We start from the raw sequence: 72089 nt of genomic DNA on the forward strand, positions 1-72089 counted from the left end.
CATTTCATCTGTTTATTCTTGTCTGTTTCTGAAAGGAAGCTTTCTTCAAGTGGACAGTGGTTCACAATTGTCCATTCATGTTTAACAATAAGACACTGAGATACTAAAGATATGATTGGAAATTCTCTGATTACAAATGAGGATCATTAATGAGAACTTTAGGGTGTTCTGTGGTAGAACCTCCCTTTAGGCCATTCTAAGAGCCCCCAGTGTCAGTGTACGGGTATTCCAGTTACCTAGTGCTGCATAACGAGCCATCCCAAAATGTAGTGGCTTATAACAAAAACAACATTTACTGTGCTTATGCATCTGGACTTGGAGCAGTGCTCAGCAGGGACATCTGGTCTCTGCTCTGCTTGGCAACATCTAGAGCAGCTCAAGGGCTGGGGGCAGCAACATTTAGGGCTCCTTAGACACCTATCTCTGTGCAATCTCTCCATGTAATCTCTCCAGCTTGGCAGTTTCAGGAAAGTCAGACATTCTATATGTTGGCTCAGGGCTCCCAGAGGGTGTGAAGAGAGAGAGAGAGAGAGAGAGGTCTCCGGGTTAAAGTTATAAAGCTGTATCCCTTTTATTGTCTGGCCCCAGCAGCTGCAGAGTATCGCTTTAGCCGTATTGGCTGGAGCATCCACACTGGTTCCCAGATTCAAGGAAAGGCACAGAGACTACACATCTCAGCATCTCCATGAAAGAATAGTCAGGATATATGTATTTCCCACCTCACAGGTGTGTATTTGTGTATAACGCATATAGAGTTGTAAGTTACATTTGGAAAATAAAAACTGCCTCAATTTGCCATTTATTTTTGAGGCCTTTTAATATCTCCAAAAAGGTGCTTTCTGATCCCCTTTGGGGGGGGGGGGTGACTCTTCCTGCTGGTGTTCCACAAGTAGGGAAGAGCAGGGAGAAGCTAGTATTTGCATCTTCTGCCTCTGAAGTTCAACTCTCCACAAGAGAACACTCTGGTCTTCAATTTGAAAGCTAGATGCCTGCCTGCATTCTGGATTCTGAATACTGACTTTCCAACAATCTTTGTATTTTCAGTACTGCCCTCTTTCAGAATCTTAACCTGAAACAGCTCTGCTAGGAACATTAACACTTTTCTCATTAACACTTCCCTTTGCATACTATAGCTTTCCGTCAGTTTGGGTCTATATCATTTTTCCTTCTTTACTACTACTCAACTGGTCTTAGGAGGAAGAGGTGATAAACATTTATAGTCAATCAATCACCTTTAACCACATCCCAAGGCCCCAAGGAGAAGGTCAGTATCACAGATATAAAGGCCTTTGGCCTTGTTTTGAAGACCAAAGCTTCAGACTTGAAAAGAAAGACAGTAGTCGTAGGGGGAAAAGTTAGCTTTCTTGATATGATTTGCCCTCCAGTTCCCTGCACTGTCACCTATAAGCAGCGTGGCACAGTGATTACCAGACTGTCTCTTAGAAGCAGGATGACCTGTCCCCAAGTCTTCACTCTATTCTACTAGTTTTGTTGGCAAATGATTTAAGATTTCAGCACCTGGTAAGAGGCAGCTGATACCACCTACCTCACTGAGCCATTTTACAATGCATCTAATGTATTTAGAACAATTCCTGGCAAATAGTGAGCACGCTAAATCTCAGCTGTCATCATCTAGCAACCATCCTGACTCATTCACACTTCTTTTCATTCTTCCTTCAAAATGTACTCTTGGAAATTTTTTATTTATGTCTTCACCAAAAATTCTTGTCCTCTTTTTCCCTTCAGTCTATAAGCTCACAAATCCTTAACCATTTTCAGTCTAGTGCGGCATTTACAATAAACTTGGCATCATTTCTTCATGTAGCTTGAACACCATTTATGGCTGTACACCACTGAGAGCACAAGAGAAGAGAGAATAAGCTCAATAGCAATTTCATAACTGACCTGATTTATTCATTTAAAATAAATTCTTATTTTTTGACTGCCTGAAACAACATCTACCATAAAATGTACTTCAGTGTACAAGAAAGAAAGAAAGAAAGAAAGAAAGAAAGAAAGAAAGAAAGAAAGAAAGAAAGAAAGAAAGAAAGGAAGGAAGGAAGAAAGCGGGCGCCTGAGTGGCACAGCGGTTGGGCGTCTGCCTTCGGCTCAGGGCGTGATCCCGGCGTTATAGGATCGAGCCCCACGTCAGGCTCCTCCACTGGGAGCCTGCTTCTTCCTCTCCCACTCCCCCTGCTTGTGTTCCCTCTCTCGCTGGCTGTCTCTATCTCTGTCAAATAAATAAATAAATCTTAAAAGAAAAAAAAAAAAAAAGACCTAGTAACTGTTCCCCAGCTTTCACTCATTTCCATTCTCTGTGTATGTACATGGGAACACTTAACGAACACTTTTTTGAATTTTTCTAGCCATACATATTGCATATTAATCCAGGACAATGTCTTGGATTTTTCTTCGTGGTCAGTTAATATTTGTTATATATTAAAGAAAAACCTATCGGGGTGCCTGGGTGGCTCAGTCATTAAGCGTCTGCCTTCGGCTCAGGGCGTGATCCTGGCGTTATGGGATCGAGCCCCACATCAAGCTCCTCCGCTATGAGCCTGCTTCTTCCTCTCCCACTCCCCCTGCTTGTGTTGCCTCTCTCGCTGGCTGTCTCTCTCTGTCAAATAAATAAATAAAATCTTTAAAAAAAAAAAAAAACCTATCATGAAGAGTTTTAGGATACATCAGTTAAAAAGCTTAGATCTCTGGGGACTGCAAAATCAAAAAGAAAGAGGCAACCAAGGCTAACACAGGAAACCTGATTTACAGTCTTCACTCCACCAGTGGAAATGTTTGCAGCTGCAGAAAAATCTATGTACATTGCTTAGATATTTGTGGTTTGACCCTAATTCTCCATTGATCCAGCAGTCTGATTTTTTAGACTCATATTTGCAGAGTATCCTTTTTTAATCTGCTAAATGGATTTTTCTTTTTTTACTCAAGAAAGGTGAGAACCAACTTCTGTAAATATTTCCATTCTTTGGAATAGATTACACTAAAGGTGTATTAAAATTTGAGGATAAGCTTTTAGTGTGCCATTTATTACACTATACTTAATTACACTCAGTCTTACTGCTGTGATTACATTTTGATAAGGTAGACAGGAAAGACACACAAAAAGAACTAGAAAAACGATAGTTCTCATAAAACAGTTCTCTATCGTGTTTAGTATTCCCCCCAGAATGTTTATAAAACAGGTGAAATGCACAGAATCAATCATTAAAAACAAAGAATTTGACATTCCTTACATCATTTTTACATATGACAATGCTCCAAACCAAGAAATTTGACACTGAAATCAAAATATATGTAGAACAAATGCTTCACAATCCTATCTCTGTTTTTCAAAGTCATTTGTAATTGCTTGCCCACTTGTTTTTCAGATGACTCATGACTGTGGACTGCCAAATAGGCCAAAAGTGCAGGAGGCTCCGAAGTAATTAAACCCATGGTGCAGAATGAAATAACGTTGTTTTCATCTTTTATTTCTTCCAGAAAGAAAAGTCAAATGTTCATATTCTCTAAGAGAATACATACTTTCGAGTCTTTTCAAGTTGTGGATTTTAAGTTGTCATAAATAACTTAAGAACTGAGAGGGAGTGTGTTCTCACTACGTCTCTATATTGTCTGCAGGAGCTGAGACAAAACCAGAGGCAGACATGACGACTTGCCTTCCAACCATCCGCGAATGAGAATCAACCAGACAGCCAAACTTCTCAGTTAACCAGCATCTTTCAAAAACAAAATGGGGCCATCTACAGCGAACCTTCTCTAAACTTTATGAAATACAAAATGGCTGCTATTAAAAGCCCTCCCCTCCTGTAGTACCAGACAGTGATGGGCTCACAGTGAGAGGAGTTGCAAAGGACCGCTTTCTATGATCATCAAGCTATGAAAACATGTCCAAAGATATTCAGTACAGGCTAGAATATAAATTTTTATCATCAGCGTGAAGATTCATATTGCACATGACCAGATCTCTAAGTGTTCATCATGACAACCCACTCTGAAAGGAGTTCTGATGAGCATCCTATGGTGGTCTAAAAGAATCATGGATGAAAAACACATGTCTTCTTCTTACAAAATAAACCACTGAAAAACACCTAATTCATGAACATGAGGTAGGAATGTTTAGGGAAACAAACAGTTGGATCTGATGCAGCTCCTTAAAAATTATGATTTTCATTGTATCGGGTCTCCTAAGTGCTTCCCATAAAACTGAGATCTTTAGTTATTAATATTTGCCACCAACTTTTATTGCTAAATGTAGTTCCTAAATTTGAAGGCCTCACATATTTCCAGATAATGCCCACGATACCGATCCAAGGATCCACACTCTGCATGACCCTAGAGGAACGCCTGTGAATAATTGCCCTGACCTCTAGGCATCTTTACAGAAGGGATCCTGGGGCAGTAGATGGCAGACATGCTACACTAGATTGGAAAGCAAGAGTGTGTTGGCGGGAAGGAAGAGATGGTGGGTATAGGCCGAGTAGAAAGCAAAGAGAAAACATTTTTGCACATACAACAAATGGTAAAATAAAAAGAACACTTACTTTCTAGTCACATGGACACAGGTTCATGTTCAAATATCATCTCTGGCACCATGAATGATGCTATCTGGTGCAAGACAGATGCCTTCAATCCCTTGTCTCATCTTCAAATGAGGATAATGATGTTTTTCTCACGGGACTGTTGTGTGTGATCGCTGTAGGAAATATACTGAAGCAACTACCACACAGGAAGAAACAATAAAATAATACAATGTTTCTTGTACACAAGTGCATGAATTTTAAAATACAGAGGAAAAGCTTGGATCATTTTCCCAAATTTCCTCTATTTTTTCCCTGTTGTTAGCATGACCTCCTTGGCCAAGGCACATGAAGTCAGCATGCCCTGACTAGATTTCCAGTGACACACAGTTCCCAAGTACAGTAGGTTGTATTTCTTTTTCTGAATTTCATTTCCATCCCCAAATGTACATGATAATGGGATCATTTCATCTAGTGTAAGAGGCAGCAGCTTTTCATTTCACGAGTAATAATGAACTACACTTTTAAACCAATTTTGGTGGGGTTTTTTGTATTTGGACAGATTTTTTAATTTTTTTAATTTAAATTCAATTAATTAAGATATAGTGTATTATTAGTTTCAGAGGTAGAGTTTAGTGATTCATCAGTTGCATATAACATCCCGTGCTCATTACGGGGCACCTGCACCCCAATGTTTATAGCAGCAATGTCCACATAGCCAAAATATGGAAAGAGCCCAAATGGCCATCAACAGATGAATGGACAATTTCAGTATTTTTTAAGACACCAGAGGATAAATGAAGAGTTACATTTTTATTTTGAGAGACTAGAATCAAAGGAAGTCACAAGTTGCTTTTGATGCAAGAATCATTTTTTCATCTAAGCAAAACATCACCTCTGTGCTTTGGTTTTATACACATTTTTCTCTCCTAGGCCTAAAAATAATGAGATGAATTCTTATTTTCTATTTTGCTATTTCTAGCTATAATAGTTTTATCCTCATGAATACTTACTTGACGCTGAAATGCATTAAGATTATACCACATTTAGAATAAGGCCAAGAATACTTTAAATATATGTATATGCTACGTTACTGAAGTTGTCGTAACAGACAGTGGTCACTGACTGAACATCTCCTATGTGTCCGACATTACGCATGGGCTTTACATTCATTCTCTCATTTCCTTGTAAGAGAGCTGGGGACATCTTTCCACAGTCATCAAGGCTCCAAGGGGTCAAACTGGAAGTCTCCTCTCCTCTTCACCAGAGTTGATTTGCACTAATTCTTTCCCCTGACAGATCACGTTCACAGGCCATAAATCACTTTAGTTAAACCTACGGTTATTATCAGTTACTGAGTCCACACCCAGAAGGTAATTATTGATAAACATGGGCTACCAGGATCCCAATGTGCCCTGTCACTCAATCCACCCCCTTCTATTCACGACTGCCTCACCAGCCATGAGGCACACAGGCAGCTCTATAAGAAAGTGATGACAATGGTGTCCCTGCAGGAATGTGCGAAAGTGAAAGGGCATGACCTCTCACCTTTTTAATCTCCACTGGCTTCTTGCCTTCATCCTACAAATATGCTCCTCTCTCTGTTCTCCTAAAAGAAGTCCTTTTACTTCACTTCCTTCTCTCTGTCCTTCCTCTACTAGACTTCTTTCACTATTTATGCCTAAACAGTTATAAAGGTACTCTTAAAATTCACTGGCTTCCTCTTATGAATGAGTTATTTGCCATATATGTTTTTTTAAAGAGGTATTTATTGGGGCGCCTGAGTTGCTCAGTCAGTTAAGCATCTGTGTTTGGCTCTGGTCATGATCCCAGGATCCCAGGATCAAGCCCTGTGTGGCTACCCACTTGGCAGGGAATCTGCTTCTCCCTCTCCCTTTGCCCGTCCCCCTGCTCCTTCTCTCTCTCTCTCCCCACCCCTGTCAAATAAATAAAATTTTTTTTAAAAGCTAAAAGATTTTAAAAGATAAAAGATTTTCAATCTTTTTTTAAAAGATTTTTAAATTTTTTTAAAAGATTTATTTATTTGACAGAGAGAATGTGCACCTGACCATGCAAGTGGGGGGAGGGGCAGAGGGAGAGAATCTCAAGCAGACTCCCCACTGAGTGCTGAGGCCAACATGGGGTTCCATCTCACAACCCTGGAATCATAACCTGAGTGGAAATCAAGAGTCAGATGTTTAACCAACAGAGCCATCCAGGCGCCCCTATTTGCCATATATTTAACCCTCTGAAAACCTGTAATGACAATGAAAAAAAAATGTGGATCAGAAAACTTCATTACTAGGGTTCAAATTCCACATCTGTCTGAGGCCAAGGCCCAAGTGTTGCTTCCCACACCACCACAGAACATCCAAGAGATGTCCAAACCAGCTTAGTCCCTTCCCCACAGACCAGAGTACAGGTCAATCTTCTACCGCAAACTGGCATTTTTAATTTTCACTAAGAAGCTGGGTTATCAAATGCAATTATCTCCTGTGCTTTTCATGTGTCTAGAAGTGTCTTCATATAAGGTCATAAGATGTCAGGATCATCTTTTTGGAACGTTCCCTTGGGGGACAAGGCAATGGCCATTTAATTCTGAATCTTTAGTCTCTTTACTGGGAGGTCTGTAAGAAGAAAACTTTCAACAGAGGATAACAAGTCTGAAAGACAGGGAGAAAGAGTGGTGCAGGAGGAGCAGAGGAAGATGAAGAGAAGTGGACAGTTAGGAGGGGCCTCCATTTCCAAGCCTAGCAAATAAGCATTTTTAACTAGTGGCTAATTAGATCCACTTGGTTAGCTTCAACCAGTGTTAATATTCCACTTAACCCTAACAACCCAGATCCCTGGGATCTGACTAACTAGGCACTCTCTACTTCAGGACCCTTGCACATACTCTCTTCTCTGCCTCGACTACTTTTCCCAAATGCCCAAATAACTCTGTCTCCTCTATCAGGACACTATTCAAATGTCACTTTCTCAGTAAGACCTTCCTTGATTTCTAGTTTTTAGATTGCAACACCTACCCCTCCAACCATTTTTCCTCTTCTCCTTTACTGCTGTATTTTTCTCTATTACACTGACCACTGTTTTACATGCTATATAGTTCACTTTTTAATTTTACTTTTTGTCACCTCCTTCCACTAGAATGTAATCTCCATGAGGACAGGGATTTCTGTTCGCCACTATATCGCCAATGCCCAAACAATTCCTGGCGTACAGTAAGTGATCTAAAATGTTTGTTGAAGGAATGGATGCATTGGAAGATAAGTCTCCTTCCACCCAACTCTTCTCATTATATAGCTAAATATTCGCTAATGCAATACAGGCATACCTTGTTTTATTGCCTTTCACTTTACTGTGATTTTGTAGATAATGAATTTTTTACAAATTGAGGCAACCCCGCGTGGGGCAAATCCATCAGTGCCATTTTTCCAACAGCATCTGCTCACTTTGTGTCAACGCATCACATTTTGGTATTTTAAACTTTTTCATTATTATATTTGTCACAATAATCTGTGACCAGTGTGATCTTTGTTACTATTGTAATTGGGGGAACCACAAACCACTCCCATAGAAGACAGCAAACTTAATCAAGAAATGTTGTGTTTGTTCTGACTACTCGACATACAAGCAGTTCCTCCATTTCTTTCTCTCTCCTCAGGCCTCCCTATTCCCTGAGACACAACAATCTCAAAATTAGGCCAATGAGTAACCCTACAAAGGCCTCTACGTGTTCGAATGAAAGGAAGAGTCATATTCCTCACAGGAATGTCCCTTTAAATCAAAAGCTATAAATGATTAAGCTTAGTGAGGAAGGCATGTCCAAAGCCAAGATCAACTAAAATCTAGGCTTCCTGCACCAAAGAGTTAGCCAAGTTGTGAGTGCAAAGGAAAAGTTCCTAAAGGAAATTACAAGTGCTACTCCAGGGGGGAACACATGAATGACAAGAAAGTGAAACAGCCTTATTGCTGATATGGAGAAAGTCAGAGTGGTCTGGAGAGAAGATCAAACCAGCCACAACATTCCCTTAAGCCAAAGCCTAATTCAGAGCAAGACTCTAACTCTCTTCAATTCTATGAAGGCTGAGAGAGATGAGGAAGCTGCGGAAGAAAAATTGAAAACAGAGGTCAGTTCATTAAATTTAAGGGTAGAAGCCATCTCCAAAACATCAAAGTGCAGGATGAAGCAGCAAGTGCTGATGGAGAAGCTGCAGCGAGTTCTCCAGAGGATCCAGCTCAGATCATTCATGAAGGCGGCTACACTGAACAACAGATTTTCAATGTAGATGAAACAGCTTTCTATTGGAAGAAGATGCCATCTAGGACTTTCATAGCTAGAGAGGCAAAGTCAATGTCTGGCTTCAAGCTTCAAAGCACAGGCTGACTCTCTTGTTAGGGGCAAATACAGCTGGTGACCTTAATTGAAGCCAAAAATCCTAGGGCTCTTAAGAATTATGTTAGATCTACTCTGCCCGTGCTCTATAAATGAAACAACAAAGCCTGGATACCAGCACATCTGTTTACAACATGGTTTACTAAGTATCTGAAGCCCACTGTTGAGAACTAATGCTCAGAAAAAAAGATTCCTTTCAAAATAGGACTACTGCTCATTGACAGTGTACCTGGTCACCCAAGAGCCCTGATGGAGATGGACAACGAGATGATGGCTGTTGTCATGCCTGCTGACACACCATCCATTCTGCAGCCCATGGATCAAGGATTCATTTAAACTTTCAAGTTTTATTTTTTATTATTATTTAATATTTAATATTATTATTTAAGAAACCCCTTTAGACTGTAGCTGCCATAGACAGTGATCCCACTGACAGATCTGTGCAAAGTCAACTGAAAACCTTCTGGAAAGGATTCGCCATTCCTGATGTCACTAAGAACACTGGTGATTCATGGAAAGAGGTGAAAACATCAACATGAATAGGAGTTCGGAAGAAGTTGATTCCAACCCTTGTGGATGACTTTGAGGGGTTGGTTCAAGATTTCAGTGGAGGAAATAACTACAGATGTGTGGAAACAGCAAGAGAACTAGAATTAGACATGCAGCTGAAGATGGGACTGAATGGCTGCAATCTTATGACCAAACCTTAACAGATGAGGGGCTGCTTCTTATAGATGAGCAAAGAAAGTGGTTTCTTGAGATAAAACCTACTCCTGATAAAGATACTGTGAAGATTGTTGAAATGACAACAAAGGATTAGAATGTTCCACAAACTTAGTTGATAAAGCAGCAGCAGAGTTTAAGAGAACTGACTCCCATTTTGAAAGAAATTCTACTGTGGGTAAAATGGTATCAAATAGCATCACATGCTACAGAGAAATCATTCATGAAAGGAAGAATCAATTAATGCAGCAAACTTCACCGTTGTTCTATTGTAAGAAATTGCCACAGCCACCCCAACATTCAGCAACCACCATCATGATCCGTCAGCTGCCATCAGCATCGAGGCCAGACCCTCCACCTGCAAGAAGATTATGACACACTGAAAACTCAACTGATGGTTAGTGTTTTTTAACAATAAAAAAAATTTTTTTTTTCAGAGAGAAGGAGAGAGCATGAGTTGGGGAGGGAGGAGCAGAGGAAGAGAGAGAGAGAATCTTAAGCAGGTACCACACCCAGCACGGAGCCTGACATGGGGCTCAATCTCACAACCCTGAGATCACGACCTGAGACGAAATCAAGAGTCGGACACTTAACCAACTGAGCCACCCAAGCACCCCAACAATAAAATATTTTTAAATTAAGGTATATAAACTGTTGTTTTAGACATAATTCTACTGTACACTTAGTAGGCTACAGTTCAGTACAAACATAACTTTCATATGCACTGGGAAGTCAAAAAATGCATTTGACTTGCTCTACTGTGATACCCGCTTTATTGCAGTGGTCTGGAAATAAACCTGCAAAATCTCCAAGGTATGTCTGTATATTCCGGGCACAGCCCGGTTTTCCTTGCAATGGCAGAGCCCACCTCAGTTCAGTGGAGCATCTTGTCCTTGGTCCTGGGCCCGTAGGTCACCAGGAAGATATCTGTTCCAGACTTGTATGTCAACCCTGGTCTACAAGCTGGTTCTTACCAGGACACCTCTGCCGTAGACACTGAGAGTGATGTTCGGGATAAGAATAATGCTCACAACATTCATACTGTGAATGGTAGAGATGAAAGCATCTGTTTAGTAACCAGTGCTTAAAGTCAACTATCAAGGATAAAGAGCTGAAATGGCTATTCTCAATCAACATCATTTTCAAATCACAAAATGTTAGTCCCACACACCATACGGCTGGCTACTTCAGAGGGCCCATGATATCATCATATTGCCATGTTAATTAGGAAATATCCTAATTCTTTTAAAAGCCAATTTACATTACTGTATATTTGGTGCTGTTTCGTGAACATACTTATTTTGCCCTAAAAACCTAAGAGCTCTAACGATACTGGTTTTTCCATTTTCTTTTGTTTTTTTTTTCTCTTGGGGAGGGTGTAGGGGGGTGGGTACTTAGTATACTTGGCTTAAACCTCAATGAAAATGAAAGAAAGATTTATAAAAGTTATTCCCCATTGGCCTTTCCCAAGAACAATTTATACTGGGGTCTATGGCAGGGGTTAAACACAGAGTATGCTTACAGCTCAGATTTCACAAGAAGGGGAACACATGGTGTGTCTCCAAGGAATGTCAAGTCCAAGAAGCTGAAAGGGAACTTGAGAAAAATTAAACATGTGTGAATTTTAGTTGTATTTTATTACAAAGCAAACAGGAAGTCTGACATTAAATGTAACAGCCTCATATGAGGCTCATTAGAAAGGCTTTCATTTAATGAAACCGCGGTAAATTTACAGAAATCTCAGTCGATGGCTAAAAACCTAAAAGCAAAAGATAATTCTAATAAAAGCTTGTTTTTAAAGTTTAATAAATTTAGCTAAAACAATGGGCTGAAACCCGGGGGCAAATTCAGCAATGAGAGCAAACACAGTCTCTGGAAACCTTCCTGGAGTCATCTCTGCAAGTCAAAAGCAGTTCCTTGCCTCTTGTCTGGTGAATTAAGGCAGCTTCTCAATGATGAAGCCAACCCCAAAACTGTGAGGTGCTAACTTTAAATTTTACTACACTTCTGAAACCAAACTGAAGTTCTGTATATGGCGACTTGGATGAGACCGAATAATGTGTATTGCTGGTGAGGCTTTTACTGTGGTTTAGAACCTTATGAATTTAAAATGGGATCATTACATAGATTACTGGTCAACACCAGGGTTTCCCAATATGTGGTCCTAGGACTACTCAGCCAGAATCACCAAGAGGAGGAGGACATGTGCGGGTTCTGGTTAAAAATGAAAATCCCCCAGGCCTTAGCCTGAATACGGAATGTCTGAAGGTAGGGTCCTAAATGTTTCCCATAATCCTGATGCTTGCTAAAGTGTTAAGGCCAACAGAAGAGTGGGTCCCAACTTTAACTACATATGGGAACACATGAAGAGCTTTAAAAGTAAAGCCTGGTCCCATACCCAGAAATTCCATTGAATTATTTGAGATGCAGCCTGGACACTGGGATTTTTAAGAATCATCCTTGGATGCAAAGTTAAGAATTACTGTAGGAGAGTCTCCTCCCAGTAATAGTCTTTTCCTCCCACTCATGCAGAAATAAAACATGAATCAGAAAATGACTATTATCAAATAGGCAAATATCTGTGACTTATTTCTAAGACACTGCTAAGAAGTTGAAATTATTCTCTCATTTTAAGGGCAACCGAAGGATTTGGGACATAAAGTAGCTCAAATAAACTGTCCGAGGCGTGATTAATTATCACAAACAAAAAGTAAACTGAACAGTCATGCTGTAGACTTTACAATCCCTGAAGATAAGCCAGAGAAATAGGGTTCACATTTCTAACAGATCTGTCATTTTTATCTGTTCTACCTATTAGAACCCTTCTTGTTTCTTCAAAGTTGATAAAGGAGTTGGGTCAGGCTTTGTAATTTGTGGCCACGGTCAAGCATTATTCAGTATTTTTAAACCTTAATTATTTTATTTCTTTATAAACGAGTACCAGCGGTTAATAATAACATCCAATATTGACTGACTTCTTACTACGTGTCAGACACTGTGTGAAGCACTTTAAATACGTTATCTCATCTATTGCTATGTGGTAAGTACAATTATTAGCCCATTTAATAGAACAGAAAACTGGGACTTGGTGAAGTTAAATATCCACGGTTATACAAGGTTTTAAGAACTTCAAAGTATATGTTCTTAATCCAGTTGTTAATACCACAGATTTAAATAAAGATCCAGTAGTCACCCTGTAGTCATACATAAAGAAAAAATAAAAAGAGGAATAAATTTATTTCTATCCAAAAAACTATTCTTTGATCATACCAGATTAGCCAAGCTCTGATGAATGAGTCCCTATTCCTGAAGTTGCAATGCTTCTGTAAGTACAAGAAACCTAAACATGTTTCAGTGAATCCCACCCACCCTGGGAGCCTGCAATAGACCAATCTGGCATGGAAGGTACGGTCTTCTATTTTATTTATTTATTTTTAAAGATTGTATTTATTTATTTGACAGAGAGAGAGACAGCCAGCGAGAGAGGGAACACAAGCAGGGGGAGTGGTAGAGGAAGAAGCAGGCTCCCAGTGGAGCAGGGAGCCCGATGCGGGGCTCGATCCCAGGACCCTGGGATCACACCCTGAGCTGAAGGCGGACGCTTAACAACTGAGCCACCCAGGCGCCCCAGTCTTCTATTTTAAACTACCATCAGCTCTCAGGCAAATCCAATAATCTGAAGGAATAAAGACTTTGTTTGGAAACCAGAGCGGAAATCTTAAAGATCCATAGGGACAATAAGCCACAAAATGACATGCGTTAGAGGTCATCTGCGCACTCAGTGGGAGCCCCAGGCCTCGCGTGTTCACACGTCTATGTGTTCAATGATCTTCATACCTCACTTCCTCCCATTGCTGATCTGGACCCTTGTCTTATTCAATACTTAGAGAATAGATGCCTTTTTAATTCTATCTTTTAATTCTAGATTTTCCTATAGACTGTATTGTTACATCATTTTTTTTAATGTTTAAATGTCATGGGAGGACGAGGCTTACAATACTTAAAACACACAAACAAACAACAAAAAAAAAACAATGCTGGTGGGGCGCCTGGGTGGCACAGCGGTTAAGCATCTGCCTTCGGCTCAGGGCGTGATCCCGGCATTATGGGATCGAGCCCCACATCAGGCTCTTCCACTATGAGCCTGCTTCTTCCTCTCCCACTCCCCCTGCTTGTGTTCCCTCTCTCGCTGGCTGTCTCTATCTCTGTCAAATAAATAAATAAAATCTTTAAAAAAACAAAACAAAACAATGCTGGTGCCCCATGGACTGATGACCCTCTTCAATCATCTTGGGGAAAGGAGAAACTTCCATCAAATGAAAGTACTGCAGGCAAGAAGATGAGTGGGAGAAATAAAAGCATCTGCTGATTTCTACAGTCAGCACCTAACATCTTTTCATCAGCTAAGATATTTCTAGCCTAAGAAGAAAAGCAAGGAATCCTGATTTCTTATCCCTTCCCCACTTCTGATTCACCGTGGCCTGAGCAAGCTGCCACTTCCCTGGGCTAGTTCTTTCCTCTCAAAAATGGAGATAATGATATAGTCTTTAGCCACTTAATCCCAGTAATGGTGCTAGGATTAATGAGAGTGTTTTAGAAGGAAAAGAAAAAAAAGTCTTTGATCAAAGATGTGCAGTAAGTACAGTATTTTATTATCAACAATAATAATGGGCCTTATGCTACTGATGCCTGGGGAGCACACCATTCCCCTCTTGGCCTGCATTAATACTTGGACCCAAGGGTGCTAATTAGTGCAAAAATGTATGTACTGAAAAGCACCCTAGGGGCCTAAAGAAGTTAATCCATCTCCAAAAGGTGACTAATTTACCCTCCACCCCCCACCCCTCCCACACAAGGCTCCTGTCTACTATTATTAGTGTACAATAACTGCACCCTTCTTACAGGTCTACTGGGCCCCATGTGCTTCCTCCAATTTACTTAATAGAATATAAGGGATTTGAAAGCACTGTTGGAATAATACCTTCTCTTTGAATATCTGCTCTTGCTTGATTCATTGGTGGGAGCAGCCGCAAACTAATAATGGTTACAATGTGACAGTTTATAATTGGTACAATTTCCTATCTCACTGTCAAGGTGATTTTTTTCCCAGTGCACACAATAAGTCTGTTCTCTTCAGGCACCATACTTTTAAAAATCTCCCTCTTCCTCCCCAGCGTCTCTCCAATACCTTTTGCATTTTGGTCAACACAGCACGCTTTCTGCTCCCTTTGCTGAAACAAACCTTCCCACAGGTTAGCACAGAAGCCACCAAGACGCTGGCTAAGTCACCAAGATTCTAGCCTCTACTTACCAATCTTTTTTAACCATATAATGATTATCATAAAAATCATTACAATTTTAGCCTAACAGGGTCAATTAACTTGGAACAATCATACCCTTGATAGCCATCCTCTCCCTCTCTTTCATCATAAATACCACTATCAATGTTACGCAGAAGGGAGAAAATCCCAAGGAACCCTTGCAGTTAGTAAATCACCTGATCTTTACCAAACAAATGTCTCAGCAGTCATCCTTATTGATTTATAAGGTGTTGGGACTGTTATGTGAGCTTAAGGGCGTGGCCAGCATATACATCACGTGGAAAAACCTAACAATGAATGTAAATGCTGCTTACAGTGCATCTTATGAGAATTTATGAAGCCCAGACCACTGGAATTACCATAGCAATCATCTAAGCCAAAATTTTACCTTAAGAGAAAATAACCAAAGCCCAGCAAGGTGAAGTGGCTTTCTCAAACATCATGTCTACCCATTCACGGTTCTCTCCACTAATAAAGGCAAAATGTAGAAAAGGAAAATACTTGATTTAAAGACAACTCCAGTCAATTAAGAAGATTTCTAGAGATTTGATAGAAAAATCACCTTAGGGTAACATCAACACTATCCAAACCAAACTGAAATGTTACTTCCAACTACCGTTATCAGTCCTAGCCTAACACAGAGTTGAATTTTATTTTTCTTTAACACAAACTAATCTCATAGGGAAACAATTAACCATTTCTGTAAATAAGACAGAAAAGAAAAAAGGCCAGAGAGAATGAATTTAAAAAGTGTATAAGTGCATGTTTATGTTAGCTTGCCTTACTCCACAGCAACCCTGCATTCCTGACACCAGTAGATAAAGAAAAACTCTCATAGATCAATTTGATAACAAGGAATTCCCAAACTCTCCCGAAAGTATTAATCTTGAGTTCCTGAAAGGCAGAGCTTGTCATGAAGACTTGCTGGGGATCTTAATGACCTGGCAAGAAAGGAGCTGTTACAGGATGAAAACTAGACAGAGAAATGCCTCCAGGTCATTGAGAGCAGGAAGTGCAATGGAGACCCGTCTCCTCCACCTTGTATATAACAATGTTAAGCTGAGACTCAACCAGCACTTGATCTCTATTTTCTCCTCATCCACCACTCCCTACCTTAAGTAAATGAAAAAGGAAAGACAAGTGAACAGTTCTTAAAAAAACACTCTTCAGGAAAGTTTCCAAGAATAATTTTACCTTTGCAGAAGCAAGGAATTAGATGTTCTTTTGACTGAAGCATAAGGCTTGAGAGAATACTTATGAGAGTTGATAAAGAATTCTTTTAATACACACGACTGAACAATTAAATAAACCTTCAAGCTGCATTTATTTTTTCTCTATTTCTTCTATCTCTAACCTCCAAAGACTGTCTTATTGTGTTTATGGCCTATTAGTGATGTTTTTTGTTTTTTGTTTTTGTTTTTGTTTTTGTTTTTTTGTTTGAGAGAATGACCTTTCCGGGACTCTGGAACAAGCATTAAGGTACTGCTGTCAACTATGACTACAACTTTAATGAAGAATTTAAACCAAGAAGTGAACATATAAGCCAACTGACTTATATTTAAGAGGATTATCTTAAAATATGGTTTTTAAAAGTTCTTTTCTTTCAATTATATCTATAAAATTTCTGTGGTGTTTCTCCACCATTTGATATTAAATCCACTTTACTTTCCTATGAAATCAGATGTATTACCATCAGCTTTATCTCTTAGTGTATTACAGGTAAATTAAGATAAGTAAAGAATGTCTTCAGTAAAAAAAAAAAAAATGCTGTATGAATTCAAAATGAAGCACCAAATTGGCCTACATACTTTAGAGCAATAGCTTAAAATATGTCTGTAGCCCAGATTCTAACACAGTGTTTAAACTTTACCCTGTGGAATAATATGATGTCGGGCAATAGTTGATTACCTGATGCATGCTTCACAAATAATACTGATTAGTTTACAAAACATTTGTATTTGAAGCTCCAAAAGATTTCACTGGTGCTTTTATACAGATATTCTTTCTAGGAAGACTAATTACTGTGGTTAAATCTGTACGTTTTTGAAATGAGATTGTATTATATGATCACATTCAAAATGTGCTGTATTTCTACATACTAACAATGAACTATCTGAAAAAGAATTAAGGAAAACAATCCCACTTACAATGGCATCAAAACAATAAAATTCTTAGGAATAAATTTAACCAAGGAAGTGAAATATCTATACACAGAACACCATAAGACTCTGATGAAAGAAACTGAAGAAGACACAAATAAATGGAAAGATATGTGTTCATGGATCAAAGGACTTGATATTGTTAAAATGTCCATACTACCCAAAGCCGTCTAGAGATTCAATGCAATCCCTACCAAAATTCCAATGGCATTTTTCAAAGAAATAGAAAAAACAATTCTAAAATTTGTATGGAACCACAGAAGACCACAATCAGCCACAGTCATCTTGAGAAAGAAACAAAGCTGGAGGCATCAAGCCTCCTGATTTCAAACTATATTACAAAGCTACAGCAATCAAAAGAGTATAGTACCAGCATAAAATAAGACACACACACTAGTGGAACAGAATCAAGAGCCCTAGAAATGAGCTCACAGATATACGCTCAACTAATATTGACAAGGAAGCTAATAATATGCAATAGGGAAATAATAGTCTCTTCAGTAAATGCTGCTGGGAAAACCAGATATCCACATGCAAAAGAATGAAACTGAACCCCTATCTTAGCCCAATCCAAAAAGAGCAACTCAAAATGGGTCAAGGATTTACATGTAAGACCTAAAATCATAACACTCCTAGCAAAAAAACGAGGGGAAATATCCTTGACATTTATCTTGGCAATAATTTTTTTGGATATGACACCAAAAATATAAGCAACAAAAGCAAAACTCAACAAGCAGGATTACGTCAAACTAAAAAGCTTCTGCACAGCAAAAGAAACCATCAACAAAATGAAAAGACAACCTACAGAATGGGAGAAAATATTTGCCAACTATACATCTGAAAGGGGTTAACATTTAAAATATATAAGGAACTCATCCAACTCAATAGCAAAAACAAATCTGATTTTAAAATAGGCAGAAATTGCAAATAGAAATTTTTCCAAAGATGACATAGAAATGGCCAACAAGTCCATGAAAATATGCTCAATTAATCATCAAGGAAATGCAAATCAAAGCCACAATGAAATATAACCTCACATCTGTTAAAATGATATTAAAAAAAAAAAGGAGGAGAAAAATAAATATGTTCACTGTTGCATTGTTCGCAATAGCCAAGATATGGAAATAACTTAAACGTTCACCAACAGCAGATGAATGGATAAATAAGATGTGAAATGATGGAATATTATTCAGTCATGAGAAAGAGGGAAATCCTTCCATTTGCAACAACATGGATGGACTTTGAGGGTATTATGCTAATGAAATAAGTTAGAAAAAGACAAATATTACATGATATCACATGTAGAATCTAAAAACATCAAACTCATAAAAATAGATGGTAGAATGGTGGTTGCCAGGGACCGAGGAGTAAGGCAAATGAGACATGTTGATCAAAGGGTACGAAGCTTCTGATATAAGATGAGTAAGATGGGGGTGTCTGGGTGGCTCAGCCATTAAGCGTCTGCCTTCAGCTCGGGTCCTGATCCCAGTGTTCTGTGATCGAGCCCTGCATCAGGCTCCCTGCTCGGCAGGAAGCCTGCTTCTCCCGTTCCCACTCCCCCTGCTTGTGTTCCCTCTCTCGCTGTCTCTCTCTGTCAAATAAATAAATAAAATCTTTAAAAAAAAAAAAAGATGAGTAAGATGAATAAGTTCCCAGAATATAATATACAGCGTGGTAATTAACAATACTGCATAGTATACTTTAAAGTTATTATGAGAGTAAAAGTTTAATGTTCTCAACATAACAGTAACACGGCAGTTATATGAAGGATGTGTTAACTTTCCTTATTATGCTAAACATTTTTCAATATTTATGTGTATCAAATCAACACACAGTAAACCTTAAACCAACACACAATGTTATATGTCAATTATATTTCAACAAAGCTGGAAAAATAAATGAGTTTTTAAAATTCACAAACCGATCTTGATCAAAAGCACAAGATAATTTCAGGACCAAAATCACATGGAACTTTTTTTAAAAAAATGAAAATAGGAATAGTCACATGGCTCTTATCCAGCTCTCACATAATTATGAAATAGTCACGCAGTCAAAAATCTAAAATAAAATGAAAAACACCTGCAAAAGCCAAGCTACATATAAGCAACTCCTTGCACAGATCTGTGTGCACTTCATTTGTAAAAATGAACTTAAGTGACTTCAAGCCACTTTCCCTTATTTGGGGCACAATTTTATTTGGCTCGGTAATCTGTTTCTCTGAGACATAACATAATAAAAGCAAAAAACTAGGAAGGGGGAGTAGAGCTGGGGAGAGTTATGGGAAAGAAATAAAAATACTAGCTGACATAGCTAAACAGGGAGGAATAGATTTGTTTTTTAATAGAACTATAAAAAATAGATCTTAGAACCCAAAATGCAGCTTGGGGTAATTTAGTGAAAGGGCACAGATCCTTTGCAGTCCCAGAGAACATTCTGATATTAGACCATAATAACAATTTTATATACTAATGATCCTGAGTCATCAAGAAGTGGTTCACTTATTATAATAACTTCTATTCCCTAAGATGTAGATGTGCATATATCCAAATCTTAAATAAAAAGTACATGTGCATAATATATATTATTTTAAAAATATATTATCAAAAGGGATAAAAATTTTAAAGTTTTAGGACTTTTTATGACTCCTCAAAAATACTAAACATTGTTATAAAGTAGATAATGTACCAATAAAACAAAAATTAAATAATCATGGCACTTAGTTTGTACATTGAGGTATTGTCTAAAATCTAGCAATCTGAGGATTCCAAAAATACTTAGGATGAAATGCATGAAGATCTGGGAAGGAGGATTCCAGGCAGGAGGGAGCAAATGCAATGACCCCAAGGCAGGAACAAGCCAAAGCCAGCTGTTAGGGCTGCCATGATGGGACCAAAGGGAGATGGGTATAAGAAAAGTTGGAAAATTAATTAGGGATCACATCACATAAGGAGTTTGGATTTTGTTCTAACTGCAAAGATAAAATATTATAAAGTTTTAGGACAAGCAAAAATGGGATATGATGTTGGGGGGGTTGTTTGTTTTTTAAAGTTCTATGGCTGCTGAATGGAGAATGGATTGCAGGGAGTTAAGAGCAGAAAATGTGAAATGAGTTAAGAGGCTTTTGGACCGTTCTAAGCAGAAGATAACGGTGCCCAATAAAAACAGAAGCTATCCTTTAAATAAACAGAGCATTAGTTTGAGTATCAACAATAACACAATTGCACACTCTTCACACAGCATCACTAGTGATCAAAGGTATGTATTTCATTCCCCTTAAAACTTGTTTATTGCAGGAAGCGACTCTAAAGGCTGAAGTTGCCATTCAGAAAGACAACCTGTGGAGGTGTTTGACATACTGCCCTAGGCAGAAAGTGACCAAACAGGAGCCAGAGGGTACTTTACAAAGGAAATTGTCTACCTAATGTCCATATTTCATTCCACTTACTCTTTCCAGAGTTTGATTTTAAAAATGCGACTGATTTTAAACTTAATACTGACACCAACAGCTTTATTATTAAACAATTCTTGGGTCACCATTCTTTTAATCTAGGAACTGCTTTCTTGCAGAGACCTGAGACCAGATTATTTAATAATGAAATATGAGCTTTGAAACCCCTTCAAGTCCTTTACCTTCAGGTATAAGACCAACAATAAGAAATTTCTAGCTAAATATTATCTGAATTCAAGCAGGGCCTCTTTCACTACAGTGAGTTTCAATCCTCACTTGAATTTCCTTCCTTAGGCAACATCACCTTTATAAATGAGTTAAGGTCTTAAAAAGAAAAAAAAAGAAAACACTTGAATTTTTTTTCATGAAAGATAAAGAATCTTTCTATTCCTTACTCTCTTTGTAGATTCCCTTAGGAAGGTATCTAGTGAAAGCCAAACTGAAAAGAATGGGATCAGTTTGCCAAAAGAATAGGACTAAGCTTGCCAACTTGATGGAGACGGAGATACTTTGTTTCATCTGTCATAAGTATGATTTCAGTTTCTAGAGTCCTTCTGTGTACCCACAAGCTCTTCAAGAAGGCTATATGGAGCTTTTACAAGTATCAAAGTGTTCACCCACAAACAGGCACTACAGTTGGCCAAACAATACATAAGAATCTTTATCTTTATTTATCCAAGCGTATTATGGTGGAGCAGAGGACCACTGGGGTGCTTTGCCCCCATCCTGCCTCTAACACACAAACAAGATCTGGGACAATCAATAAACAAGTGACTGCATTTAGTGAGTACATAAATAGTTACAGCTACCAATTTAAATTTAGAACTATGTTCACATGTCTGTGAAAACAGAAGTTAACAAAAAGTGGGGGATAAATCACCGCAAATTCCTATCTGAGAAGTTACACCTTGTACGCTCCACCGAATTTTTCTAATAATGAATACTATATTCCTTTAATAAAGTCCTAAAGCATCTACCAAGAGAGAAAAAACCCTCTAACCACTAGTCCCAGTGTTCATTCTTCTCATACAGACTCTTGAAACAACTTCCGTGCCTCTCATAAACAGCAAAGCAGGGCAACTCTGATAAACATTGCCTGGGTTCAAATCCTGGCTCTATCACTACCAGCTGGACATCCCTGAACAAGTGCCTCATTTACCCATTTGTAAAAGGGAGTAATAATAGTATTTACCTCAAAGGGTTATTGGGAGGATTTATAGGAGTTTATATATATAATGCATATAAAGAGCCTCTGAGGTATAGTAACTTTAATAAATGTTAATTAATACTATCCCTAATTTCACCAATCAACATCAAAAGTGTATTCCCTCCCCTCTCCCCCAAATACAGCTATCCCCTACGTTTTGAAAATTCACATTACACCACTTTGCTTTCATGAAAGACCTACATAAGTACCTGTTTTCACTAACAAAAGAAATCTAAAGAGTAATTTTGCTTTTACAAAAAAAGGTGAAAAGAAAAAACAGCATTCAGCCTTTGTTTTGTAACAAGCCATTATGGAGGCAGCACAAACCCATGAACCCCAGCAGGCAGAGTGGCTCCGCCAAACTCCTTCCCCAGGAACTACACTCAGCATCTCAGCGCCAAGCCACCACAGCCTTGAACTATATCCCTGAGCCTCTGTGCTTTATCTGGATTTATTTTCTGCATCGTTAGCAAGATGTGTTCCAAGGTATCAGAAAAGCATAAGAGAAGCTATTTTGGGGGTCTGGGAATGCTCAAAACTTCTTCCATATAAATTAATGTTAATTGCTTCTTCACTTTAAGCCTTTCGGTTTACAAAAAATTTCATGGGGATCCTCTACTTGTAGACAGCACAGGAAACCTGTAAACAAATGTGTTCTCTAATCCCTTGAGAAAGTACCTGTTCGAGACCAACAGCATTGACATCACCTTGCTGATGCAAAATCTCAAAAAGGAAGGAAGGAAAGAGGAAGGAAGGAAGGAAGGAAGGAAGGAAGGAAGGAAGGAAGGAAGGAAGGAAGGAAGGAAGGGGGAGGGAGGGAGGGAGGGGCTAAACAAAGCAGAATCTCAATCTTCACCTCCCCCATTTACTGAATAACACTCTGCATTTGAACAAGGCCATTTGGACACACTTTATAACTTGGGCGCCACTGCGCTAACACACCATCTGCCCATAATAACTAGACTTCCTTCCCCAGAGCCGCCCTCCCCTACATCTACCCACTATGCCATCTAGAATTCTTCTTCCAAAATCAAACTCTCTACAACCTTCTCTAAGTGCTTCCCCGTTTCCTTACCATACCGAACCCCAACCTTCCCCTAAGATACAACTTTCTCTGCAAACTTCTGCTCAGCAGGGAGTGTGCTTCTCCCTCTCCTTCTGTTCCTCCCCCTGCTCATGCTCTTTCTCTCAAATACATAAAAATAAAATCTTAAAAAAATAAATTAGTAAATAACTAGAACTTAAAACAAATAAATAAAGCTTTCATTAATCTACATGTCACCTAGACCCCTTTCAAGATATCTTTTATTCTTTACAAAACTATTCTAAAATATTTTTTACTCATTGATCCCATGTATTTGCCACGTAACACATTCCTCAGTCCATTTCGATGTGACTGTGTCCCTTAACACTGCAGTGCAACTATACTCATGAAGTATTCTGATGTCTTACAGTTCAAAAAACAATGTTTGACTTTGTCTTCTTTGTTACATTATATTCAAGACTGTTACTAATTCTTCTCCTTAAAACACCCTTTCCCCTTGGCTCTACTGATGCTCACTCTTCTGGCTTTCCTTCTATTTCCCTGGCCATTCCTTCTCCACCTTCTTTGCACAAATGTCAGTTATTGTTATTGACATCTTTAGAGCTGAAAGAAATGGTAAATATACAGTATCTTCTATATTTGTATCTGTTTTAATATTAGCTCTATATTTAAACATAAATTAATATCATTTAGATTGTCTTATAATCATGTTCAAGTCTTACTATATGATAATCTTCAGTATGACTTATGAAATCTATAAATTCCCCCTTGACAAATTTAATTTTAATTCCCCTCAACAAATCAACAAACCCAAAATTAGCATGCCCCTTTTATCACCCTGTAGCATAAGTTTAAATTTTTGGGTTTTGAACACAGACATACTGATTAGTCCAAGATTTAACAACTAAAACAAATTTCCTAAGTGCATATAGAGCCACAATGATGCTATAAAGAGATCATTTGCATATGCTATTTATATATCCTCCCCCTTAAATTAAAATGACACTGTGATAACTGCAGATGATAGGGAATTGGATATTGGACATTCTGGATAAGACTAAATGAAAAATAATGAGACACTTTTGAACTTTCCTTTCAATGGGAAACAATAATTCCTTAGAAAATTAGCTCTAAATACTCTTCCCCCAAAATGTGGGTTCTCTAAGTCACAGTGACCTTTTCCCACAACATTTTTATAACAAATATTCTCCCGGGGACAATCTGAAATTCAGGTAGTTTATGTCCCTTCAAATAACCAATAGGAAATAACGTAAATAAAGCAAGCTGAGATTCCTATTTCAGATCAGTTTCCTTCCAAAATTACACATTCAGAAAGCTAAGTTCCCACAAGTATCCAAATGTTAACTAGAACTATATTTTCATCTCAGTAACACAATGACATCCATGACTTTAAAAAGCTGAACATCACTGTCAAGGCCACTCTTAAGTATCCATGAACTAGGAGATTATCCACACAGCAAGAAAGGTTTCTCCACAGCTGCATTTTCTCAGGGAGGAGATCCATGTCTGACCTGTGGGGCTTCTCCCTCCCTTTCTCTGTGATAGAAGGGAAAGAGGATGTAGATTTGAATCATTTCTCTACCATCTATAAGCAGGCTGGCACTGAGCATGACGCCATTTATTAAAGCTTCCGTTCTGGCATTTGTAAAATGGAAACAACAGTGTTTTCCTCACATCGTGGCCATAAATATGAGATTAAATATTGTAGCGGAGATGAGGCACAGACCCAAATATCAACAATATAGGGGAAAATATTAGAAGATCGTTAAAAGACAAAATATAGGTGGCAGGAAACATCAGATCAAGGAGGACCATAGTCAAGAGTCTAGAAAACTTGCCTTGGGGGGATAATCTGGTATGAGTTCTGTGAAAGAGAAAATATGTGTATTAGTCTCTGCCCCTGGTTCCTGGCACTGGCTCCTAAAACCCTTTTAATTTCCTAAGTGTTAAGAATACTAGAAATACCTTTTGTTCTCTTATTTGGTCTTTGACCCCAGTCCCTGACATAGAGCTCCTAAATTCCTTGGAATTTCCTGGGTGACAGTGGTATCTTTTGTTCTAGTGAAGTGACTTTTGGTGGGCTCCTGGATGGGGGCTGGTCACCAGAAAAACCAACCCATGCATAAAAGCTCAGAAATTTTGGCCCTACTGCCCATTTTCCAGAGAGGGAATAAGGGCTGGAAACGGAGTTAAGGCTTGATCAAACCTATGTGATGAAGCCTTCATAAAAATCCCAAAAGTCCAGGGTTTGGAGAGCTTCTGGGTACTGGGAAAGTAACATACCCAGAGAAGTCATGGAAGCTCCATGACCCTTCCCACATATCTTGCCCTACATATCTCTTCATCTGGCTGTTCATCTGTGTCCTTTATCATATCCACTAGTATATAATAAACTGGTAAGCATAAGTGTTTTCCTGAGTTCTGCAAGCTGTTCTAGCAAACAATCGAATCCAAGGGGGAGGAGGTCATGGGAACCTCCGATTTGAAGCCAAGCTGAACAAAAGTTGTGGGTAACCTAGGAATCTACTACTTGCAATCAGACTCTGAAGTGGGGGCATTCTTGCAGGACTGAGCCCTTAACCTTGGGATCTGTACCATCTCCAGATAGACAGTGTCAGAATTGAGTTAAATTTTAGGACACCCAACCGATGTCAGAGGGAATTGCGTGGTATGAGAAAACCCCCACACATCTGGTGTCAGAGTGTTGTAAGTGTGGTGGTGAGAGAGTAAAAGAGACACACAGGAAGGAGGGTGACTTTCTCCTAACTCGGGCTCTAAAAGGTCACGTGTTCAAATAGGTGGAATGAGTGGTAAAGAGACTGAGAAGGGGCAGGCAGGTGAAAAAATATATATTATGTAAATTTAGGCAAGATTCCACAAGACTCGCATTAGAAATGCACTATTAGGGCCTATGGGCTCTTCTGGAAAGGACTCAAGTATGGGGAACTGGGTTCTGGGACACTGATAAAAGATTCAAGGGGAAGTGGGACATTCATCTGAGACAAGAGAAAAGTAGATATTCTCCATAAAAAGACAAAGCTCAGCATAGAACAAAGATTTGGAATCTGACAGTCTCTGTGAGGAGAAAGAACAGCTTACATAAAGCACATAAATAAAATCAAGTACGAAGATGTGTAGTAATGACTATGAGAAAAAAAAGCATTCTGGAAAATTCTGACGGATGGTGGAATAGCTGAAAAAAGGATCCATGAAGGTTATGGGATCTAACTGGGAGCCTTCAAGGCTTAGAGGGAAGGCAGATATTCTAATATTCAGCAAACAAGAAATATGGAGTCCAAGAAAGAAATAACAGAGGAAGCTGCTAAAGAAATAGGAAATGTAAGCATACAGCATTCCGTTTCAACATATATGTTCATTACCATCTCCTTCAGAAAAAGAAAGAAATCAAACTGTGGGTGCAAGAGAGAGAAGGGGAAACAGTTATTCAAAACAGGTGTCTTTGGTCGTAGTTTTTTCAAAAATGAAAATTTGAACTTGGAATTCTCCACTGAAATAAGGCTTTTTCTCTCTACCATTTACTGATGATGATCAGTTTTCTGGTTGCAGTTTTGCATTTTATGGAGAAGAAACTGTCTCTGCATTATTATGTAAGTCAATGACAAGAGTCAACTCAGGGTTCATATTTTTGACAAGTTATGTGTAAACTGATAGGAAAGTGACTTTTCAGATTGTGCCTATCCTGATCTTGACTAATAAAGCATAGAAATACAAAAATCTCACATGTTTTTCTCAGTTCACCAAGAAATTCTCTTACGAAAAAGGTCAGAAGCCTTTACTATGCATTTACAGGACACTCCTCAGATCCACCCCCCACACTGACCCCTCCTCACTCTCCCAAGCACCCCCACCCCACTCCTGTTCCCAGATCCCCAAGCACTCTTCTCTTCACATAAGCTTGTGGGGTGAGTTATGTCTCAGGCTCTGGGACCCATTAGTCCTTAAACATCATACTTTAGTTCACTTTGACTGCCATTTGCTAAAACTAAATCCTCAATTTTGCACAATCTCTGTGGTGCCTAATTGTCTGCCTTGCTCCTTTCTACCTGTGGCTTAGCAAATGGCCCAGAATGTATATCTTCTAGAACCAGAACGAATCTTACATTTGCCAATCCTGCCCCCAAGGTGTGTGCTCAGTTCCATTCTGGTCTTCCCATTTCCTCTGCAGCTAATCTTCCTAGAACCCGTCCTGTCACAGGAAGCCACCCCCCCAGGCTGCTCACCTATATTTATTGGGCAAGAATCAAACCACTGCCAGAGTACATGCTGATCTTTGAGACAAAAAGCAACTTCCTCCTACCTCTTTATCAACGGCCCCAAAATTTGACCCACCATCTACATATTTTTTCACTGATCACTTTGTTCCGTGTTATAGGTTAGTGGTTAAGATAATGATGCAGGTTATCTTGACTCTTTGCTAGCCTTTGTTAGAAGGAATGAAGTCCAAGAGAGAATTTAATCAATCTCTTCATGGAGCTGGATAGGTACACCTATGAGCAATGGGAAACCCATAAACTGCCTGCCACCTTCACAGCAGCACAGAGAAAGTCAATCTACCATTGTAAACAAGGAGCAGAGGAAAGCCAGAAAGTCTCAGACCACCAACCAAACCTTGGTTCCCTTGCCTTCTTATGGCTGCATTCCTCCCCCCTTGGGTTAATGAGCCCTAGATCTCTATAATAAATTTCCTTGAGTCTATTTCTGTTCTAAAGTGCCATAACCAATATACGTTACTTGTGATATACCCAAAGAGGGACTGCAGTGGCCTACTGACCATGTAGGTCTGGTGTTCTGGAGGGAGATAGTCAGGAGTACAGGACCTCTTCTCATTTAAAAAAAATAAATGACCACTGAATGTGATGCTCTTCTAAATTCCTCCACCACCCCCTTACTCACCCAAAAGCTACTCCTTGTGTCAAATGTCACCAGATAGAGATAGCCTCTCCCTTCTCTAAATTCCACTGTCTCTACAAGAAGGTAAATTATAGGGCACCTGGGTGGCTTAGTCCATTAAGTGTATGCCTTCAGCTCATGTCATGATCCCAGGGTCCTGAGATCGAGCCCCGCATCATCGGGCTCCCTGCTCAGCAGGGAGTCTGCTTCCTCTCCCATTGCCCCCCCCCCTTGTACTTTCTCTAATTAAAAAAAAATTCATTTTAAAAAATTTTATAAAAAGTGGTGTCTGGGTGGCTCAGTTGGTTTAAGCGTGTGCTTCGGCTCAGGTCATGAGCTTAAGGTCCTGGAATTGAGCCCTACATCAGGCTTCCTGCTCAGAGCCTGCTTCTCCCTCTGCCCCTCCCACTCCCACTCGAGCTCTCTCTCTCAAATAAATAAATAAATAAATAAAATCTTAAAAAAAAAAAGGGAGGTAAATTATACTCTTTACGCTGTTTTTTCTAACAGTGGGTGGGGACGGCTAACTTAAGTGTATGACTCCGCGACAGTTTTTCTCACTCATGTAAGATTGCTGAGCAATCCTACTTAGTTTCTGGTAGAGCTGCTATTCAGAGAACGGCTACTCTGATAAATTCCCCCACTGGAAATCCCAGGACTTTTCTCTCCCCTGTAGGTCATGGATAGATTTCCACCTGAAGTCCGTGAGCCTGTCCGAGAGTCCTGCATTAAGAACATGATTGCAGAAGAGCAGATGGTCTCACTACATGAAAGACTTGCACCTAAAAAAACAAAACCATCACAGAAATCCCAAAACTAAGACATCCACATTTCCCATAGCATTAAATAGAATTATCCTATGTGTAAATCACGTTTCCATCTGCTTTTCATAAACGGCAGTGACAGAAATGGGAGGAAGGGAAGAGCAGTGAGATGGGAAATTCGGTGGACATTCTATCCCACTGAGCCCCCCAGAGGAATGTGCCCTTATCCCACTCTCTTCCCCAGAACTGAGAAAACACCTCTCCATCACCACGGCATGGAGAAGCAAATTACACAAGCCCCACAATAGAATTATAAAGATGTGTTATCTTTATGTTAACTTAAAGATAGCGTATATCATATGAAAATAAATAATTTTTAATACTTTATTTCTGAGTGAACAAACTCAATGTGGAATTGTCATTTGATATGACTTAGATGAAAGACCCCAAAGTTTTTTATTCTATAAACTTGTTTTGTTTATTTTCCTAATGTATGCATGTTTTACTTTTTATTTTCTTTAGTCTGTAAAAACAATAAAAAATCTGTCTATTTTGGTAAGAAAAGGCCTGAAAGTGCCCTTCATAAAGCCAGTGATGAGATATAAAATATCAAATTATTGCATATTAAACTTATTCTTAATCATTTAATGTGAATAGTTACTCATCAAGAAATTACAAAGGGCTTGTACATATTGGTATGCCTGAAGTGATATATGGAATCATTAGAATTTAATGTTCTTTTGTTAATTGATCAAAGAGAAAGGCAGCACCAGACCTGTCCAGTGTAAATAATACAGTGCACTAAGAAGATACAAATAAAAGTTTACATAAGGAAGAATTATGAGGCTTTAATGTTTAAATATCTTTTGAAAACATTTCAGAATAAACCCAATGATTCTTAAGAATAGCCAAATGGATGGCTGCTGTGATGAGTATCAGGCCCTGGAGTCCACACCACTGGCAAGAGAAATATTGTAACCCCAAGCAAACCTCATTCCCAAATCGGATGGACATTAAGCTAACGGGCTGCCAAGAACAACATTTCTCATTCACTGCCCCGAATAAGAGTCCTTCCTATGTACATGGGAGGAAGTCATTTGCCAGATGTTGCTGTTTATTTTACAAGTCTCCCTTTGACTTATGCTTATTTCCTCTTGACCTCCCCAACTTCTCCCATACACATCACGTGGAGAAAAATCAAGACCTTGTAAACCTTGCTAAAAAGTACCTAGCTGTTCTAGTCAATACCACAGTCTCCACATGTGTTCTTGTTTATGAATCCAGCCTAATTGCTGACAGAGATTGAATGATTAGGCCTCCCCCACTCGATGCTATCTGGACATCCATCAGCAGAACACACTGTTTTACAACTTAGCATCATGAATGCCATCTATGATGGAAACTTTCTCTTTTATGATAACAACAAACCTATTAGTGATAAATCAAGATAAATAAAATAAAAGGAAGTCAAAACGAAAGGAAAAGATTGCATTATTTTCTAAAGGCATGTTATGCCTTTAGAACTCCCAAAAGATCACTCAGCAGAATGTCAGAGGTTACACTTTACCGAATGGGATTCTAGCAGGAATTGCACTGTAATCTTGCCTTCTCAGCCTGATGGAGAATCAAACCGGCTGATTCAGCAATAAGGTCTTGTTTGATTTCTATGTTACACATATGTTGCTAACTTTATGTTCAAATGACACTGGTGTGCACGTCGGCTGCTGTGTCCACAGGGGTCTCACACCTCCCACACCTACTTGCCAAAGCTAACGACTTCTGCAGTGGAGGTTGCTTCTGCAACGTGGCCCAACTTTAGCTTTTGCATTCTTCTTTGAGTCCCATTGTCCTGCCCCATTTGCTATCTTCTGGGTCCACTTCTAAATTAGAAGCTGAAAAAACTGGGGTGACAGAAAATAGGGCCAGGAAAAAAGGAAAAGCATGGCTGAAGTCCAATCAGCTAAGAACATTCTGTAAATGTGCTTAGTGGGCCTGAGTTCTTCAAGGGTCACTCAAGGAACTCAAAGAGCCTGCATTTAAATCATCTCTAAAAATGTTTGTACGTATACAGACAACCCCTCATATTATTCCATCAGCACATTCTAATATGCAGAGAGTGGTGCTGGGCACTTACAAGATGCCCAATAGTCACTGAGCAAGTGAATGAATGAATGAATGAATGAAGGGATATTTATATAACAATTCCCTGGGTGAGAGACTAAGCAAAGATATCTTCGTGGTATCTCTGTGAAAATACTCAACTGGTAGGCTAGTTAGTAAGGCGTGGCCTCTCCAAAGTTTTTGTCAAAATTTCTCATGGGAATTAAGCAAAAATTGTCTCCATGTGATTGCAAACCCACAGAACCCTTTGGATCTTATTCACCTAGTTGACAAAGGTTTGAAAAAAATATCTAATGCTACAATTTACATATTTTAATTGGTATTTTATACTCAATGTGTTTTTAAAATACATTATTTTCAGTTCAATAACAAACCTGACTTGATTGTGGTTTAGTATTGTGTTCTCAGACTATCTGTAGTAGAAAACTAGTGTGCTGCTTTTTTCAAGATTTTATTTATTTAGATTTTATTTATTTATTTGAGAGAGAGAGAGCAACTAAACACAAGCATGGGGAGTGTCAGGCAGAGGGAGAAGCAGGCTCTCCACTGAGCAAGGAGCCCAATGTGGGACTTGATCCCAGGACCCTGGGATCATGACCTGAGCTGAAGGCAGTTGCTTAACTGACTGAGCCCCCCAGCCATTCCTAGTTTGCTCTTTTTAATTTTCAATCCAAAATAAGCAGATATTTTTGCAAAATAAAAGAGATGAATCACCAGGAAGAGTAAATAAAAACGTCCATGTTCACTGCAGCACCATAGCCAAGATATGGAAATAGTCAAGTGTTCACTGGCAGATGAATGGATAAAGAAAATGTGATATATATATGATATATGTATGCATTATGTTTATGAACATGATAACTATATACATATATATGAATATGTAAATAGAATATTATTCAGCCATGAGAAAGAAGGAAATCCTGCCATTTGCAACAACATGGATGAACTTAGAAGACATTATGCTAAGTGAAATAAGCCAAAGAAAAGACAAATACTGTATGATCTCACTTATACATGAACAAACAAACAAAAAACACCTCACAGAAACAGAGAATAGAATAATGGTTACCAGGGGCTGAGGGATAGGGGAGATGGGGAGATGCTGGCCAAAGGGTATTATGAATAAATTCTGGGGAATCTGATGTACAGTGTAGCAGCTACAGTTGATAATACTATATCATGTAAAATGTCTAACAAGGGTATTAGGATGTTAAATGTGTTCCAGATACCTGACATTTTTGTTTATTTAATAATAAACATTAATATTACAACATTAAATAAAGAAATAGGGGCGCCTGGGTGGCACAGCGGTTGGGCGTCTGCCTTCGGCTCAGGGCGTGATCCCGGCGTTATGGGATCGAGCCCCACATCAGGCTCCTCCGCTATGAGCCTGCTTCTTCCTCTCCCACTCCCCCTGCTTGTGTTCCCTCCCTAGCTGGCTGTCTCTATCTCTGTCAAATAAAATAAATAAAATCTTTAAAAAAAAAAAAAAAAAAAAGAAATAAATAAAACTATATCATGGGGCATCTGGGTAGCTAAGTCAGTTAAAAGCACCAGACTCCTGATTTCAGCTCAGGTCATGATCTCGAGGTTGTGAGATCAAACCTGGCGTCCAGTTCCACACTGGACGTGGAGCCTGCTTGGGATTCTCGCTCTCCCTCTCCCGCTGCCCCTCCCCACCACACTCTCTCTCTCCCTCTCTAAAAATAATAATAATAATATAATAAAAATAAAGAAATAAATAATACTATATTGTATTATTTGCTAAGAGAGTAAATCTTAAGTTTCTCACTAAAAAAACAATGGTAACTGTGTGAGGTGATGGACATGTTAATTAATTTGAAGATGGTAATCATTTCACAATGTGTACGTATGTCAAATCATCACGTACGCTTTTAATATATACAATTTCATTTGTGAATTATACCTCAATGAAATTAGAGAAAACAAGAAAATAAAAACAAAAAGCATAAAAAATACAAATGCCATTGTTTCTATCATTAGATTCAATAGGCATAAAATTACACTTTCAAATTTCTTCCAATTACCCAAATGTTTCTAAGCACTCTCAATGTTTGTATCTGTCTGGTCACAAGCTGTTTACAATCAGTCTGGTCAGCAACACCAGTCTTCCTCCTTTTGCCCTCATATAGGGCAATAAGTCAGAGTATGTTCACATTTTGTATTACATTCTCTCCATAACACTTAGAACTAAGATCTTTGCAGAGGAGAAAGATCACTCTCTGTTCCCAATATCTTTCCAGCATAAAATTATGAAGTCATTTTCAATCACCGTATGCTTCAAGTCTTTGAAAAAGTAAGGATTAAAATATTTGTCAAAAGTTAGAAAATAAAGGTCACGAAAAAAATGTCTCTTTTTCACTAAGAGTGATTAATCTCACTTACATGCATCCATGTTCTCCCACTGAAATGCTCCCAAGCCCTATTTTCTTTTTTTTTTTTTTTTTTTAAAGATTTTATTTATTTATTCGACAGAGATAGAGACAGCCAGCGAGAGAGGGAACACAAGCAGGGGGAGTGGGAGAGGAAGAAGCAGGCTCATAGCGGAGGAGCTTGATGTGGGGCTCGATCCCGGAACACCGGGATCATGCCCTGAGCCGAAGGCAGACGCTCAACCGCTGTGCCACCCAGGCGCCCCCAAGCCCTATTTTCTTGACATCATAAATGTCTAGACAACACTGAGCTCACACAGAAGACTGCATGACCCCCAACTTGTTGCCCTTTGAAAGGACTGGGAGAGGGAAGTCTGTGTCTTCTTATGTGTTCTTTTCACCTCTCTCTCTTTTCCTCCTCTCCCCTTTCCTCCCTCCCTCCCACATACACAAACACATACATGTGTGCACACATGCATACCACATGTCATAATGTCACATGTCACTCTTGGCAATTAAGACTGTGGCTTTTAACCAGACAGGCTTTATTCAAGTCCTGACCATGCCACTTATTAACCATGAGATCTTGGGCAAGTCACTCTCTCTTCTGTGTCCAGGTTTCACAGCTGATTCTCCACAAAGATTTTCTGAATGAGCAAAGGGATACAAAAAGAAAAATGGTATTGAAGAGCAGTATGGTAGAAGATAGACACACAGCATCATAATTTTTCATTTATGTAAGGTTCACAGGGTTGGAGAGAAAAACATATATATATATGCATATATATAATAAATTTGTATATATACACACATATATCCAGCAATTACTCAAATCATAGTCTAAAGTCCATTATCAAGAACAGAAACCATGGACTGTCCTATGAAAACTAATGATAGTGCCCTTTGTCCTGATGGCCAAAAAATTACCTAAGCAAGCAAACAGAAAACCTAAGTGAAAAATACCACTATTCTGTCTTAAGTCTGTACTCACCGTGCATTTTTTTAAAAAAATGAATTGAATCAGAACAAACATATTTCTAACAAAAGCCATTATTTAATTCAACCACCATTTTATAAATGTTTGCAGGGTTTAAACATAAGAAAATGGAGAAGCTTCTGAAGTTATTATTGCTCCATTACTCCTTCCCTCACAGTGAAAGATGCAGACTTAACAGACTCACACAAGCAGTCAAGTACAATTTCAGAAGAGCTTTGTTACACAAAGTGTAAAAATTTTAGTGAATTTTTACCCTGTAAATGGAATGGGGACCCTCCAGCAGAGGGGCCATAAATCACAGCAGATAGGGAAAAGGACAAGGAATTTGAGATCAGAGGCCATGGGAAGACCACGCTGTACTGCCAATTTTTAGTTGCAATTTAGTCTTCCTTCATCTTTAAAATACAAATAATGATATATATTCCCAAAGGAGTGTTACAAGAAATACACGATACAACATATCTGAAAAGCATTTTTGTAAGTTTTCAAATGTTTTTAAAGGTGATAGAACCCTCTCCACTTTATTTTAATTTAAAACCTCCCATAAGGGCAGAAATGCAGAGAGCAACAACATAGAAACATATACCTTTGAAACTACTGACATAATCTTGGCATCAAGTGCCCAGATCCCAAGGCCGAATAGTTTACCAAGAAACTGCTGAACACAGAGCAATGTGAGACACGTCATGTTTCCCTCAATAAATGCTCTTCTTATTCCCCATCTTCTACAGAGACAGAAAATGCAAACTTCTTCCCAACTAGTCAAAATAATTGTTTTTCCATAAGGAACTGTTTTTTGTTTTTTTTTTTAAAGCAGTAATAAGCAGGGCAGCACCCAAAGCGGTGTTATGACACAAACAAAAATGGAAGCCAGGATACGTGCCCATCCCTTTTCTTAGCTCTAAATTGGAAAAGAAGCACAAAGGCTACACAGGGAATTCTTTCCCACAAGGTCTCTTTATTATCTGTCTGCAGACATTTGCATTTTTGGAAATATACCTTCCCAAGTTCACTTCCCATTCCCTAGTGCAAATAGCATGTGGTCATTGTCTGCAAGCATGCTGTTCAGGTGATTCGTGTTAGAAAGAGGGTCTTGCCCCAGCACTGAACACTGAAGCATGTTAGTTTTGGCAGAGTAGACATATGAAAAACTGTTCTTCTCATATTCTCTAGCTCTGATGCTTTGCATGTCAGAGGAAACAGCAATGCAAAACTAAAACTCTTCCAGACCAAGGAAGACTCTGAATTTTGTTTGGCTTCCGGGAGACACAGAGTCATGGTGGGAAAGGCACTCCGATGGCAGTCTGGAGATGTGCATTCTAGACTCAGCACTGCCACTCGCTGTGGCAAATCACTTTGCTCTCTGCATTTCAATTTCTACATCTCTGAACCGGAGAATTTATCCTAGATTAAAATTTGATGATCACAAGTAAAATACAACATATCAGATTAAAGTCTTCAACAATTTTTCTATATTTACATTAAGAAAGTTAAAAATAGAGCTACCCTACAACCCAGCAGTTGCACTACTACGTATTTATCCAAAGGATACAAACGCAGTGATTCGAAGGGGCACCTGCACCCCAATGTTTACAGCAGCAGTGTTTCTGCAACAGCCAAACTATGGAAAGAGCCCAGATGTCCATCAACAGAAGAATGGATAAAGAAGATGTGAGATAGATATATAGATATATAGATAGATAGATAGATAGATAGATAGATAGATAGATAGATAGATATAAAGAGAGAGAGAGAGAGAAAGAGATAATGGAATATTACTCATTCATCAAAAAGAATCTCGCCATTTGCAATGACGTGGATAGAACTAGAGACTATGATGCTAAGTGAAATAGGTCAGTCAGAGAAAGACAAATATTTCACTCATATGTGGAATTGAAGAAACAAAACAGATGAACATAGGAGAATGGAGGAAAAATAAAAATAAGATGAAAATCAAGAGGGAGGCAAACCATAAGTGACTCTGAACTCTAGGAAACAAACTGAGGGTTGCTGGAAGGGAGGTGGGGGGGAGGGATAATTGGATGATGGGCATTAGGAGAGCACTTGAAGTAATGAGCACTGCGTTTTGTATGCAGCTGATGAATCACTAAATTCTACCTCTGAAACTAATTTTTAAAAAGTGCTTTATTTAAAACTAAACTCTCTTGTCAGAGCCAGGACTGGAAAGTGAAATTACTTCAAGTAAGAAGTTACAAGTAGCTTCTATTGAATGATTTCAATCACTGAGATAGTCATTAAATACGTATTAGTCTATACACTTCTTATGAAATTAGATGAACTAAAACATTACTTTTATTTTTATACCTTTTTCTTCTATTTCTCACATCTATCAACATCACTTACAGAATGAGGAATTCCCCCTCAAGTTATGGAAAAGCAAAAAGAAATCTGATAATGATTAGTAAGCTCTGCTTAAAAGGGAAAGTATTGAAATTTTATTTACACTTTGAAAGTGATACATCTATCACAAAAATTTTGAAAACAATTAATGAAAAGAAGTGAATTGTTTTTACTAAGTTTTCTTTCAGACTTTTCTAGGCATAAACTTTTTAGAAGGCAGCAGAGTTCTTTTGTAACATGGCTGTGGTCATAACGTACATACAATTTTGCATCGGCTTTCCTCACTTCGGTTAACACAAACATTTTTCTGAGTTACCAGAAACTCTGGATTTTTATAGGTTGCCTACTACTCAGCAAATGTACACACCAAAATTTATGGAGCCATTCCCCCACAGATGAGCTTTTTTAAGTAGTAAGCTAGTACACAAGTTTATTATTTGTGTGTAAGTATGTAAAACTTTCATCAAGGCTATGAACTGCAATCCTTGGGAATGGATTAGGAACAATGAGGAGCAGCAGCCAGGAACCTTCTGACTACGAGGTAACTAACTCTTCAGAATAGATCAAATAAGGAATCCAGAGAAAGGCCTTGCACGCTGCCTCCATGGAGACACGGTAGTCAAGGAAACTGGGCCTCCCGGTACCTAAGTTAGAATCAGTACTCATTTCTGGGAGAAGTCCCATCCATTCCACAGCCAGGCAAAAATGCTCATCAAGGAAAATCTGATTTTCTGCAGCAGCAGAAAATGGCCTCCAAAGTAGCTTAAGGTAAAGGGCCAAGTGCAGGTGACAAATTCTGTTGCCTACAGTGCCTGGAAGACAGTACCGTGAGAGCCATCCCCTGGAGCATGGAAGTTGTTAAGGAAAAGGAAATGCAGTTGGTTTTCAAGCTCAGTGGTTCAATAAGGAAATTTTTGTAACTGCTCACCAGGGTCTGCAATGTATTCGTGTATATTATTTATAGGAATTACAAAAACAAATTTATTTTTTTTAAAAGATTTATGTATTTATTTGTCAGAGAGAGATTTAGAGAGAGCGAGCAAGCAAAGGCAGGGGAGTGGCAGAGGGAGAAGCAGGCTCCCCGCTGAGCAAGGAGCCTGCCGACCCCCACACTCAATCCCAAGACCCTGGGATCATGACCTGAGCCGAAGGGAGACGCTTATCCAACTGAGCCGTGCAGGCGTCCCAAACAAATTTCTTTTTTTTAAAACTGTTTTCCTTCTCTTATATAGCACTGGAGTTAGGGAGATAGACAGAGGATTCATCCTTCCTTGACAGGCCCATCTTAAGTGAATCCTACATTTAAACTTCCATAACTACCCTGAAAGATACATGGAAGACCTAACATAATTTTACTAGAAAATCTTTCCCAATAGTAGTTTAAAATGCACCAGAGACAACAGAGATACCTCTGAGAAATTTTAAGGTAAAGGGTAGTGACTTTGCGAAGTGTTTTTTAGAATTTAAAATGACTTAGACCAACTGTTTTTAAAACAGACAGAAAACTAAGCTACATAAATTCAACATGTAAAATGTCTACAAATCCTATGAAACACAAATTGCAATCTGAGAAGTTAAAAAAATATTTCAAAGAAAACAATTTTGATGAAGTTTATTAGACACTAGATTGATAGAGGTTCTTAATTCCCTTTCCTTCAAAGTGTTTAAGAATATGGCAGAGAACTTTCTCTAAAAAAACTGAGGAGGAGTTTTGTAAAAGAAAAAGATGGCCTAAAGTCTAGACTGCCTCTTAAGAGCCCTTCCTGTGTACTAACCCCAAATTTCATTCATTACTCATCTCCTTAGAGGTAATCCAAACAGATTAAGAAATAAAATGCTTTTTTCCTCTGTCTTCTTTTTTGCTTTGCAAACTGTTTTTAAATTAATACTTCCTGCTCCCTCCCAAGAATCCTGGAACCTTTGCAAATGGTTGTTAAAGAGCTATAATTCCTTCTCATTCATTCAATATTCACCACCACTCCCAAGATAAGCAACACCCACTTGAAGGTATCATAGTGTTAAATGCTACAATAAAGGAAAAAGTGATTTACAGCAGCTAGTAAACATAGGCTTCTAATTCAAGAAAACACTGCAGAAGACAGAGATCTTTGTTTTAGACAGGGATTGCGAGAGTTTCTGAATTGTTAGTACTTCAAAGCCTCATTCCATTACACTATATACAACTCAACTCATAACTTATTTTTCATTTTTCCTTGGGACTAAACAATACTTAAAATAATTACTAGACCTGCAATTTTTTTTTTAATTTGTATATTCATTTTCTTGTGCAATTTCAGTTTGTTGGCGTCAATTACAGCAATGATTTATGATTTACTCTGGTAAATTTCCTTGGCTTTTTGCAAAGAAAAACTCAAGGAATTTTAGCAAAAGAATGATGTGCTGCAAAAGATACAATACATACATCAAGGTCAGAATGCTGGGAGGCAGAATCAAAGGAAAAATTGTTCCCACCATCTTTCCGGAAGAAGTCTTTCCAGACACGGCTAACCAAGGATTTATATAACCCAGTATTCTTAAAGGTATCTGTTTCTTAGTTAAGAAATACATTACATTGAGTAACAAAGGACAGAAAAAAAAAACCCACAAGATTCTCTTTGGATTTAAGTCATCCTAACCACTGGCATTACTAAATAGCAATAACAACCCCATTAACACAGTTCCCATCTTCCCACTGTTAAGTGATCTTCCTGATTCCATATACTGTTGGTATACATTTTAAATAAAAGCTCTTTTCAGGTTTAAAGATCTCTAGTGACATAGTCAGTGGGGCAATGGTCCAAACTCAGACGCTAACTGTAGTGTCTGGCTAATGCAAATGAAAATATTTATAGTTTCCTAATTAATCAAAGGAATACTTGATCAAAGATTGAACCACAGCACCCACAGTCATATAAAATCTCCTTAGTTAACAAAATCTTACTAACCAGCAAAAATTTACATTATAATTTCTGTGATTTTTAAAATTTATTTGTTATGCAGTTTTTTTAGAAATAAAAGGGGGAGTCCATCTCAGGCAGCAGAGAGAGTTAGTATCTTGCCCAACAACTCTGGAAATCTTTGCAGAAGTATACTGGAGAGTTCATCACCAAATGGATTTTAACATCCGGGTGACTGGTTATCAAATTTCAGTATGTGTCAGATGCTGTGGTTAGGTTGAAGCATCTCTAATTTTTACCACAGGTGATCCAGAAGCCCACCCAAGCTTTCAAACCTTGATCTAGACTGGACATTCAAGATCTCTTTCACTTTGTTCTAGGAGTCACCTTCTAATATAACTTACCTTATCAAATCTAGTTTAAAATGTGGGTTGTCCTCAATTTCTATGACTCCCTACAGTCTTTGTCTTCTCTGCCCATGACCGAGTGCTCTCTGGTTTTCAAGCAACAACTCACTGTCTGACTAACTCCCCCCCCAGATCCTAGGGAGAGGAAAGAGGGGTCAGCTCCATCAGGGGGAAACCCTGTGGCTGAGGGAGACCTGAATTCAATTAACTTTGTTCAACGATATCTCCATTTCCTTCGAGAAAAAGAACGTTTCGAGTCTTCAAATAAACTGCCGGAACAGCTGGATCTGGATGAAATGCATGACACTGCTTCCGCTTTGGAAGATCCTCATTCTTCAGAAAATACCGTGGGAAATCTGCTGACAATTTCCTGTAGCTTGACCAACACTAATTCCCAATGATGTCAGCCATTTCCTCTCCATGTGGTTTTGCAAAGCCCTTCGTCAGGGCAAAATCTGTTCTTGAAGGGAACTTGCTAAGATAGATTTTGCTCTTGCTATATCTCATATGCCCAGAGAAGCGCCTGGAACATAGTAGGCACACAACAAGTATCTGTTAAATGAATGAATGGTTTCCTGCCACATAAAGCATGTGATCTTTATCATTGCCAAGGACATAATAAATTTAGTACACAGCCCTTTGCAAAATACCAAAGGAGCTATCTTTGTGCATTTCTGATCTACCACAGAGCTGACTTCCATTTTATAAACATACTCATCGATGAAACTTGTCTTAAATACAGCATTATTCAGGTTTCCTACCTGTACCATAATTCAGTGCCGATATGATACCAGATTTTTGGTATTCATTTACAAATTTAGACCATCTGATGCCAGCTAATACGAGATGGACCTAGACTTTACCCCAATATATTTTCAAGCATGATCACATTCATAAAAGACTCTCTATCCTTAAATAAACAAGCAGAATCCTGATGCAGCCCACTGCCATCTGAATAGTGTTGCTGTTTCTGAAAAGGCTAGATTTCCCAGGATGGGCACCTCCTTTCCCATTGACCCATCAACTGAGTACTCTTTCTACATATATTAGAAGCAAAAAGTCTATGGACGGGACTGGAGGAGATAATGCTAAGTGAAATAAGTCAAGCAGAGAAAGACAACTATCATATGATTTCTCTCATCTATGGAACATAAGAACTAGGATGATCGGTAGGGGAAGAAAGGGATAACGAAAGGGGGGGTAATCAGAAGGGGGAATGAAACATGAGAGACTATGGACTATGAGAAACAAACTGAGGGCCTCAGAGGGGAGGGGGTTGGGGGAATGGGATAGACTGGTGATGGATAGTAAGGAGGGCACGTATTGCATGGTGCACTCGGTGTTATACGCAACTAATGAATCATCGAGCCTTACATCGGAAACCAGGGATGTACTGTATGGTGACTAACATAATATAATAAAAAATCATTAAAAAAAAAAAAGAAGCAAAAAGTCTGCTCTATTTAAATAGAGCTTAGATTACATGAATTAAAACTACAAGTTTTACTTATGCAGAGGTAGACTCTATTCAATAAAGATGATCTCTAAAAGTTGTCTGTCAATCACATTTTGTAAACTGAATTATAATCTAAAGTACTGGGGGAGGGGTGCCTGGGTGGCTCAGTTGGTTAATCTGACTCTTGATTTCAGCTCAGGTCTGATCTCAGGGTCCTGAGTTCAAGCCCTGCATTGGGCTCCGTGCTGGGTGTGGAGCCTCCTTAAGTTTCTCTCTCTTCCTCTCCTTCTGCCCCTCCCCCTTCCTAAAAAAAAAAAAAAAGTACTGGGGGAGCCTGTCAGTCAGTTGATGCCAGCCTATGATACTGCCTTTCATAACGACAAAAAAGGAAATGTAATTGTAAAAAGTAAATCCTTTTACTACCAACAAATTTGTCATTTTTGTTATTAAAGTAATATTTTGTTTCAGCACCTTGAGGAGGCCCTTTTGGATAGGATTCATGTTTTAAAGGGAGAGACTAAGGCATTAAAAAAAAAAAAAACCCACACAGATATTTATCAGCCAAGTGAATTTTGCCTAAATTCTTTCTTCCACTGACTAGACATTTATTGAAATGTTCTCTAAGCCAAACATTAACCAATAGAGAACTGGACAGTCATAGCCCCTGGCCTCATAGAGCTGACATTCAGGGAGGAAATGTGAACATTAAGAAAATACTTACAAGTACAATAGGTGTTAAGAAAGAAATCCAGATTGATATGGGGATATTTAAAATGACGCCTTCTAGTGTTCACTTTGGCAGAACATATACTAAAATTGGAATGATACAGAGATTAGCATGGCCCCTAGGCAAGGATGACACGCAAATTCATGAAGCATTCCATATTTTAAAAATAAAATAAAGTAAAATAAAATAAAACAAAATAAAATGATATGACATCTTCAAGGCCTTCCTGGGGATACTGCATTTAGGCTGCCTTTAGGCCTGAACAATGAGTGACAGTTGGCCAAGCAGTAAGAAGAAACAGCATGCTCTTGGTTCAGAGGCAATAGAAAGATTATCACATAAAAGAAACTAAACAAAGCCCAGCAAGGTCAACGTGGAGAAGTGATGAGAAAGGAGGGAGAAGTTGGGAGTGGAGGCTGAAAGTATGGTTAGGACTCAGTTTGTCAAGGTCCCTGCCACTGGGTGAGACATTTGAGACTTATTTCTGAGAATAGTAGAAAACCACTGAAGGGGGTAAAGCAGGTATCATGGTAATGGTTTCATGAACACATACAAAGCAAACAACACGCGGCCAACTCCTACTAGAGCCATCTGTTGCAGCCTAAGGTAACCTCGGAGGGGAAGAACCAGAGACATACAGCCTGGCATGCAGATAGTTGATTTTAGGCAATGAGCCCAAGGAACAGGAATGGAGGACTGGGAGGAGCAAGATGAAGGAGAGAAAGCCAATCTAAAGGTGCACTACTGAGCAGATCTCCACTATGGGCAGCAGATCTCCATTCCACAGGGACAAGTCCAAGAAACCATACAGAGGGTGCCTTAGAATCATCTAGCCAAAGGGTGGAAAGAGGGAGTATTTACCCACCACCTCCCATTTCCAATAGGTCCAGATTGTCACATGCATCTAAACAGTTAAAAGTGTGCATGCTAATGTGCAATAAGACAGCCCCAGGACTGAGCAGGAGGCATTTGTGCAGCTGAAGCAGGGGCCATCGGGCTAATAGTGCCCTGTGGCTGACTGCAACACAAGGCTGAAATTAAAAAGTGAGATAAGAACATGTGAGGCAGCACATAAGAAGGATCAAATACGTCACCCAATAAACCATTCACTCAAGAGCTGGCTATAAATCTGGAATGATTTATCACCCAAATGCAGAGCCCACATAAAGCATTTGGAATACAGGTGCTAGAAAGAAGAACTGGTCCTCTGGTGTCAAGTTCCATCCATAACAACACTTTCATCTTTCTGAATGACACTATGTGCCAGACTCTGTGCAAAGCCTTTGCAATGTCACACTGAATCCTCTCAACAATCCTACAAGGGGGTACTGTCATTATAACTGTATCATCCATCTATTGGTGTGGAGCAAATTATCCCAAGTTCAGGAGCTCAAAACAATAAATATTTATTATCTCTCTCCTGTACATCAGAAATTGGGGAACGACTTGACTGGATGTTTCTAGCTCAGACTGTCTCATGAGGTTACAGGATATTGGCCAAGTCTGCAGACACCGGAAGGCTTCACCAAGACTAGAGTACATGCTTCCAAGATAGCTCACTTACATGGTGCTCACTGCTGACAGGAAACCTCAGTGCCTAGGCTGTGCCTAGGACTGTCTGACTATACTTAAAACATGGTTGCTAGCTTTCCCCAGACTGAGCAATCCCAGAGAAAGGGCAAGGGAGAAGCCACAATGTCTTTGATTACACAGCCTCAGAAGTCACACACCATCATTTCCACACTATCTCACTTGTTGAAAAGTCAACCCTATTCAACATAGGAAGAGACAGCACGAGGCACGACTACTAGGAGGTAGGGATCACTGGGGCCATCTTGGAGGCTGGCTGCCACAATAACCATTCTACACATGAGGCTACTGGGGCCCAGAAAGGTAAACTGACTTTCCTAATGTCACACAGTAAGTTGAATTTGGTTCTCTCTGACTATAAGTCCTATGTCTTTAATCACTATATTATACTGTCTCTTTAAGTAAATTGATACTTAAAGCCAAAGATATTTAACCACACAGGGAAATATTTAATCTAAAATAATATCAAGAAGAAAAAAACCCAAAGGCTACCAATAGACTTAATTTGGCACGAATTTCTGACTTTAGTTTCCTTCATCTACAGACTAAATTGTCAGATTCATAAACACAGGTGTACTTGTGCCAGAATTAATCAAACGCTACATGGCATCATATAAAGAAAAAGGGAACAATCTGAAAAAGTTTAATTTAGTAAAATAAACTGACTTCAAAGCAGCCCAGATGGTTTCAATACTACCCACAAAAAAAAAAAAAAGAAGAAGAAGAAGAAGAAGAAGAAGGAAAAGATTAAGGATGTGATAATAAGATGTGAGTAACCATTCTGTCCTCTCTGTGGGATGGGGGCAGGGATTGCTTTCTTCTTTGTATTTACAAGACATGGAAACCAAAGGCCTAATGACTAAATGTTGCTATAAATCATCCAGGATGCCCAACTCAAGCACTTTGTGGGAAGCTGGGGTTACGGTTCTCAGCAGCACGATGCTGTGCAATTAAAGCAAAATGTGAAAACTGAGGAGCAAAGAAGAGGTGTACTGAAGGATGTTCTCAACCTATACCTATGTGGTATCAACACAGGACCCCATCATATCCACCTTAATGAGCTGCCAGTATTGGAGTAGAAAGATAAAAGGGATATTTACCATTCTTTAGTCCAGGCAATATCAAACACATTGACACTGAAGTCACATACAGAAGATGCAGGGACAAGATTCTCGAGGTAGAGCGTGAAACTGTATTCTCACGACCTCCTTATTCATCACACAAGTCCTAGTTTAGGTTGCCCCACACACCTCCAGGCCTTCCTGCCAATGAGAAAACCCAGGATGTAATCTGTCCCAGTTCCCACTGAGGAGTCTGTCAACCTCACTCTCCACACCTCCCAGAGACCTGTCCCCATCATCTTCCCAGCTACCAGAACAATACCCTATTGTTTAATGGAAGTAACAATCTTAGAGCTTCATGCACTGCTTCTTGTCAACTACAGCCCTTCTGAAAGCTTTTGCTCTCTGTATTTCTTTCTCTTTTATGAAAGTTAACAAAAAGCAGCATATCATGGGCTGAGATCCATGCAGTAAATTAAAGCCATTCCATACTCAACAGTTTCCAGCAGTTTTTTGTATCTGCAGACCAGGTCTACAAACTCAATCGTTTTCATTCATTTCAACTTTTGTTACAAAGCATTAGGAATGGAATAAATTAGCCAGCTCATCTTTCCCTCTATTTTATAAAAGCACACAGTACTATTTCTTGAGAGAGAGCAGCTCATGGAATAGACACCATTTCTTACAGTAAAACTGCCTGACAAACAGGGTAAAGGATTCTAAGAGTGTTCAGTAAGATTTCAAAGGAGATAGGAATGTCGAACGAACAGGCAGGGGCTCTGACCCAATAAAGCACCTTGAACTTCCCAAGGTCTTTGATCTTAAAAAGTGAAACTTTGGAACATCACTATAACATTTCCAGTATATTTTTTGACACAGAAAATGGAATCCCCAAAACACTGACTAACATACATAAATCATATCAACTATTTTCCATCCCATTTCCCATTTCAGATACACTCATGCTAACCCTCAGAGATATATTGCTACAAAGGCTGGATACACGTATGTGGAAGGACGGAACAGTCCAACAGAAAAACTGCAAATCAGTTATAAGACAAACACAAAATGAGTTTTTAACATGAGCTGTTTAAAGGGGGCATTGGGTAGAGGGATCCAAGGGGGGGGTAAAAAAAGAAGGAAAAAGGACAGGGCTTCTGAAGAATAATGGAGAGATGCTCCAAGCAATTAAACTTGAAAATCAATTTTAGTTCCCACCGAAAGCCAGGAATATCTATAAAATCCTTTCCACAATACCGGCAGTGAGTGGATATGAGACACAGTGAAGCTTAAGGTCTGGGGTCCCTCACTTGCATGGGGCCCTTCCAAGAACATCTCTGTTTCTAATTTTATATTTGTAATTTTGAGTTCTTTTCCCTAAAGAGGGCCTCCCAAATTGTTTAAGACTTAGGGCCCTTAAAATTCGGATTCCTTTCTGCACCACACATTTTCAGAAGTATCCCTTCATCATTTCTACAAATATAAGAAAAGCAAAGAGAAAAAAAATAACTAAAGCATTTAAAGACACTTAGATCTGGTTACCCAGTGGCTATGCTTGAAATCCTTCAAAGGTTTCCCATGACACTTTGAATAAAATCCAAACTCCAGTGGTTTGCAAAGGCCTCCATGATCTGGCTCCTTATTCTTCAACTCATGTTATTCCACTCTCCCTCTGACCCCCCTGTATGACCTCCAGTCACACTTTTCTCCTTGCAGCTCCTCTACACTGTCAACCTCCTTCCTACCTCAAATCCTTTCCCTACTGTTTCTGCTCTTGAACCCCACTTGTTCCTCTTGTCTCATTGCTGGTTCCATGCCGTTTTAGGGGTTCTCTGGCCCTCCCTGATGATTAAGATAGCATGTTCTGTACCTCCTCACCCCCACGCTTGGGTTCTCTACCACACTCCACATTCTTTTCTCTTGTAGCCTTTTATAAAAGTTGAGTTATGCTATTTCCTTTTTTTGCCTGTTTGATAACTGCCTATCCCCCTTACAATCCTGCAACCTCCATCCGGATAGCAGTGGTGCTTAATTTGTCCCCCACTATGGATCCAGCTCCATGTTCAGTACCTAGCTTATAGTAGATGCCCCATAAAAATGTGAGCAAAAGATGGTGAATAAGTCATGCAACACAGTTACTCTTCCCATTAATTCATTAATTGAACTTAAGCCTTTAAAGCACAGAAACCAATATAACAATAGTAATAACAATTTTGGTGAGAATCTTTCCATGTCTTTGTAAATAGACTATCTGAATGTAATATAACATTTTTCTGGCAACTCAGGGCTATAATAATGAACAGTATATATTGTGTCTTATAGCCATGGAATGCTGTTCTTGGAGATTATTGATACATATCAGTCATTTCTAATTATGCTCATGCACCTGAGATCGTTATAATTATTGAGTTTTTGTGTCTGCTTTCCTTGGTTTTTCTGCTTCTGTCATTGTCAGGCTGTCAAACCATCTTCCTGAACTTCTCAAAGAGCCCTCCTTAAGCAACTCACAGTCTCATCCTACTTTGCTACTTCCATCTCTTTATGGGCTAGAAAGTAGATAACAATCACGGAGAGATGTATGCAAAGTAGTGGTAGACAAGATCCTCAAATATCCGTTAGCTAACCCAGTGAGTAGAATGGGCACCTATTTTAGCCACTCAAGACACTCTTCACTACTTACACATTAGTAACTGTGATCTGGAAAGAAGGTAAGCCAGGTAAGCCATCCCTGAATAAGTGAAGTTTCCCGATTATTAAATGGCTAAAATGCTGTAGTCCCTTGAAAAAACTCTATTCTCAATACTTCTGGCCAACAAATGTGCGAAGGTTTCTCCCCACCAAGCCATTCTCTAATTCTCTGCTGACACCAACTAGGTGTCCTATAATTCAACTCAATTCTGACACCATCTATCCGGAAATAGCACCAGATCCCAGTTAAGGGCCCTGTGCCACAAGACTGGCCCCCATTTCACATGCCAATCACAAGTCCAGGTTGTCACCTGTGCTTCTGACCCGCCAGCTATAAATCGGAGGTTCCCACGACCCCTTCCTCAGGTTCAGTATTTCATTAGAATGGCTACAAACTCAGGAAAACCATAAACCTACTAAATTACCAGTTTATTGTGAAAGCACACAACTCAGAACAGCCATAAGAAAGGGATGCATAAGGCAGGTTTGTGGGAAGGCACACCGAGCTTCCAAGTCCTCTCCAAGCACGCCACTCTCCCTGCATCTCCACCGTTCACCACCCCGGAAGCTGCCAGAACCCCGTATTTTTAGGGATTCTTATAGAGACTTCCTAACTTAGGCATAATTGATTAAATCAGTGGCCACTGATGACTAATTCAACCTCCAGTCCTTCCCACCTCCCGAGGGGTCAAGTTCCAACTCTCTCATCACCTTGTTGATTCCCCGGACAACCAGCCCCCATTCCACAGTCACTAAAGGGCTTTCCAAAAATCACCTCATTAACATAAACTCAGGCTGAAGGGAGCTTGCGGTGAGAAACAAGAGACTCATTTCACCTTTATCTGGCGCTGAGGATTGGAGGACAGAGACCAAATATTCAAGCAAAAAAGAGCGACCATGCTCTTATAACTTAGGAAATTACAATGGTTTTAGGAGCCGTATGCCAGTAAGACCGAATTTATATTTCTTATTATAAATCAGAGTACCACACCCCCATACCCATTTGAATTGTTTGCACTTCCATTCTAAAAGAGGCAAGACAAATGCAAGTTTAAGTACAAATGCAAATGTTACATAGGGAAATATATTTGGATTCTTTTGGAAAGAAAAGGAAATCAAAGAAAAACATTATGCACCAGGACTATGAGTCGGGAGTTAATAATTCAAAAAAACATACCTGAGAACCTGAAAAGATCTCGATCTAAAAACGAAACTGGAAGCTGTGAAACCGGGAATCTCACGCATGCGCGCGCGGAGAAGACCTGAGGATTGGAGCCTCATCTCCTGACCAATGAACATCCGCCAAGAACCCCTCTCCCGCACAAGCCAATGAACTTAACGCTTGGGCTCTGGCTGGACCTCCCCTCTTTGCACTCCCTGCGCATAAATACGACCCACCCAAACCGCTTCAAGGCTTCGTCTGTGTTTGCTGTAGCCTGCGATTCCCAAACTGCAACTCCTTTGCTGTTGCCGAATAAACTCAGTTTCAGCTAATTTGAGGTTGCCTCAGTTTACTTCTTTCTAAGTAACGAATGTCTTGTCAAAAGGATACTTTGACAGAAGTAATGGCAAGGATCAAATGTGAAGTCAATTATACCTCAATTTAAAGAAAAGGAGGGAAAAAATATTTTTGTGCGGCCTACCATTTAAAAAGAAAAAAAAAAGTCATAATCAACAAAACATAACAGAGGTAATAGGGGTACATGAACAACAACATAAATCTACAAAATGCCACCCTGACTTTTGATATGTTTATCAAATGCTGTCCACCTCCTAACCTGGAATCTTTGCTGGGCTTCTCTACCTTTTCCTCCCTTCCTCTACCTTTGATTAGCACCTACCTATCCGCCAGGTGGCACTTTAAAAGTCACTTCAAGGAATTCATTTTTTACTTCACGCAGCCATCCTTTATTTTTCCTTCAGACACGGTATCCTAAATAACTATATAGTCATCGACTGCCCTGTACTCCGTTGGATTGTAATCTTCTTGAGGGCAGCGCACATCGTTTTGTTCTTTGCTCTCCTCCCAGGGCCTGGTCTAATGCTTACTACCTACTTTTATTTTTATTTGGCCTATGCATAATAAATACATGTTGAATGAATAACTGAATGAATGGAGTCCCCAGTATACTTGGAGAAGGGTGTTACTCTTCACGAGGAGGCTGTCAATCAAGGGAGTAAATAACCACCCCTACTACGTTGTCAGCCCCACTGCCCATTCTGTGAAGGCCACTATTTGACACCATAAAATGCAGAGCAAAAAAATCTGTGACTATGAGATTTCTTATTTTCAACTCTATGAGGTAGGGAGTAAAAACAGAACTGAAGAGATTTAGATGTGCACCTGACAATTTTATTTCTTTAATTTTTCTCTTGGTCTAAACAGAGATGTCTGACTCTTGGTTGGGTCAAAAATGAAAGAGAAAACTAATTCTAAGAAGTGGAAAACAATTATACTAATATCAAAAATAAGCAATGACATTAGGTTCAACTCTGAGCTTTTTAGAAGCCAAACTAAACAAAGGCCAATGATGAATTTTATTTCTTATCTGAACAAAAAATATATATTATTTACTTAGGAATTGCACATCTTCTAAGCAAGATTGTTTGCATAGATCCTTCTACAAATGACTGTGGACAACATAATAGACAATCCACAAGTAACTCCTACCCAGATGTTGTTTATATGTTCACTAATACAAGTCTTCCCCACTTATCTACAGGGGATACGTTCTAAGACCCCAGTGGATGCCTGAAACTGCAGATAGTGAGGCCTATATATCCTATGTTTTTTCCTATACATACATACATACCTATAATAAAATTTAATTTTTAAATTAGGCACAGAAAGAAATTAATAATAATAATAAAATAGAACAACTGTAACAAAACACTGTAATAAAGTTATGTGAATGTGGCATCTTTTTTCTCAAAATATCTTATTGTACTGTACTCATCCTTCCCATGATGATGGGAGAAGATAGAACGCCTACATGATGAGATGAAGTGAGGTGGCTGATACAGGCATTGTGATATAGCATTAGGCTACTAAGGACCTTATGAGGATATGTCAGAAGGAGGATCATGTGCTTTGCACTGTGGTTGACCAAGGGTGACAAAAACAGCAGAAAGCAAAACCTCAGATAAGGGAGGACTACTGTATATACCAACATACTAGTAAATTATTTCTGTATACACTATAAATATGCTATGTATACACATACATAACATTTCTGAGTTGTAACACACACACACACACACACACACACACATTCACATACTTTGCAGTAAACAAAATGTTTGTTTCCTCTTAAAATTCGTATGTTGAAATCCTACCCCCCCAATTTCTGATGGGCCCTCAGAAATTAGATCAGTGCACTTATAAAAGAGACTCCTGAGAGCTCTCTTGCCCTTTTCCCACCACAGGAGGATACAAAGAGAACTTAGCAAGCTGCAAACCAGAAAAGAGCTCTCACCAGAACCCAACCTTACTGGCACCCTGATCTCAGACTTCCATCCTCCAGATTTGTGAGAAATAAGTTTCTGTAGTTTATAAGCCACCCAGTTTATGGCATTTTCTTATGGCAGCCTGAACTAAGTAAGACACACATACATACATACACACATACGAAGTAACTCAGAGAAAGTGCTTCTCTAAAGGGACAGTGTAATGGGCTTGAGTAGACCGCTGCCAGTGATGGCCATAACAATTCCTCCCCATCCCTGCATGCCAATACTTTAGAATGTGACTTTGCCATTTTCTCATTAAGACGTGGAATATATTTCTCCTTCCTTTGAATCTGGGCTGGCCCTGTGAGCTGTAAGAGGCCTTGCAGCTCTAATACCAAGACTGCACCACATGCCAACGCTCAGGCAGAGCATGTACCTAAAAGACAAAAGTAGTGGCGTATTTTGTAGCTTAGCTAGTCTAAGACCATTAATTTGGCTGAGAGCCAATCAACTCAGTCATGAATGTGTTAGCAACAGACTCACAATACAAAAAAAATACTAAATGTTTCTGGTCTGGCAGCTTTCCTCCAGGGAGTAGCTCAAGGATCCAGACTCCTTCTATCTTGTGATGTCATCATCAACATATGACCTCCAAGATTTCTGAGGAAGATTGAGAGAGTGAGCAGTTGGTGTCTCAGATGTTTTATCATCTCTGCCCGGAAGGGACATACACCACTTGTGCTCATACTCCATTGGTCAGAAGTAGTCAAATGATCCCACCTGGAAATAAGGGGGCTGGGAAATATGATGTGAGCTGAGCAGCTGCTTCCAGAAACAACGCTACACTATGGAAGAGAAGCATGGATCTTTGGTGGTTCACTAACTATCTCCACCACATCTACGAAAAGAGACACAAAATTTCAGATGGATTTAAAGTAAATCAGTATGGGGGCACCTGGGTGGCTCAGATGGTTAAGCATTTGCTTTCGGCTTGGGTCATGATCCCAGGGACTGGGTATCGAGCCCCACATCGGGCTGCCTGCACAGTGAGGAGGCTGCTTCTCCCTCTCCCTCTGCCATTCCCTCTGCTTGTGCTCTCTGGCTCTCTCCCTCTGTCAAGTAAATAAAATCTTAAAAAATTATAAGTTATAAAGTAAACAGAATGAAAAACTAAGAGTGATAAGGACTGCTCTTTAAACAGGATAATCAGTGAGGGTGTTGGTGGAGGTGAAATTTAAATAAAGGCATGAAGTGAGAAGACGGAGATATTTGAATTATATGGGGAAGTTGTGCTTGAAGCAGGAAAAACAGCAACTGCAAGGGAGATATGGGTTTGATGCGTTTAAGGCAGGAGTTGGTAAACTTTTTGTGTAAAGGGTTATATGATCAATATTTAGGCTTTGAGGATCATTAGATCTCTGTTACAACTACTCAACTCTGCCATCACAGTGCAAAACCAGCCAGATACAACTTAGAAGTGAACATGTATGGCTATCATCCAATAAAACTTTATTTACAAAAACAGGCAATGGGCCAGATTTGGCCATAGGCCATTATTTGTCATCCTCCAGTCTAAGGAAAGCAAATTTCTTCTCAGAAATTTGGATAATGGGCAAGGGGGCTAGTAGAGAATAGTGAATTTGGGCAGGAAACCAACTGTTAGATCAGACAGAGGTTTATAGGCTATACTTATTGTAAGGTTTGGATTAATTCCAATGGCTTGAGAAAACTGTGGGAAGATTTTTAAATAGGGATGTCAAATGATCTGATTTACGTTGCAAAGGATGATTCTGGTTGCTATAAGCAAGAAGCCCTAGGGAAGTAAGAGTGGAAGTTGGGGAGCCAGTTAGTATAAATAGAGCAAAGGGTGACTTCAACGCATGTGTTAGCAGTGAAGACAGTGAACAGTTTTCAGACTGAGGACTTGAAGAGCCAACAGGCTTTGCTGATCAGACAGATGTCCTGTAGAGGGGGCTCTTACGCAAATGAGCCAGGAATATTTTTTTGAAACTATGTAATTTTGAGATGTCATAGGTGATGAAATTTCTAGACTTGACAAGGCCCAAGGCATATCTATATAAGAGGGCAGCAGCAGCACCAAAGGAAAAAGAAAAAAGAGAGAGAGAGAGAGAAAAAAAAAATCAGGAGGGATGTGGAGGAACCATGCTCAATGGGAAATGAAAAATAGTATGTATTAATAATCCTGTGACCTTTGAGTCAGCAGTGAACAAGATGACACAAAGAGCCAGCTGTGTCTTGCACTGTCCACTTAATATGATAATCTAATCAAAGAGCAATCTCTCCACCTATCTGTTCAGTAACCAGAACCAAGAAAAACAAAACAAACAAAAAACAGCTAAATCAAAAGAACCACCATTAAATCATATGAAACAGGCAAATGTTGGTGCCTGGTTCCTCACAGGTCCCACAGAGAAGTACTGGGAAGCCGTTCTTGACATGCTTTCAAATTCATACGAATATTCATCCAACATTGCCTAAAAGTAAAATTGGAAAGCAATTGAAATCTTTATGGTGGACATTCACAAAATGCCACTGGGATACCTCATTCTTAATCTATTTCAGAACCCCTTTCTTGCTCTCGATAATCCACAACACCAGGGACTGTAACTGTCCCACAGGCTTCCTTCTGTCTCTAAAACATTTTAGAACATTGTCTGAAACCTGGCCTATGCTAAGGTTTTCCTATTTTATCTTTCATTCTTTTAATCTTTTCCATTTTGAGTTATTCTTCTGAAATAAATAAATAAAATCTTTAAAAATATATTATTTGGGGTGTGTCTATGAGGATGTTAGCATTTGAATTGGGAGAGTGAGTAAAGAAGATTCCCCTCACCACTGTGATGTTCTCTTGATTCTTGGGCCTTCAGACTCAGACTGGGATTTACATCATCAGGGCTCCACCCTTTCAATTCTCCCAATTCTTGGGCTTTAAGACTCCACCTGAATTATACTACCAGCTTCCTTGGTTCTCCAGCTTGCTGACAGCAGACTGGAACTTCTCAGCCTCCATAACTGAGTGAGCCAATTCCTATAATAAATCCCCTCATATATATACATACATGTATCCTATTCGTCTGTTTCTTGGGAAAAACATGACGGGTACCGACAGATGATAGATTAGATCCAGAGATCCAGAGATAGACATGTAGGGAGAATACTCATTGGAGAAAAAAAGAGGGAGAGAAGAAAAGAAAGAGCAGGGAGAAAGGAAAAGAGGGAAGAAGAGAAGGAGGGAAGGTTGTGAGTGGCAAGTATTGTTTACCACACTGCCACCTGCCAAAGATGTCCATCTTCAGGGTCCAGCCTCTCGAAGGGCATTTTGTATTGTTCCCTTCCCGCCCATCTCCTAGTCCGATGACCTCTCCCAGATTCCCGCATGTGACCACAAACACTACCTATTATTTGACAGTAGGGCTTGCTATAATAATGTAGGCAGCCAGAAAATGTCAATGGAGTAAGGTGGCTCTGGAGGACCCCCACCCCCACCCCAGAGGAGCTCTCTCAGCAGTTTCCACCCTTCAGTCAGCCTCAGGATTGCTGCAGGACTGCAAGGTTTACAGTGACAAGTTATCAGTCTCCTGCCCCATCTCTTCCACTCTTGCGAAGCAGCCACATTTTACTACATTAACTATTTCTTTGGGTTATTTGCCTTTATGTATCTAAATAACATGACAATATTGTACTTCCTTTTTTTCTATTTTAGATATTTTTTCCTAGTTTATGTGAATTTAACTCCTTAGACCATACCTCAGACAGATATTTGCCTTCCTATTTCCAGAATACAGTTTAATTACTTTTGGACAAATCAATACTTCATGTTTTTATTATGACTCTACAACAATTATTCATCACTGAGTCAAGTAGTGTATTATGACTGTATCTCCCTCCCTTGAATAATTGTATGTTATTCTTGGAATAAGTTGCTTCTTTTTCACTTACATTTCTCTTTTTGAGGCTCTGGCTAAATCTTCCCATATTCTTCAACAACTCTGCATTCAATTTTCTATGTGGTCAAAACTGTCCTGTATGTCTATTAGTTCCCATTTTGGGAGGAAATATTCCTCCCCAAGTACTCCAGCATCCTGTACAAAATGATCCAGATCTGCAGGATTTCCCTTTTCCTCTTCCCCATAAGGGCTGAACCCTTATGTCCTAGATGCTGGCTTCCTTTTTCTTGATTTAATCCCTTGCTTTATACAAAAATATCTTTCTATAGCTTGCTGAGAAAGTTATGTGGCAGATCTAAAAATAATTAAAAAAAAAAAAAACTCACCTATTTGAGAATGCCTTTAGGTTAACTTCACACTGTATTGGTCATTTCATGAGGTATAAATTTCCAAGCTGGAAGTCATTCTTTTCAGAAATCTGAAGCATTGAGCCAGTACCTTCTAGCTTCCCGTATTGTCATTAAAAGGCTGGCATGCCACTTTTAGTTCAGATCCCCCTCTGTGATTTGTCTCTATTGTTTTTTCTCTCTGGAAGCTCTTAGAATGTGCTCTTTATATATCCATATTTCTGAAATTTCATGATCATATGCCCCTGAATAGTTCTTTTTTCCAATCATCATATTAGGTATTTAGTGGTCTTTTGTATATAGAAATTCATGTCTTTCAATTCCAAAATTTTTGTACAAGTCTTTGATAATATTTCCCCTCCATTTGCTTGTTTTCTCTTTCTGGAACGCCTATTACTTAGATGTTAGAGTCCCATTACCTCCTAATTTCTTTATCTTTCTCTCCCATTTTTCACTCCTGACTTTTGTTCCACCTTCCAGAAGTCCTGTAACTTATCCTCTAAATCTTCTCTTGAATTGCTTTTATCTGCCATGTTATTTCCCGTAAGCCTTGGTTCCTTGATAATTGTTTTTAATTCCATAATAAATGTTTTTTTAACGACTCGTATTTTTGTTCTATGTATATAAATTATCCTCCTTTTCTGAGGATATTAATTCTCTTTTACATTTCTTTGTGATCCCTGGATTGAATTTCTTCCTATGATTTTTTTTTTTCCTGTTTGTTTGTTTTGGTTCCTGTTTTCAAATTACAATCTCTCCTTTTGGTTAACATTTTGTATTTAAAGGCCAGTCACCAAATCCTTATTGGAAGCTCCAGTGCCTGATTTGTCAAGTGATGAGCTCCACTGTAGGCTGCCTGGCAGACACCTGGGCCATCCATTGCCAACAGCTTTTCCCCCTACTTCCCTGCCAGTGTCCTGGGAGCAGGCCAGGCAGTGAATCAGGGGAATCTCACAGTCAAAAGGGAGATTTTCATTTAATCCTGTTTCTGTGTGGCCTCATTCCCCTCTTTGGCTGCCCACAAGCACATTTTCATCTGTCACAGTTCGAGTCTGATTTGTTCTTAGAAAAACGTGGTCACCATCAGTGTGGATCCTGGGTGTTAGGGCAGACCTAGGAGTGTTGTCCTAGGATTGAGGGGAAAAACACGCCCCAGGGCATCCTTTCCATTACAATCCTATTTGGGGGGAAGCAAAAGAGATGCCAGAATACAGGGACAACAGGAGATGAAGGTGGCAGGCAGGTGAGAAGATGCCACTGAACAGCTTTAGGCTGTCCTTATCCACTCACTTCCAAATGCCCAGACAACTGGCTTTTAATTGTCTCTGCCCACTACCATCTTACTCTGTATCTTGAGGCAGTTAGGTGGCAGCCTGACTTGGGGAGTTTGTACCACTGGACTATGCCTTTCTAGTGGCATACTATGAGCAGAATTCTTTGCTGGATGCACCATCACATGCACACCCAGAAATTCTGCTTGTGACATTTATGTTTCATTCACCCAGATAAGGACATCAAACAATATCATCATAGGTATCGCTATTGTGTAAATGGACTGCAATTTTAAAAGGCACAATAAACTTTGTGTATTCCAACCATAAAGAGGAATTTTCCCACCCCTCCTCTTATTTCTCTTGGAACATCAGCAAATTGAATTGCAAGGAAAATATAATGAAAAGATTTTAAGTTATCCTGCAGACATGAAGACATGGGAAGTTGGCTATAAAATTACATTTGGGTATTTTTGCTTATTCCCTGTTCAAACACAGTCCAAAATTTCTCTATGAAATAGGAAACTTTTCCCCTTTTTGCTTCTGCGCTCTGCAAGTCTAGAGATAGCTGGCCTTTTATTAACCCCCCTCTTCACTCTCTATCCCACCCCTAAAATGCTTAGCAGTATTAGAGACTCATTCTTCATTGCCTGAACTGTTAAAAAAAATAAATAAATAAAGTCCATAACAAAGAGCTTCCTACGACTGCCAAGATACACTGTGATCAGTCACAAAAATCAGTACGTATTCCAAGAGAATAAATATCAGCAGTTGTAGAGAAAACCAAGATGTGTGACCAAGTAAACATAGTGTATCCCTAGAAATATAGAATCAGATGCACAATACTAAAGGCGGAGGGTGTCTTAAGAGTTATTGATTAAGCCCCAAACTAGAGTTCATATAGTATTTCAGTAGCAAACACCCCAAACTATTTCCCCTTGCTCTTCCTTTTCTTTCACTTTTGTCTCCCTTCCTATTCTCTGGGTTGAAGGGTGAGGAATGGTGAGAATAGTAATGATGATGTGGATTATAATCAAAATCACATTCACTATAAAAGTTGAGATATAGTCTTCACCTGATTCTTTTTCCCATTAGACTCTGAACATGGAAAGGGTGGTATTTATGTCATGTCTTTGTTCTGCAACTTGAGGATAATCCATAGCCCTACAACCCGAAGAATATGTTACATGCTTGATACTAAAGCCCTCAGAGCAAATCTTATTTAAAAGATACGTGACGGGGTCAAGCTCAAATTATCCAAAGGGACTAAAAGTGCATAAACTAAGTCCATAAATGTTTAAGGGAGCCTTGCCTTGAGCTTTCCCATAGGACAAGGGGAAGAGAAAGAGAAATAAATTCCAACTAGATAAGCAGTCAGGGTGACGGACAAGAATGGTGGGAGAAGGGTGAGGTAGAAGAAAGGGCATCATAGAGCCAGGAAAGAGAAGGTTCATGAAACTCAAGTTTAAAATTGTACAAACAGTTAACAAAGATCAAAACAGGGGTGGGGGGTAATGTTGCCAGGACCCTGGGCGAGTCAGCATCTGGCAGCTGACTTGTATATATGGTAATGTGAACAAAGTATATCAAGAAAACAGTGGATTGATTGAGAATTGGAAAGGGTTCAGGGAAGGCACTTTCTGTTTCAGCATCACTGAAATTGCAAGAGATGCTACACAGCTAAATCTTCAATTAAGAAATGAAAGATTCCATCCTGAACAACAGTAATTGGATTATAAGCATTGTTCATAAAAGACCTAAAAACTCTTTTAGGAAATTTAGCTAATGAGATTAAAAAACACTATCTTCCAGATTGGGTTGTCATTCTTGGCCCATTCTGAACTTGTTCTTATTTTTCCTCCATGTTCATCAGCTCACCCTAGGCATTTATCAGTAAAATATGATCACATGCAAATGTTCATGGTGAGAATCTGCAGAAAAACCCAAAATACCACATTAAGTAATTCTCATGGGAATTATTTGCAAAATGCATGAACAGGCAGCATTTTAACAAATGTATATAAGAAAGAAGATTCACCACATAAACCACTCTACTCCCTGCAGGAAATGATAGTCCAATATCAACAATGTTTCCTGCAGGCTTAGTCACAGGAGTCAAGCTACTCTTGTTAACAACAAAGGCATGATTTATCTCTCAAGGATGTAAAGGAATGAAAAGCTTACCAAGAAAGTTACGGCTTATATGTATGGGATTGATCCCATGCGACAATGACTGTCTTGCTATTTACATCTTCTCTTTTATACATTCTGGTACCAAGCCACATCTCAGGATCATTTGGGTGTCAATGCCCATCACTATCCTGATATTTTACTTTTTTCATGCTAGTGTTTCCTGTAGCTAGAAATTCATTAGTTAAATGGCTTTAATATACCAAGTAACCATTTTCTGCCAAAACAAGATTCGTTTTGTTTGACTATATATTTGTTTCCTTGAACATATATTAATTGGCATGAGTTAATTGGCATATTTCTCAACATGCCGAATGATTTTTCTCCAGCATAGTTCCTATACTTACCGTCCCTTCCCTCTACATTTCTAAAAGAAAAAAAAAGATTCAACTTGAGATATGATTTCTGTTTGAGGAGACAGATGGATGCAAGAAACAGGAAATAGTATTCATCCAACTCAAAAATCCACACCCAAAGATCCAGCTGATAGAATGGCCAATATTTTTATCTTTTTTTACAAATCATTTTCAGATTCCTTTTCCCTAAATTACTATAATGCCTCTTTCCAGAATTCAAACAACCAAAAATTCAGATAACTGGAATTTTTCTCTATATTTTACCTTAGTAAAAAAGAGACAAAACAAATAAATGCATATTAGAGACTTGGGGTTTTATTTTTGTTGTGTTTTATTGTTGTTTTTCTACCTTTTAGAGTAGGTCCCAGCATAAATATATTTTTCACTAATCACTAATCACCTACTTCTTATATACCTATGATACTCAATAATGGCATGTATGTTCAATCATAATGATATTGAGGCTTTTCATGGCATGAACCAATAAAGGAAGAACAAATTCACTTTAATGGTATGTGTACTATAATTTCTTTGAAAACTTTTTAAACTAGAGATCAATCTAACTCTCTGCCATAACATTTTCTTAACAAGGACATGTCAATATATATATTATATATATATATTATATATAATATACTACATAGTGTGTATATATATTATAGTATATATATTACAGTATATATATACACACACATATATATATACATATACTGTATAAGTGGGAAAAGTAGTCTTTATTCAGTAATAAAACACATACATATATGCACAATACTTTTAATAGCAAAGTAAATTCTGCAGAGAAAATAGAATTTCAATGACCCTAACAGTGAAAGAAGCCAATCACAAAAGACGATATATTTCCATTTATATGAAATGTTCAGGATAGGCAAATCTACAGAAACAAAAAGTAGATTAGTGATTGCCTAGGGCCGGGGGATGGAGGATGGGAGGGGAAGCAGAAAGTCACTGCTGATAGGTATAGGGAGGGTTTCCTTTCTAGGTGATGAAAATATTCTAAACTTAGATTGTAGTGATAGTTGCACAATTCTGTGAATATAACAAAAATCATTGAATCATACATTTTAAATAAGTGAAATGTATAGCATGTGAATTATATGCCCATAAAGCTTTTTTCAAAAATACCCCCCCAAAGGTAGTTTCCAGAGCTGCTGGATGTGTGGGCAGGTCTATAAACCCAACTGAGAGAGCACAAACCTTCCGGTGAATCTCCTATGCCTCCTCCTCCTTTTTCCTGTCAGTGATCTTTGACTAATTTCTGTGTCCTCTGCTTTCACCCCATTGACTCAGAGTTGTACTTCCCCATCTGTACAGTAACTTGGCTTTGAATTTCTGGCCCTTCTTAAAATAACATCAAGTGCTCTCTTTGGAATGTCCACTGATCAAAAACCCTGCCCCTGGATCTCATACAAATCTAACACCTGAGCACATTCTGCCATCCTTGACCAGCACACTCCCAGACTCTGCCAAGTTTCCATTGTTTCTAATCCAAACCTCAGTCTTCTCCCAGAAGATGTTAAGTTAGAACCAAGGTTGGGGCTCTGATCGAAACCAAGCAGGCTCCTCAAGAAACGCTTGATCTTGTGGCAGTCACCTGTATCTAAATGACATGTGAAATAGATGGAGACACACACTAGAGAGCACCTAGCCCTTTTCTCAGCCATTAAACTGACCGAGATACTAGTGGGTTTTCCCTGCAGACTGGACCCCCTTGTCCCTCAGGATGCAGGTTACAGTACAGAATGCTGGGAAGTTCACAGCAACACTATCTGGTCCCCAGCATCAAGGGTGCCCCCATCTGCCCACCATACTCAAGTAGGCCCATGAAGCACCTCTCCAACAGCAATCATTTACTTAATGGCCCTGTTTGGAATGCTTAGAAAAAGGAAAAGTCCTAAGAGCTTATCTGATCTCATGGAAAGATAGAAATCAGACATGTGGTTTATTTTTCCTTTTCCCAGTCTTTTTTACCCCAAATTCAGAGCTCCCTTTGCCTTCATCTGCAGATTCTCTTCAGGAAGTGGTGCCTGAAGGCCCAGCTGAGCCACTGACTTGTCGTGTGTTCTGACTCGCTGACACTTTAGATTGTGATTTGAAGAAATTGCTTGACATTTTTTCTCACCACCAGCGAACAGCACAGTTTTCACATCCTAAAAGCAATGCTTTTTAAGTGTGAAATATAAGAATCAATTTGTCCATCATTCCATTATTCTGCCTAAACACTTAATTAAAGGACAGGCCAGAACACCTCAGTTAACTATCTTTAAAGCTTTTTTTTTTTAAGTTGATTTTGAAGTTGATGATCTGTCAATAGTCTAGGAAAAATTCTTTTAGGCATTTACCTGAAAGTTGTTATAGTTTAAATGAATAGCGTATTCAAAATGAAATTTAAATTTCTCTATAGCAATTTTATTTGAAGGGAACTTTAAATCTTAGAAATAGCTTGGTACAAGCCCCTCGCCTTATAGATAACAATAGTAAGACCTAGTGAAGAGAAGTGACTCACCTCACTCCATGAGGTGGCAATAATTTATGATGATGTGAGCATGATGAAATTTATATTTGACTCAAGGGCAAGGAGAGGACTTGCAAGGGATGGAAAAGAATGAGAGGATCAAATAGCATCTTCTTCAGGCCCCTTGTAATAACTGAAACAGAGAAGACTGTGAAGACTATTATCTATCTACCCGAATCAAAAAGACATCCTGGCAGCTAAAGAAGTTGGGAAACAGAAGGCCACCACACTCCATTCCTAGACAGTGTCAGCCCACTGCTTACCGTGTCAGGACATGGACAAGCCCCAAATGAATCATAACTCATACCAGACTTAAACAGTTGTAATAATATATCTCTTATACTTATTTGAATATTAATCTCTTATGCCAAAATAATAACAGCAATTATATGCACTTAAATTTTATAAACAAATACAAATTCATCCTCAAAGGATCATCTAATGTAAAGGAAATAAAGCCAGAATTAGTAGGAAAAAGTAAAATAGAGCACATTTCATTAGACCTATCTCTTGATTTTTCTTAGATTTAACCTAATTTCTCTTGATATTCAAAAATCTTCTGTTGGTAGAAATTGTAACTTTTTTTTTTGTAGCAAGTTATGGCTGGCATTGCTGATTTATAATTCTACAGAGCATTTGCAGAGCAGAGAAGGACAACTGAGTGAATCACAGAGACTCTTAGGAGGTAGGCAGAGCGCTCTGCCTGAACAGGAAGTTGTTCAAGAGTTTCAGGGCAGCAGTTATTGGTCTCCAGGGAGGTATTCCTTTGAGTTGCATGAGAACCTTTTAGGGAGGTTCATCCCAAAGCAAGTGGTTTTGGGGCAGAAGGGTAGTACCTGGTGGTGACAAATACAGAGCTTGGGTTACATTTTGCTTCCCTGATTACTAGCTTGACGACACTGGGTAAGTTATTGAACTTCTCTATGAGATGAGACCAGCTGTCCTACTGCCATTAGACTGTTGCAAACATTCAGAGAAGTAAACACATGACTGTATGTAGCTCGGTGCCTGCACAGATTCTATCGTCCATAACAAATCGCTTTCTTCCCTTCCCTTCATTAAGGGAATCAAAGGTCTGGCTGTACTGTTGGAGAGAAAGTTGTACCACAAACACACTGCATTGGGGCCATAAGGACTTGAGAAGATTGGGCCCAAGCAGTAGCTCAGACAACTGGTGAAGGAGCCCAAGTCTATCCAGCATTAGAACCCAGGTTCTTAACATTCTAGACCAGTGCAATCCGAAGCATGGACTCTGGCCCAACAGCATCAGTATCACCCCAGACCCTCTGACTTTGAGTCAGTGGGGGTGGGGCCCAGGAGGCTGCGAGTCTACCAGCTCTTCAGGTGATTCTTTCCACGTTCAAGTCTGAGAAGCACTGCCCTAGAAAAAGTGTTACCAACAAACCTAAGAGGACAAGAAGATAGAAACCAGGGAAACAATCCATTTTTCAAGGGGCTCAAGTCAAAGAGATTTTAAGGAAAGATGAAAGAGACAACTGGAGGAAGCCTCTGGGGAAAATCTTTAGCTATCCTAACAATTATGAATTTTATGAATGCTTTCATTTACTTAGCAAACATCAATCCACATGGTGCTTATTAATCTTGTAACTATAAATGAGCTACCGAGTCTATTACCAACTGGCTTGGTAGATTGATCCCCAAGACAAGAAGGCATCAGCAAGAAAACCCTTAAATAGAAAGAACCTGAGTGCTTATTTTTAGTGACAAGTAAAGAGGGAGATGGGAAGATACCATCTTACTCAGCAGCGAGTCCTAGGGGGGAAAGAACCAATCCAAATCTCTAGAGCTTTAAAGAAAAAACAGAACAACAACAAAACAAAACAAAACAAAACAAAACAAAACACCCAAAAAACAAGAGTCAGCCATGGGACAGAAATCAGGGCTGAGACACAACCCATCATCCATAACTGGCAGGAGGCCCAGCAGCAAGGATCCTTCTTAGGAACTAAACATCTGCCTGCTTTCACATCTCCATAGCATGCTAAACTGTTAGCAAAAAGTTGTAGCATTCCACAAAGATCAAGGGCACATGACACTTAGAAGATTCGGCTGCACATGTAAATATTTACTAGCTACTTTCTTGGGGTCTACAGACTTCTTCCATTTTATTGGCAGCTGAACTCCATCATTTTAGTGAGCTGCTATATTTTACTAGAAATATGGGAGGGGTGGGGGACAAAACTTGAAGCAACTAGGAAAAATATATTGCAGATATTTAATAGCAATCCCACTGGTGTCTCTAAAACTTGGGGCGGGGGGAGTGGAGAGGAACAATCTGAAGCGGTTATGTCCATTTCAAAGAAATTTAACATTTTAATGATCCTCCAGGCTCCCAGTGCCTACAACTTTCTTTACTCAAAGTTAAGGCCACTTAACTTTATTTCCAGATTGAACCCTCCCTCAGAATCTGGATCCAATATAATAATTAGTCAGAAGAAACTGAGGGAGGTCCAGTTGAGTATCTTAAGAAGATATGCCTTCCAGGTAAGCTTATTCCTAGACCTGCTCTGGCTTATAGTTCCAGTTATATTTACCTTGCCTTGGCCTTGCTCTTGTGGGCAGCTTTCTCCTTATATTTTATTGTATACCTACTACATGTCCACTTTAGAGCTAAAATCCAAGCACTTCCTTCAGGAAGCCAACTGCCTACTTTTTCTAGAAAAATATTCTAAACTTCCTTCCCAGGTAAGTAGAAGAATATCTGTTCTGGCCAGAGTGGAAATTAAAAACTCAGTAGAGAAATAAGATGATAAATTAAAAAAATAAAAATTAAAAATAAATACATCAAGAAAGATCAGATGATAAGGTTGAGGAAATCCTTCAGAAAGCAGAGCAAAAGGAAAGAAAAAAGGAAAGGATGGAAGATACAAGGGAAAAAGATAGGACAGTGAGAATACTTGTTCTGAAAATCTAAATACCAAGTTTTCTGAAGAAAAGGGCAAAGAAAATAGGAAGAAATCAATTTAAAAATTCAAGAGACTGTCCTAGAACTGAAGAACATGGGTCTGAGTATTCAGCATGATGGATGAGAATAGAGCCACACCCAAGCATGTCACTGGGAAATTTCAGAGCTCTGGGTACAAACGGAAGAGCGGGCACAATTCCAGAGAGGGGGAAAAGTCATATATGGAGGAATCAGAAAGTAAAATAGTTTTGAATGACACAAAAGCTACTTAGAAATTAATGGAGTAATGCCTTCAAAACTCAGAAGGAAAATTATTTCCACCCTAAATTTCTATAAGCAGCCAAACAATCATTCAAGTGTCAGAGCAGAATACAGGTATTTTCAGGTTTTCAGGACTCAAAAAATTTTGGAAACATGGTGAAGGCCTTAGGCATCAAGAGTGATAAATACGATAATAAATAAGCAAATTTAAAACATGACAACTGCAGGGAATATAGAAAGTTATGCAGTGAAGGAAAAAAATAGCATATGCACATCATTCATGTATTAATAAAGTACAAAGGGGCGCCTGGGTGGCTCAGTCAGTTAAGCATCGGCCTTCAGCTCAGGTCATGATCTCAGGGTCCCAGAATTGAGCCCCACGTCAGGCTCCCTGCTCAGTGGGGAGCCTGCTTCTCCCTCTCGTTCTCTCTCTTTCTCTCTCAAATAAATAATCTTTATTAAAAAAAAAAAAGTACAGAGATAATAACAATACACACCTTTTTGTTGATCTAACCAAAAGTGTAATAGAACTACTGGAAGGTCAGGGTGATAGGAAGGAAGGATGCAAGGAGGGTGTGTGTGTGTGTGTGTGTGTGTGTGTGTGTGTGTGTGTGTGTGTGTCTGTGTGTGTATCTGTGTAGAAAGGGGAGGAAAGAGGGCTAAAATCCTCACCTTCAAATGTAAGAAGTCAACAGACAATGTACAAAACTGGAGAACAGAAATCAAGGAATGGAAATAGTAACATTTTATTCAGATATATGTGAGAGAGGTGTCTGGGCGGCTCAGTCAGTTGTGTCTGACTCTTAATTTTGGCTCAGGTCATGATCCCAGGGCTCCTGGCTCAGCAGGGGAGTCTGCTTGAGATTCTCTCCTTCTCCTTCTGCCCCTCTCCCTTGTGAACTCGCTCTCTCTTTCTCTCTAATAAATCTTTTTAAAATAAGAAAGAAAGAAATATGGGTGGAAATATCAAAACCAAAACTCAGCTGAAGTGTTTTCTTCTAGGGAAGGGGAAGTTGGAGGGTGAGGGAATGGGAAATAGTTTTTCATCACTAATTTTGTAGGGCTTTTGACTCTTAAAAGCAAGGACAATAATAACGTTGATTAAAATAAATGTGGAAGAGGCTGAGACCCAGCCCAGCTATGAAATGTGATAGGACAGAATCTGAAGTGACAGCATCTTGATTCACATTCTAGTTTTGCCCCCCGACTAATTATGCGACCTTGGGCATTTTAATTCTATGAACCTCAGTCCTCTCAAATTAAAATGGGGGTTATGGTGATTAGCAGTGCCTGGTGCATTATAAGCACTCTTCTGTTCACTGAATACAATGTAGAGGGTCTACTATGTATCGAGCACAGTTGTAGACATTTAGGATATATCAGTGAAGATAAAAGATTCCTGCACTCACGGAGCTTACTAGAATTAGTGGGGAGATACAGACAAGAAACAATAAAATACTACCAAACAAATTAGTGCATGAAAAAGTGACAGGTGACATGCGCCATGGAATAAAACCATACAGGTGAGGGGGCACCCAGACTGCTGGGAAGGAGAGGAAGGTTAGTACCTGCAATTTTAAATAAGTTGGTCAAGAAACGCCTCATGAGAAGGTGATTTTTGAACAAAGACTTGAAGGAGTAGGGAGGTAAACCATTCATGTATTTGGGGAAAAGCATTTGAAAGCCAAGGAACAGCCAGCTCCAGATGTCTAAGTCGCCATGCACATCCCGTGTTCAGGAAAGAGCCAGGAAGCACATGTGGATGGAGCAGTGAAGGGAGAGTAGCAGGAGATTAGGTCAAAGGGGAAATGGAACCTGTGAAGTCATGAAGAACCTTGAAAGCATGAGCAGGACTTTGGCTTTACTTAGAGTGCAACAAAGAGCCATTGCTGGGACCTGAGCAGTGTGACATGACCTGTGACAAGGCAAAAATCGCTCTAGCGGCTGTGCTAGGAAATAAAGCATAAGTGGGCAATGGTAGGAGCTGGGAGACCCTAGGCTGTGCCTGCTGCGTTCCATTAAGATGGTCGTGGCGCAGACAAGCAGAGCTGGAGAGAAGTGACTGGATTTTCTGTACAGAATAGATTGAGCTGTTATTATCAATTACCCAAGATGATGCAACTAAGAAAGACAGAAATTATGAAGCATATTATACAACTTCCCAGTCTCTTTTTGAATAAAGAAAAATTATAAATGGAAAATCGAAATCAAAATATAGTATTAGTTTTTCCTTATGTATATTGACAAAATCTGTAGGGATACATTTCCCCTCAATCATAAAATGTTATTCTGTAGCTCTTGACATTTGTATACAATGGAAGGATCTGGGACTTATAGGGGCCTGAGCATTTATACACATGGTATCATGTTCATTTCTCTTACTTTACACACCACCTTGTACAGTAAGTATAATTTAGGTGCTCCTTAGGTGAATATTTATTCATTCATGGACTATTGTTAAATAAAGCATGAACCTTAACCTCAGATTGCTTCATAGCGTAGTGAAGGAGAGTAGACAAAGTAAAGAATTTAAGACACATATGAAAGAGGTTAATGCCATAGAGCTAGTTGGGTTTAGTCACTCAAGGGAGTTCTGAGGACAGCAGCTATTCCTTTCAGCTGGGGGAGGATCAGAGGTGGTATGTGAAAGGCTCCATGCAGGAAGTGACATCTGTGGGACTGTTTGTATTTGGATGTTGCAAGAGGAGGCAGAAGGGCTGGATATTCCTGACAGTGAAAAAAAAAAATTAAAGCACCTAAGTAGAACATTTCAGTGTATATAAGAGGAACAATAATTTCTGGAGTCACTGGAGCATAGGGCATGGGAAGAGGAAAACTGAAAACTATGAGAAACAAGGTGAGAAAAATCATATTAAGGAGAGTCTCAACATTGCCAGATAAAGGACTCTGGATAAAGATGATCACAAGAAGAAATAATGCTAATGAGAATCCAGTTATCAGAGAATTATTCTACTGAGCTCAATCTAGGTATCGATCACTGGGCTGGCTGTGAATTTCCCAGCTGTCAAATTCACTGTCCAAGAACACAATGTGGGCAGAAACTTTTTTTTTTTTTAAAGATTTTATTTATTTATTTGACAGAGAGACAGCCAGGGAGAGAGGGAACACAGCAGGGGAGTGGGAGAGGAAGAAGCAGGCTCCCAGCAGAGGAGCCTGATGTGGGGCTCGATCCCTGAATGCCAGGATCATGCCCTGAGCTGAAGGCAGATGCTTAACGACTGCGCTACCCAGGCGCCCCTGGGCAGAACCTTTGAGGTGAAATTTAAACTGCCAGCCAAAAAAAAAATGTACTTCCTATTTTAATTTCATTTTCATTTAGGATTTCTTTATCTTTGGGTGCTATTTCTCTATGTTGTTTTGCTTTTTATCCAAAGTCAAGTAAGAAATAATAGCAAATTCTCTTTTCCTCATCTCCTGCAACCCTCCTTCCCAGTTTTAAGAAAATAGCACCATCGGCAGATCTAATGACCGGCCCTGTACTTTGTGTTAATTTTTATTTCAAGACTCAGGGGTCAGAACCAAAACCAAACCAGCACCCTCATAAGCCACGTCAAAGAAGATTTTTAGACGCGACATGAGGTGGACTAAGCCTACAGCCAGCCTTTGCATCTCTGTGAACGTGACTTCAGCAATTCGGCTAAACCGTTTTGCTGTGTTCCACAAATCTCTTGCATGCCCTAATAAGTAGAAATGTAGCACCCACTCGTCAGGCTGCAAGATTTTCTGTAACCCAGATTATCTGGAGAGCTCTCAGTTTTATGACGGAATTTTCCAGTCTTTAGCAAAGTCCCACAATCCCCATTTCTACCAATCATAACAATAGCTAACATTTGTAGGAACATACTCTGTTCTAACTGCCATGTGCAATCTCATTTAATCCTCACAACTCTGTGAGACAGGTGCAATCATTTTGTCCTTTACAAACGAGGAAACTAAGGCACAGAGAAGTTAGGTAATCAGCCATGAATCATAGAGCTAGAAAGTAAGTGAATGAATGAACATCGCTCCCTTCTCCACTAAGTCCACAGTCTCTGCCAGCAACTCTGACTGATTCTTTCCTCTCCAGCAGGCCACTGGCCTGGATCTGGGAATGAAGTCCTCAGACTATACCTTGATTTCTTTCTAAGAAGGAACCTAGATTTGTCTCCTAACCTGGCCACTTGCCAAATCATCTTGTCCTCTGCAGCTTTTAGACTTTTTCAGTTTAAAAAACGGCCCTCTTAACTTTACCCCCATCACCATTATTCTGTCATCTTATCAGAACTTTCACTATTTTATCTTAAGAGTTTTTTCCCACTGTGTTTCATCATTTTCAAATGTCAGATTAATTTGTCACCATGTAGACCCTTCTAGAGAACTTAACATCTTGGTTCATCAAAACCATGCTAGAATCCATAACCCAATCCAGACAAAAACTGAGAATTAAAATGTCATTACCAGAATGGGGAGAGGAAAAAAAAAAAGAAAAGACTGTTCTCCAGCTGCATATACATCTGTGTATTTCTTTGGATGTTGACTTTGAAATGCTAAAACACCACCACATGGAAAAGATTCATCGTTTTGTAGTTTATATATCTGAGCACACAAACATATGCTTGTGAATGCCTGGAGAAACTGGTTTCCAATGCCACCTAATTCAGTCAACATGGTCAGAGGCCTTTAACTAATTTTATACAAATGTACCAAAACAGGTATAGTGCTCTTGTTCATAAATAAATGGATAGTTTTAATTGGATCACTCATCTAAGAAAGTGGTCCAAATAACCCATATTCTGCTCTGTATGTAAAGAATATTTTTACAGAGTGTGTAAAGAAATGGTCCTTAATCATTTTCATAGAAAAAAAGGGACTAAAGAACATTGTTATATTTATATTTCTCTAAATGATCTTCCAATTTTCGTCACTGTGCATACATAAGTACATTTTTATATCATTGTATCATGTATTCAGTTTTTTGTACTCCACTTTTTCTTCACTTTATTTAATACCCTTTTTACCTAAGTAAACCTCACACTTGCCTTTTTTGTGTCATTGAATAGTTACGGTGCTCCTTTGCGATACTATCGCTATTCACCACCACCCCCTTTCTTGACTTTTGGGGTTGCCTTCTTTTCTCCTATTTTAAACTGAGCTATTTTTAATATCTTTGTATAATTTACACTTTTCTCTTTAAGAATACTTCCATAGAGCACTAGCTTCAACTAAATTTTAGCTTCTTGTAAAATTTTAATTGAGAGTCTCATTTACCACACACGCGCACGCGCACCCATAAGTGACGCAAAGGAAAAACTCTAAACCCTAACCTTACCCACATTCTTTTCCGCCAGGACTCCTTAGAGCCTGTTCTGAACATCAATGCCATGGATACTCCCAGAAGTGGAATGACCACATCAAGATGGAGGAACAGGGTTAAAGCTTTTTCTTGTTTTTTCTTCAAATTTCCCAGACTACTCTCAAAAGGACTAAAGCAATTTAGGACGCTGGTAGCTCTTGATAATTGTGCCTTTCTCAAGCCCACCAACCGCCATTGTGTTTTGCTATAATTATTGATTTGTGGTATTTAAATAGGTATAAAATGGTACCTAAATACTGTTTTAGAATCCATACCCTCAATTTAGAGCAAATCCACACCCTCAATTTTGTCACAGGCTGATTTGTTTTCTCTTTATTTTTATTTTCTTGTGAGTATATATATACTATCTTCTCATTTTCACACTGAATTGGCTTTTAGTATTGGTAGGACACATTTATATGAACTTGTGTAGTATGTTTATAACTCTGGTATTATTTTAAATTACTTTGTTTTATTCTTATACATAGCATATATATTTTGCAACAAATTTTATCTATTATTTTGTCATCCTTTTGTTGAGGGTTCAGCGGTCGATCAAACTGGGAGCCGTCTGGGCCAGCCTGAGATGAATTGCACTGTCACTAGTTCTTACCTCTGTGTGGGCTATTATGTGGTGTGTCAGGACAAAAAAAAAAAAAAATCTTTGGAATAGGTCAGAAAAAAAGGGAGGACCACATCAGAACTTTCCATCTTATCTATGATAATATTCTTGGGTTTCTTCGATGGTTAGGAATTTATTTTCTAATTATGAATTTCCTATCTTGTTCTGAAAGGTAGTACAAAAAGTTTACAGAGGAATACCCACGATATAATAATGTCAAAATAGAAATAAAACTAGGAAGTTAGAACAAGGGAAAATATAAATGGATGTAAAACATCGAGGTCAGGTAAAGAAGAACACTTAGCATAAGTGTGGAGCGTCTTTTTGTCTTTCAGTGCTTTACTTTTTGATAAATCTGGAATTTTTTATTGCAATATGTGGTACATTTATCAGTCACTCAGTTCTCTATACCAATTGCCAGTTGTCCCTGCTATATTTAGTGGTTAGTGTGATGCCATTCTCTCTGTTCTAGTGTTTCTTATCTGTCACCTTTCATTCTCCTAAAATAGTTTATAAAATTCTTCTGAGATTTCAGTATAATCATGTTTTCTCTTTTTAGTCAAAAGACATGACTTTTTATAATATGCCTTATTTGTCAGAAATTTGCACAGAAAATTACAAAGATAGAAAATTACAATATGCCGTATACCCCTATCCAGTTTCGCCTATTACTAAAATATTACATTAATAGGGTCCATTTGTTGTAATTAGTGAACCAATATTGATCCATTATTATTAACTAAAATCCATGCTTATTTTAGATTTCTCAAAATTTTCCCTAATGTTCTTTTTTCTATCCCACGATGCCATCTCGGGTACCAGATTACATTCAGTCATCACGTCTCCTTAAGCTTCTCTTTGACTGGAATAGTTTCTCAGACTTGCCTTTTTTTGATGACCTCAATATTTTTGAGGAGTATTAGTCAGGTATGTTACAGAGTGTCCCTTACTAAGAACTGAGTTACACCTACCCAAAATGCATATGTTGAAGTCCAACCGCCCATGTGACTATATTTGGAGATAAGGCAGGGAGGAACTGGTAAAGATTAAATAAGGTCATAAGAGGGTAGTTCTTTTTTTTTTCCTTGAAGATTTAAGACCCTGGGATCACGACCCAAGCCCAAGGCAGACCCTTAAGCGACTGAACCACCCAGGTGTCCCAATAAGAGTGAAGTTCTGATCTGTTTAGGCTGGCCCTCTGATAGAAATAGGAAGAGACACCAAGCTCTCTCTCCGCTATACGAAGACACAGAAAGAAGGCACCATCTGCAAACCAGGAAGAGAGCTCCCCCAGAACTTGACCATGCTGGCGCCCTGATCCCAGACTTCCAGCCTCCAGAACTGTGAGAAAATAAATTTCTGTTGTTTTAGCTTCCCAGTCTATGGTATCTTGTTACAGCAACGCAAGCTGACTAATATATCCCTCAACTGGGATTTGTCTGATGTTTTTTCTCATGATTAGACTGGTGTTTTGGGTTTTAGGGAGGAAAATCATGGAGGTAAAGGGCCATTTTCCTTGTATCATATCAAGAGTGCATACGATCAACGTGGCTCATCACTGTTGATGTTGACCTTAAGGGATCA

The 72089-nt window shown here is 39.1% G+C and overlaps 1 non-coding gene across 1 annotated transcript; it reads left to right on the plus strand.

The window, feature by feature from the left end:
- The first annotated feature begins 41950 nt into the window (after positions 1-41950).
- Positions 41951-42052, plus strand: LOC123793406 (U6 spliceosomal RNA). Its single transcript, XR_006779943.1, has one exon. It is a non-coding gene; the product is annotated as a U6 spliceosomal RNA (small nuclear RNA).
- The last annotated feature ends 30037 nt before the right edge of the window (positions 42053-72089 follow it).

This window comes from Ursus americanus, chromosome 13, assembly GCF_024610735.1.
Source record: "Ursus americanus isolate L20-20 chromosome 13, mUrsAme1.1.p, whole genome shotgun sequence".
NCBI lineage: Eukaryota > Metazoa > Chordata > Mammalia > Carnivora > Ursidae > Ursus > Ursus americanus.